The following is a 67,453-nucleotide window of genomic DNA, read 5'->3' as shown; positions in this document are numbered from 1 at the left end:
TATGAATCAAATCCTTTCTCTATCAAGAGAAGGCAGGGTCCCGATTGTTCAAGACCTGGAATCAGTACTTAAGATAACAACCTATCTGCTAACCTTAAATCGAGTAGGAGTGAATCCCATATTGTAGGGTTATGTCCCCAGCTATTCATCTGGTCTTATCCCCAAAATGGAAGGCTTATTGAGCAGTGTTGTTGAACTACTCCCACCCATGCAGATCAAAGGATAATTCCGAACAAACAGGAGTCATAGCTAGCTCAAGATTAAGATCATGTTAACCTAGGTTAATTAATAATGAAATAGTCAATTTTTAACAGTAAATGGTAGTTATAAAGAAAAGTGACTACTTTTGTGGTCCAATCTATACGCAAACTCATTACATAGGATGTTCTCACTCACATATCTCTACATGAATGATCTGTGGATCACATCATTTTTACTACCTACAAAATGGGCCGCATCCAATAGTGTTACTGTTAGGATACTGATTCTTGAAAATCTTCATTAACATAACAAGTTGGTACAAACTTCTGGAATAGCAACTAAACGATGAACAAACTCTTCATTAAACGATCGAGACAAACAGAAACTAGACGATCGCTTAACCAACGATCATTTACAAAAATCTTTACAATCGCTTACAGTCTCTACATGATCGTTGACTAATACTAGACGATCGTTTACAAAACACCCCGCAAACGCTTACAAGATGCTATACGTTCGCTTACAAAATATTACACAACCGCTTGGTAATTTGTATACGATCGCCTACCAATGCTATATGATCGCTTAGTAGAAGTGGTAGACGATGAGCTACACACTGCGATGGACTCTACACGATAGAGACTTCCGAACTCCCACTTTCGAGGGTTCACCTTCCTCACTCCTGATATTCAGACTTCGCTGCCCTTCCTTCTAGTTTCTTTCTTCTTTTTAAACCTCGACTTCTCCCAACAGCATTGAAAGTAATCCTTAACCGATTCAATTGCTGACTTCCCCTTATCTCTTTTATTCTTTCTTTTTTTATATTGCAACATAATTGGAGACCTATCAGTTACCATGATGAGATACCCAATTTCATCCATATACTTATTAGACCATTTAGGCTATATATTATTAACTTGATCCTGTTTATGTCACCACATAAAGTTAAAGTATTCACACTATAGCCATGGATATGTTTATTGGATTATCATAATAGAATGCAAAATCAACAACTTTATTGTATAAATTACTCAATAATATTTTATTAATAAATAGAATATTTAACGTGACTGCGAGTTCTAGGATATTCACAACAATCTCCCATTTGGACTAAAACTCCAGTGAGAACAAATATATACAATATAATGTCGAGAAACATAAAGGGAAAATACAATACACTATGGCATCTCTAATACCATAGATATTCTCCACTTGTCCTAGATTACACTACTCGGAGTCTTAGTCCAACCAGGTGGCCGTCGAACACTTTAGCCGAGAGGGCCTTTGTAAATGGATCAGCAAGGTTGTCTTCAGAGGCTATCTTTGTGAAGATCACATCTCCTCGGTGTTCGATCTCTCTGATGATATGGTACTTTCTTTCAATATGTTTTACACGTTTGTGACTCCTTGGTTCTTTTAAGGTGGGAACAGCACCACTATTATCACAATACAGTGTGATAGGCAGGTGCTTATCTGGAACTACTTCCAAATCAGCCAAGAATTTTCGTAGCCATACTGCTTTTTTAGCAACTTCACATGCAGCCACGTATTCTGCTTCCATTTTGGAGTCAGCAATACAACTTTGCTTAATGCTTCTCCAAACTCTAGCTCCTCCATTGAGAGTGAAAACTGATCCTGAAGTAGATTTCCTGGAATCTACGTCAGTCTGGAAATCAAATCAGTGTATCTTGTAAGGATCAAATCCTTAGGTCCATACACAAGCATATAGTCCCTCGTTCTCCTTAAATACTTAAGGATCTTTTTTACAACAGTCCAATGACTATGTCTTGGATTGGATTGGAACCTGCTAACGATTCCAACTTCAAAGCATATGACAGGGCGTGTACATAACATTGCGTGCATCAAACTCCCAACTGCAGATGCCTATGGAATTCTTGTCGTTTCCTCAACATCTTGAGGTGTCTTAGGACACTATTCCTTTGACAAATAAATTCCATGTCTAAAAGGTAACATAACTCTTTTGGAATTTTGCATATTATATTTTGACAACATCTTGTCAATATAACATGCCTGAGATAGTGCTAGAGTTCTATTCTTTCGATTACGAAAGATCTATGTTCCTAGAACATATTGAACACCACCCAAATCTTTCATTTAGAATTGTGTTATAGAACCAAAAAGCCTCTAGAGCTAGTGCATTTAGACTTTGTGGCCCGATGAATGTGTGAGCCAGAAGAGGCTATGAATACTTCATCATTTTTATTGATGATTATTCGAGGTATGGGTACGTTTATTTAATTCAACTTAAGTTTGAATCCTTTGAAAAGTTTAAAGAGTTCAAAGCTGAAGTAGAAAACGCATTAACAAAATAGTGTATCAGAAAGGAGAAATCGAACCCTGTTGGACATGGTTCAGTAGATGATGAGTTACGTTTCCTTACCTGACTCATTTTGGGGTTTTGCAGTAGAGACTGCAACTTATATCCATAACTCTATTCCCTCCAAGAGTGGCCAGAATACCATTTCCGTATCTAGGGTGGAATGGTTGTAAAGCTAGTTTATGTCATTTCCGTATCTAGGGTTGCGCAACACATGTGCTCGAGGCTAATGCTAAGAAACTGGAACCATGTTTGAGGCTATGCCTATTTGTAGGCTATCCCAAGGGAACGAGAGGGGGTTATTTTTATGATCCTAAAGAAAACAAAATGTTTGTATCGACAAATGCTACTTTTCTTGAGGAGGGTCATATAAGGGAGCACAGACCTAGAAGCAAAATCATGTTGAATGAGCTTTCCAAAGAAACTATTGAATCTTCAACAAAAGTTGCTGAATAGCCTACTACCTCAACAAGAGTTATTGATGTAGGTTCATCTAGTAGGTCAAATCCACCTCAAGTGTTGAGGGAACCTCGACGTAGTGGGAAGGATGCGAACCCATCTATTCGCTATATGGGTTTAACTAAAATCCTAGCTATAGTAGCTAATGGCAAGGTTGAGGATCCATTGTCTCACAAAAATGAAATGGAGGATGTCGACAGAGATGAATGAATCAAAGCCATGGATCTCAAAATACAGTCTATGTACTTCAATTCCGTTTGGGATCTTGTAGATCAACCTGATGGGATTAAACCTATAGGTTGTAAATGGATCTACAAGAGGAAACGGGGTGCTGATAAGAAGGTGCAAACCTTCCAGGCTAGATTGGTGACAAAGGGTTATACCCAGATAAAGAAAGTCGATTATGAGAAGACTTTCTTGCCTGTTGCCATGCTAAAGTCTATCTGCATTCTCTTATCCATTGCCTCATATTATGACTATGAGATATGGAAAATGGATATTAAGACTACTTTTCTGAATGGCAATCTTGAGCAGACCATTTATATGGTACAGCCCGAGGGATTCATAATCCAAGGTCAAGAGCAAAAGGTTTGCAAGCTGAATCAGTTCATTTATGGACTGAAACAAGCATCTCGATCTTGGAATATAAGGTTTGATATTGCGATCAAATCTTATGGCTTTGATTAGAATGTGTATGAGCCTTGTGTTTACAAAAAGATCATCAACAATTCAGTAGTTTTCCTAGTGGTGTATGTAGATGATATCCTACTCATTGGGAATGACGTAGGTTTACTGACTTTAGTTAAAAGCTGGCTAGCGAACCAATTATAAATGAAATATTTGGGAGAGGCTCAATTTGTTCTTGGCATACAGATCTTTTGGGATCGAAAGAACAAAATGCAAGTACTGTATCAGACATCATACATTGACAAGATGTTAATCAAATACTCGATGTAGAACTCCAAGAGGGCCCTATTGCCTTTCAGACACGGAGTTACATTGTCTATGGAACAGTGTCCTAAGACACCTCAAGAGGTTAAGGATATGAGACAAGTTCTTTATGCATCTGGCGTGGACAGTTTAATGTATGCGATGTTATGTACTAGACATAACATCTGCTACGTTGTGAAGATAGTCAGTAGAAATCAGTCTAATCCAGGATATGATCACTAGACAGCCATCAAGAACATCCTCAAGTATCTTCAGAGAACGAGGGACTACATACTTGTATATGGTTCTAAGGATTTGATCCTTACAGAATAGACTGACTCTAATTTTTTAGCTGATAGGGATTCTCGGAAATCCACTTCAAGATCAGTGTTCATTCTTAACATATGAGCTGTAACATGGCGAAGCACCAAGCAAGGGTGTATCGCAGACTCAACCATGAAGGCCAAGTATGTAGCGGCTTGTGAAGCTGCTAAGGAGGCCGTTTGGCTCAGGAAATTTCTGACTGATTTGGAAGTTGTCCAAACATGTCTAAGCCCATCACACTTTATTGTGATAATAGTGGTGTTGTGGTGAATTCTGGTGAGCCTCGGAGTCATAAGCACGACAAACACATTGTACGGAAATACCATCTCATCCGAGAGATTATGCATCGAGGGGACGTGATTGTCAGGAAGACAGCTTCGGAGCACAACGTTGTTGATCCGTTTATGAAGGCTCTGAAGGCTGCAGTGTTTGAGGGTTACCTGCAGAGTATGGGTCTATAGAACAAACCACGGCTGGACTAGGGCAAGTGGAAGATCTCGTATTGGGCTTGTTAGTGCCCTAGTTTATTTTTTTGTGTACTTGTAATTTGATTATCTTGTACATCCAACTAGCTTTAGGACAAGTGGGAGATTGTTGGGGTTAATGCCCTAAATCTCATAAGGTCATGTAGTTTGTAAACACTTGTATGAACAAATATTCTGTGATTTATAATATATGATATTTTATTCACATTGTCGATGAAATATATGATATTTTAGTTGCATTAACCACAAACCAATAAACTAAGATCCATGGTTGTCATTGTAAATTAAACATGTATGTGGAGACATATAAGTGGATCGTGTTTAAGTGATAACCTAAATGGTCTGTAGTATATAGATAAGGCTGAGTACTTTACCCAAGTGACAATACGAGTATGACCCGCTTTGAAGGTGTTACAATTGTTGTAAAGTGCTACAAATAATCTGATCCTGATCATTCGTGTATTAGACATACGAGTGAGGATATTCTATATAAAAGAGTTTGTATAAGATCGGACCACGAAATGTTTATTCTCGTTATATAATGTAGTTCATAATTGAGACTTTCATTTCACTAGGATGACCATAGGTAACATGACCTTAATCCTGAGTGAGTTGTAAAGTCCTGCCTATGAAGGCGGTCCTTTGATTTGCATGGGTAAGAGTGGCCAGATCACCGACTCAACAAGCCTACCATTTTAAGGATTCGTCCGATTGGGGAGTTGGGAACTCAGCTACACAATATGGAATTCACTCCTTTCCCGAAGTAGGGGTAAGTAGATAAATTGCTCCCTTAAGGGTTGGTTCCAGGTCTTGAGCAATGTGGCGCCATACCCTCTCTTGGCTCGAGAGGGGTTTAGTCTTAGTGGGATTATGATCTATTGTTCATTAGAGGGATCAATGGTACATAAGGAGTTAGATGTAACTATAGGGGCAAAATGATAAATTGGCCCAATTGTACTTACGAGCGATTTGTGAAGGGTCATCTACTGTTGATTGGTTATATCCAATGGACATAGAAATATATCTATAGTGCTAAGAGTGTAGCTGTCGGATCTTTAATGGAGTGCTCGACATTTAACGGATGGTGGGTAATGTGATTAAAGAGTTCAGTCAGTTATTCATATACCATTGGAGCTTCAAGCTATAGGTCCATGAGATCCCCTTGGTAGCAATATGGATTCAAGTTGAGAATCGGTTTTTTCGTTAGTTTGAAATGTTCAAACTACAAGAGGGAATTTGATTATATATGGTATAATTAAATCAATTCAATTATATATGATATAATTGATATGATGTATTTGATACATTAATATTTAATTGGAGGAACTAATATTTGAATATGATTCAAATATAAATTCTATGAATAAGATTTATAGTCATTAAATTTAATATAAATATGATTTATATTAAAGCCATAAAATAGAAAAAGAACTATGGTTTCTATGTTGCATATGATGAAATAGTAAAACTATAGGTTATAAATATAATATGATAAGTTAGTTATTGTATTTATTTATAATTTATTAATTATATGATAATTGATATTTCTTTTTCTCAAATACCGACCTTAGTGGGTGGTTATACACCGTTTTACGGCAACTGTGAGATAAAAGGAAATTGGTTTTCAAAATCTTATACCATGAAACGTCTCACATAATTGACTATCGAGTAACTACACGATAGGATCGAGTTTACTATATGATAGTACTCTTTTCTAAACAACCGAGTATCGAGTCTATGCGATAGGCTTCCTTCTTCTACACAATACTTCTGTTGCTTACTTGATCGTTTACTCCAATCCTTCCCTCAATCCAAAATAAGCCAGAGCCCACAACTCCTGAATTCTCACACCGAGAATACCAAGGTAATCTCGTGGTTGTGTCCGTTAATTCGAGGATCGAGTTGATACTTGTTGCTGGTGTTTGAGGGAGATCAAATTCGAGTTGATCGTTGCGTTCGAGTTTGATCAAGGGATACACTTGAAGAAACGTTCTTCAAAGGTATTGTTTCCTTGATCCTTTGTATTTTTTTCTGAAGCATGTTGTAATTTATGTTTAATGAATAATTTGTTCAGTATGATTGTAAATGTTTGAATTCTTTCACAATGGAGTTTGGAACGATCTGCTTCCGCTCAAAGGTCCTCTATAATTAGAGTTCCTTCATGTATATGATGCAATATTAAAACTATAGATTATAAATATAATATGATAAATTAGTTATTATATTTATTTTTATTTATTAATTATTTGATAATTAAATTCTTTTTTTTAATAACCACCCTTAGTGGGTAGTTTGGAAAAAGTGGGATAAAAGAAAATGGTTTTCTAATTATTCTGAGAGATAAGATATACTATCGAGTACTCAATCGAGTTACTATACGATAGCCTCACTATCTACATGATCGAGAGATTTGTCTATGCGATAAACTTATTCGTTTACACGAAAGTGTTGTTCGTCTACTCAATCGTCCTCCTCCTCCACACCAAACTTCCCCTCTAACCAAAATTAGCTAGAGCCCACCACTCCTAGATTCTCACACCGAGAATACCAAGGTATCCAAGCGATAGTTTCCTTTTTGGTTTGAGGACCAGAGTTACTGCTTGTTACTGTTCAAGGGATATCGTGTTGTTCGACACGTTCGTGAACGATCGAGGGATTTACTTAAAGAAGATATCTTTAAAGGTATAATCTCTTGATCTTTTGTTTTTCATTTCAAAACATGTTGCAATTTAAGATTTGTGGATAATCTGTTCTATATGACCGTAAATGTATGCGTTCAATCACAATGAGATTTAGACGATCCGTATCTGGTCAAAAGTTCTCTTTAAATGCAGTTACTTCATATGTAACTATAGGGGTAAAACAGTAATTTTGGCCTAGCTTACTTACGAGCAATTTGTGAAGGGTCATTGTATTGTTGATTGATTATATCTAATGGACAAAAAAATATATCTGTAGTATGAAGAGTGCAGTTGTCGGTCTTTAGTAGAGTGCTCGACAGTTAACGGGATGGTGAATAATTTAATTAAAGGAGTTTAATGACTTATTCACGTACCGTTGGGGTTTCAAACTACAAGTCCAAGAGGTCCCCTCCGCAGCTCAATGGGGTATTTATGAGAATTAATTTTGGAATAATTTGAATTGTTCAAATTAATTGAGGGAATTAATTATATGTGATATAATTATTTTAATTTAATTATATATCTTATAAGTACTATAATGTATTTGATACATTATAATATAAAGTTTATTTGAGAGAAATTAAATATTTGAATATGATTCAAATATTAATTATGTGAATTGGAATCATATAATTAAATATAATATGACTGGAATTTATATTAAATATCGTTGTTGAGAGAATTAAACTATAGGTTATATTGTATTGCAGAGTTTCCTCTAACGTCGGGCCTTTTTAGGCGTCGGGATAGTCTCGTTTTCTTGTAGTACATGCAAAAGAATAGCCAAAAAGACGTTAGAGGAAACTCTGCATAATTTCTCACTTCATAAACACTTCCCTTCGAGCCCTCGTGGATCTTGAGTGAGAACTCAAGATTTCTTCCAAAAGGCAAAGGGGAGACTTCGCCTTCAGCACAATCTAGCAAGACAGTCATCCACAGTATCGGAGGAGTAAGGAATTGCATACCACGACTTGATATTCTATCTCTATCTCTTTTTTTACTATTGTTTTCATTTATATTGTGTAAAAACGTTGAGAAACTTCTTTTATCAACATGAATACATATATAGTATTTTGTTTATCCATCTCTTCACTATCTATCATGAGTAACTAATTTTTTAACGGGTTGAGAAGCATTGTAACTAACATGAACTAAGTAAAGTTTAATCGTGTGTTCAACTTGTTTTATGCATGCCTTATAAACTATTTGAATAAGTCGAAAGATATTTCTAAATAGAATAAATCTATGTTTGAAAGAGTAAAAGATTTAGACTTCATAAAATAGAGTACTTTAGATCCTATATAGTCTTGTCGATGTACTCTCTCATTTATTTGGGTTTGGTTTGCTTAGTTTGACACTGTGAGAATAAAATCCTCTGTTAAAAATTAAATAAAATTTTCACCAACGAAGAGAATGTTCTCATTTTTCAGTTCTGGTAGCACTCATTCTCCCTTTTTAAGTAAATATAATGTATGTAATAATTCACGTTCTTTTGGAGTTTTTCATTATATTTGGTCATTGTTCTATTTGTTGTAAAGTATATATAACGTAGAATTCTTTGAATACTTTACACATTTTGTTGGACATTATTAGGGTTCCTTTATTTGTCTGTAAATGTGTATACTACTACAAAATTAACTGTTTGTTTTTTAAATGTAAATTAGAGATATTTTGGACACTTTTAAAAATATTAAGTGATCCATTATCAACAACAAGAGAACAATTTTACTAACACAAAGCGTCAAGTCAAGCTATATTTTTATGCCTTTTATGCTTTTTATTGTCTTTTTCTTTAAGAAACCACTTTACTTCATGTTTCTTCGTATATAAACATCAAGTTATTATTATTTTTTTTAAAAAAAAAAAAAAGAGTGTATCACAAATAGTTTAGCACAAATGTCCATTCCTTCTCTTTTTCATTGGTAAAGAAATTATATTATCGTTACGTTAAATTATAAATTTTGTTGCAACTAAGTGTTGTGTCTACTGTTATTTAAAACTGTATATTTTAGGACTAATGGATTATTGACTTATGGCCCTGGACACTATTTAAAGTCCAAATATTTATTAAACATAAAATTAAAATATTTCTCAAAGTTTAGAAAAAACTTGTAATTTAGCATTATCATTATTAGGGAAGAAGTCTTTTGACAAAGGTCTAAAATTTAGTCTTAAATTTTCAATTTTATCAATTTAAATCTTAGACTTGAATGAGTGTATCAATTAAATTGATGAAATTGAAAGTTTATGATACACCTACAGACCCGATTTGGTAGTATTTTTCTCAAAAAAAAAATCTAGATTAAATTGATACTATCTTTCATATTTGTGGTTTACCGTGATAAAATATTAAAAAAATAGAGTTAAAATTGATACAACCAACAAGTTTAGAGTCTAAATCTATTGTCCCCTTACTATTATTATTAAAAAAAAAGTTGTTGATCTCAATTGCCTTTTTCTTTTCCTTTTCATCCGATTGCTTTATCTTAGAATTTTTCCACACACACAGAGATATATATATTTTGAACAAATTCTCGATCAGGGTCAAACTAATTTCTTTTTTTAACAGCTCATCTCAAATCGTCAAATGGGGGAGGAGCAAAGTAACTCGGCCGATGAGGAGAGAGATTGTAGAAAACCCTAAACATCAATCCCTCAATTAAAAAAAATAAATAAATAACTAAAACTTCTCTCTCTTCAAACTCTAATTCGTATTATTCATAGAGAAATCACTAATCAACGATAGAACAAGAAACCGTTCACGAGTCCTTCATCTCGCATGGCTCCTAAGCTAAGTGATAAAAGTTTTTCCTTTCTTCTGGATTTATCCTTGGGCCTTTATTTGTCAAAGTTAAGTATAAACAGAATTTATCCTATTTTTCTTCTGGATTTATCCTTGGGCCTATTTTTCTTCTGGATTAAACCCGCTAACAAATCCAGAAATGTAATTAATGGGCTTCAACAAATACAAAAGCCCAGTCCAAATAACAATTTTTTTTAATTAATTATCTTGCATACAAAAAATGTACTTTGAACTTTGTAGGCATACCATTATTTTATGGTCAACCAACTTATTTTTTAGTATTTATTATTATTATTTTTAGTTCTATTTTCTTTAATTAAACACCCCCCTCATTGATTGGCTCAAGCATATTTTCAATGAATAATTCATCACTAATGCTTTAGTCCTTTTAATTTAAAAGAGTTGACATTATACTTTTCAAATTTACTTGAATGTAAACTTTTTTCTAGTTCATACTTGTTTGGGTATAATTGCCAAATAAAGAGTTTAAAAATGTTTAGTTGTACAAGTCATATAATCCATCCATAGTATTCTTCAAAAAAAAAAAAAAATCTTATTTTTAAAAGCAATAATATTTTTCTTAAAAAAATCTAATCTAAATATTCAATTTGCATCTAAAAGGTCCATGAACTTAAAAAAAAAAAGAGCCTAATCAATCCTTAAACTTTCAATTTTATGTTGATTTCAAAATTTGTGTGTAACAAATCTTTGGTCTATTTGACAATTTTTTTTTATAAAAAAAAAAAAAAAAAAATTATAAACTACTCAGCACAAAATTGAAGGTTTTGGATTAGAATAGACATGAAATTCAATATTGTATGTAATAACTAAGTTACTTTTCAAAAACCTATTATACACACTTAAAATTTTATGGACTGAATTTGTAATTTATTAATTCTAAGAGATAGTTGTTGGTATGATTTTAATTAGCCTTTGTGACTAGGAGTGATGTTTGCAGTTTCCTTTTTAAAATGAAGTCAATATTATACCTAGGGAACATTATTACTAAATTTGATTTCAAGTAGCATCCTAAAAATATGAGTAATACTTTCAACTCAAACCAAATACATATATAAATATATTATATATTTGGATAAACTATCATGTATATTTTGATCTCATTATATTGAGACTAATCTAAGCCCTTTTTTTATGTACAAATATTCTATTTTATTCTTTATATTTTAATAAACGTGAAATGCAGTCTTTTATTATTGGTTTGTTGTTGGTTTTTTCTAAAAAGAATTCATTATTTATTAATATTTTCTTTAGTTTTTTCAAACAAAGACGTTGTAGTTGAACTACTTCTTTCTATAATGATTATTCTAGTTAAATTTAGGAGAGAAAAAAAATCAATTTTTATTCTTAAATTTTGGGATTATATTAATCATAACCTTGATTCAATTAAACTTTGATTTTCACAAATGAATCAACTTAAACCGTTCCAAAATATTTTAAATTATGGGAAATCTTATGTTTTTGTTAGAACTAAAACTTCATTTAACTAAGAAAAGACTAGAAACATGATAACTTTTGATAAACCAAAGGCCAACCTATGAGCAACAATATTTACCAAATAAAGTCGCATTCACAAAGGAAACTAACTTAATAATTTCATCTATGAGAGTTTGAAACTCTCGTTGGATGAGTCCAACTCAACATTTAAGTTAGAAATTACTTTTAACACATTTGGTTAAGTAAAATTAAAATAAAGTCAAAGCTATAGAGACTTTTAGAAGTCCTTTTGACAACCATGCAACTCTAAGACTTAAAGTAGTAGCAAAACCCAACTCAGATTTTTACAACTAATCTCCCAAAATCCGAAATACATATTTTTACAAATTATACATCTTTAAAGTTTAAATAGTTTAACATTTTATATATTATTTATATCTACCATTGAACTATAGCTTATAATATTAGAAAAATCAAACTTATGGAACTAAATTTATAATTTAAATTTTATTCATCTTATTGTATGACAATAAAGTCCTTTTATTAGGACTTTATTTATATAGACGTTGAACTATACAAACGTTGATGAAAATATCGAGCATGGTTACATACCATAATATTTGTTTACCTCAAAAGGTTAAAATCAACCTCTCAAACCCTAACAAACCCAAACCATACAATTATTAATTTGTTTCTTGAAGAAAAAGAAAAAAAAAAAAAAACATTTCCAAGAATCTTTGAAAGAGGCAAACAATGGCACATACTAATAATATAACTAAATATATATCAAGATCTGACTTCCAAAATCTATCCATTTTTAATAGTTCAGTTATCAGTGGTTTTTTTTTTATTATTATTTAGTATATTCAGTTATAAGTTATCATTTATTACCTTATATTCCAGCACCCATCAATGGAAGAACTATTTTAGATCATATTATATATATTTATATATAAAGTAATTAAATACAACCTTAATTTCTATATTCAAATCCAAGATGATGAGCCCCAATAATTTAGAACATTAAAAAATTAAAATTAAAATTAGAAAGAGATGAATCTCAATTAATTAAACTTCACTGATTTCACCTTCTTTGCATATTCCAACTTCCACCATCATTGTCTTCCTCTCCTTTGATTTCATCACTCTGCAACAATTTCTCCTTGGAGACTGATTATTAAAACACAAACAAAATCAGTCACAACATTTTTAAAAATTATATCAATTTCAACTTTTTTCATTCAAATTAACTACTACTTACTCTTTCCCACAACTTGGGGTCTGCCCTCTTGATCACCTTAACAACGTCAAAGCTACCCGGGCTTGGGCTCTTCCACTTACACATCGGTTGTGGCACTCGGTGTCGAGTGTACTTACTGATCGTCTGCCCTTTCGTCGAGTTCATTCGTAGGGCATTAGATAAGTAAAACACAAATGCCTTCTGGCAGGGATTTCGACTGACAGGGCGGGTGTTAAATGCATAAGCCGTGTAATCAGCGCGACGATACCAATTGAGGAATGTTCTAGAAGGCATTTCGACTTCACGCGGAGATAGGATCCCACGGAAGATTTGGATGGCGAAGCCCCAAGAGACGGAGATAGTCCACGAGTTGGATTTGTGGTAGCAAATGGATTGCTGCATTAGCCCCGCAGAGTCGAGTTCCATTGGAATTTTGAGACGTTGGAGGGCTTGGAGGCGTGTGACGTTGGGGAAGATTGGCTCGACAACGTCGAGGTGGTGAAGCGACACGAATGGCGTGATCGGGTGAGCCGCGAGCAGGCCAAATAGATTTCCATATACATCGTACTGATTGGATCATTCAATTCAATTCAAATCAATTCAATACAAACCCAGAAAAAAAAAAAAAAAAAAAAAAAAAAAAAAGAATTCTTTGATTCAATAACAACATTATTTTTGGCAATAATTATACACAGAAGAAAGAAATTCAAAGCTTACAACTATAATATATAATCTATAAATTCTTTTTTCTCGCACATGGGGACCATGCGTATCAATGACACGTGTCAGCGTATTAGAACCGTCTGTTTTATGACAGGTCTTGTCTTAAGGACAAGGTGGGTCCCATTCAATACCAACAAATATAAATATTGACAAACAAATAGTAGATCTTCAGTGACTTTAAAGTTCCTTTTTATATTATCAAATTTGACCCATTTAGTTCCCCCCTCCCCAAAAAAAACAAAATTTAATTTTTTTTAATTTGATTTTTAAATTATTTAATGAAACTATCACTATTGAATTTATGTATTTTATAATCATTAAGGGCGTGCAAATTTTTAAGTCTACACAACAAATTTCTACTTATATAGCATTGACTCTAGAGATTGAAAGAATTAAATTAAAATGAAGATTAAGCTAAACAAAAATATTATAACATTCTTAATCCACGAAAGCACAAACTACCTTAAAAATCAGTAATCAAAATCTTTATTTAAATTTTAAATTTGATTATTTCAGAAAAATTCCAAATTCCCCAACTCCCAAGGCCTCGAACTTTGTCCACCATTAAAAGATGCATGATGTCAGAATTAAATTAAAAAACAATAATAATAATGATAACTCGGAAATGACTCGCTAACCTCTCGCTCTAACTCGGCCCATCCGCACCAATAATTTTGATTCAAAACAATGTCGGTAACTAAAGCACATAATTTTCCAAAAACAGTAGGCATTTTTTCAGATGAAGAGACAAAACCCCCTAAATATCACCGACAAATAAGAATTCCCCAATTTTAATGAGATTTTTAACAAAATCACCTAAAATTTTAACCAAACTTTTGAAATGAAGAATATTTTTTTACTGATCTCATTAACACAATTTTTAAATTGAAACGTGGTAAAAGTGTAAATACCAAATTTATAGTTTAACCAAAGAAAATCTAAGGTAAAAGTACTTTTTTAAAACCCAGAATTAAATTAAAATAAGGTTAAAATTACAGCACAAATGTAAATTTAACAAACCTGGTGAAATCCGAGTTCCTTAGTGAGTGGAACACCGAGTTCAGCCATGCAAGCCTGCATCCGGTCATCGGAGCCGTACAATCCGGGGTATCTCTGAATACACCGATCCTGCATTTTCACTAAAGCCTCCGCCAAGGGGTAGCTAATGGCAAACCCACCGCCGCCGTATGCCATCGAATACGAGAAGTAAATGTTCTGTAAATGGCTCTCCGATAAGCTTCCGATGTAGTAATACTGAGTATGATCGTACTTTCTCAAAACCCTAAGCAAATTCTCGGTGACAAAGACGGTGTCGTCATCACCCATTACGAACCACCGCACGTCTTTCAAACCCAGCCGGAAAGTTTCTGACACGATTCGCGAGATCCGAATCGCCGACCGGTGCCCCTGTCGATTCTTGTACGCGAACTTCGACGTGTCGCCGGAGATTCTAATCGGCGGGAGTTCGTCGAAATCTTCATCGATTTTCACTTTCCGGTCCAACCAAACCGTCCCCCTCATCTCCTCCGGTTTGAACCAGAGCTTGATGTAGTTCTTCCTCTGTTCCCACAGCTTTGCCGATGCCGCGATTCCGAAAACAACATGTCGGAGCTCCGTCTGATTCGTAGTGGGTAAACCCTCTTGCAATGTGGTCGGAAGTGAAATTGCGGCAGTGGCGGTGAGATTGAGGAGTGGATCTACGGCGGTGGCGGCGGAGGAGGAGGAAAATGGTTGTGGGTCGGAACAGGGGCGAGAAGAGGAGAGGAGTTTGAGAGAGTAAATGAGATAAGTGAAAGAGACGAAGAAGATGAGACATAAGAGAAGCTTAGAGGAAGGTCTGGACTGAGAATTGAAAGCGGCGGCAATGTGGTGGTTTCCGGCGGGATTTTTCATCGGATCCCAGAAAACTTTCTCTGAATCTTTCATTTTTTGTCAATACCCACAATGAATCTTCGATTTCTACCGAAGAATAAGAAGAATAAATGAAGGATCATAAATCCGAATCAAACCCTTTAAACAATGCGGGGAAGAAAATGAAGGGATTTGCAGAGAAAAGGGTAAAGGCAATGAAGGAGAGCGTTCTTGTGAGCAACAGAGGAGGCGAAACGATATTGTAAAGTTGGACGGTTGAGATGAAAGAGGGGCCCAGATCGGGGAAGAGGATGTGGAGGAGATTGATCGGACGGTGGAGAATGGAGGGGCAGTATGATGAGGGCGTCGTAGACGATAATTTCGAACTGGGCTATGTTTACCTGGGAGAGTCCACCTCTGGGGCTCTGTTAACTGAGTTTTCATTATTTATTATTATTCACCTGATTATTTTTTTTCATTTTTTAAACTAAATTTAATTTTTTGTGTTGTGCCATGCAAATTATATATATTTAGTATATAGTTTTGGAATATAATGTTGTAATTTATTGTGCTGTTTTAGTATAATCAGTTAAATACGAGGACTTGTTAGTGCTAAGGCTAGCTGTGATTATGTGAGGTATTAAATTAAGGTCAATGTCAATAACTTTAATACGTGATAAAAAAAAATTGACAAAATACCAAATAAAAAATCAATAAAATAGAACATATGTGGATATAGGATGGAGGGGTTATCTGTTAATTTAAATACTTTTTTCAATTTTTTTAATTCTATAAAATTTAAGGAAATATCTATTGGAATAAAATTTTGTTGAGATACTGTTAGAAATAATCTCCGAAAATTTTCTATCACCTTTTGGTAATCTTGAATATCAAGATTGTATATGTAATTTTGTAGAATTCGATTATCATTGATATTTAATTGATCATAAATGTTAAAAATATACTTTGGGAGATTTTTAGTTTAGAGAAGTGGGTCCCAATTTGTGAAAATTTGATTCATCTTAAATATTTAAAATATTATATTTTAAAAAATCTTTGGTCTATAAGAATAAAATAACTAACGAAGACTTGATTTACGTTTAGATTAGCTAAGATTTGGGAAAGATTATAACCATCAAGATAGCCAAAAAAAAAAAAAATCAATAATTTGTATGTGAGATGAAAAAAAGTTAATTTTTATTCTTGTTGAAAAATATCGAGAAAAAACTATTATAATGAATTGTGAAAAAGGGTGCTAGTTGTAAAAGATTAAAAAAAAAATTGATTTTCAATTTTTAATTTGGGATCTTTTTTGCAATTTCTACCTCTAAATTTTCATATTTGTCAAAGTTTTGAACTTTTTTTTCTTTTGATTTTCAATTTTCAATTTGGGATCTTTTTTCTTTTTACCTTTGAGATTAACAAGTGTATAATTTTATGTATCAAATATGTTTGGATTTAATTTTGTTTAAATGGTAAGGTCAATATAAATTTGATCTCTAATTAAATGGTAAGGTTTTAATGTATTTAATCTTTGAATTTCTAAAAAATTATGATTAAATTTATAATTTAAACTTACACTTCAATTGAAGTTTGAGCATTAAATAATTTTCATTGAAAGAAACGGATTTTAGGATATGGTACATTTTTCTTTTCTGAAAATGATCAATGAAATAAATATGATATAAGTCATAACATAAAGCTAGTACAATTATAAAGTACAAAGTTGATTTGAATGAAAATTCTAAGTAAAAATTAATTATCTTCCTTGAATTTGAAAAGTTAGATTTTGAGAATATAAATTTTTACAGAATACATTGCATAAAGGAAAAATTAAAGAGAATTTAGACCCTTTATTAATGAGACAGCTAAAAGTGACTTTTTCTTGGCTTACTATTATTATTATTATTATTATTATTATCTTTTGGAGTCATTTCATTTGGTCTAAAATTGAAATTCAATTAATTCTATAAAAATAAATTCTGATCGTGCATAGAAAAATCATCGGTAAGAATTACTTTTAAAGACACTTAATTTTCACCCATTTTAAAGCGGTATCCAATTAGTTTTTAGATTTTCGGTAGAATTTTTAATGATTATTTAGTTTTCAATTTTATACTTTAAAAATAAAATTTATTTTATATATTTATTATTTTTTATCTAATCAAATTTATTTTAAATTTTCATCAATTCAATGTATAATTTTTTTAAAGTATATTATATTGATTTTTTAAAAACAAAATTATTTTCTTTAATATTTAAAAATTAATCAATAACAAGTAAAATATAGGTTTAAATCCTATTTTAGTTTTTGAATTTTGAAAATTGTTCTATTTTGATCTCTAAACTTTTAAAAACGTCTATTATAGTATCTAAATTTTTAAAAATGCTTATTTTGGTCCCTACTATTAAAATTATGTTAACTCTTAAACAAAATGATGAGATGACTTGTATTTTTGGATAACCAGACTATCAAATAAGTTAGTTGCACTAAAAATTGCATTAGTTGTAGGCTTTTTACTTCACACTCATTTTACTCAATACATACTAGACGCAATTTCATGAGTTAACAAAATCTAAATAGTAAGAATTAAAATAAATATTTTTAAAAAATTTAAGGATTAATACGATCGTTTTTCAAATTTCAGTGATCAAAATAAGACTTAAATTTAAAATACACCTTCAAAATAATTAAGTAAAATTTTAAATTACAAAAAGAATGAAAATATTAATGTTTTAGGGAAATGTAAAATTAATATATTAATTTGTGGTTAATTTAAGCTTCACGCAAGAATTGTAGGAGATGGAATTAATGATTATGCTTCCCATGACAGAACTTTTTCTTAAATATTTTCATTTAATTAATTGAAATCGAGATGGTATTAATTAATCATTAGAAGCTTAAAGTTTTTTTTTTTCTTGAACTAAGCTTAAAGTTTAATTAGGGTAATGAAAATCTATAGTTCTAGGCCAATCATTTCTCATCAATTCATTAATTATAATGAGAACATAGAGATATAGGTCGCTCTTAATGAATTGATAGAAATTTTTTAAGGTAATGGTAAAAAATAACACACAAAAAAAAAAAAAAAAAATCCTTTCCACACTTAACGCTTTTTTTTTTGTTTTTTGTTTTCATCATTATTATTAAACTAATTTATGTATTTTTTGTTTTTTTTTCCATCATTATTTTCATTTTTTTTTTCAAATAAAGAAAAATAAACTAATTTATTTATGGATATAATAAAATGTTATTATCTATCTATGATAGACTGCAATAGAAATCTATTCATGTTTGATAAATATCTATCACGGTCTATCATCAATTGATAAATGTCTATTATAGTCTATCGTGATCTATTATTAATAGACAATAATATTTTGTTATATTTAAAAATATTTTTAACAATTTTACTATTTAAAATAATTATCCTTATTATTATTATTATATGGTTTCGTTGACTAGCTTGGTAAAAGACCGGTTAAGAAAAATGTGCCAAACCTACCATAATAATATGAAAAATATTTTTTTTTGTCTTGAGATCGATTTTATCGAATTGACACGAGAACATAAAAATCAATTGACCAATTTGTAAAAAGTGAAAAGTTTTTGTGCTATTTCTAACAACTATCCTAATTCTTAGTCAAAAAAATCAAATTCTCTATTTTTCTAAAAAAAAAACTTCGTCTCTTCGTGATTGGTTAAATTTTAGTTTATTATAAATGAAATATATATTACAATATACTATTTATGGTAGATATCCATAACTTACATATGTTATCAAATATCACGAACCTCCCATTGAATTGCATATTGTAATATGCACTCTCCATTGACGTCTATGTTGTAACATAAACCATTCCATATCCTATAAATAGTGGTGTATGGTGCATTTGTAAGACACACCACAATTGAATTCAATATTAGTTATCTACTTATTCTCTTCTACTTTTCTCTATTGTCTTGCTTTCATTGTTATTTTAGTGTTCATATTGTTTTTATTTCATCATATGTTATAGCACGATTCTACCACTTTCATTTGTAAAAGGTAGGTTAATTTCGTTTTTGCATTTGTTTATGTGTTTTGAGTTATGAACGTTTCATATATATAGTGTATATGTATCCAATACCTCATATATACACTGTATATAGTTTCAAAGTTGATAATATGTTCCTCTTATTAACATGTTCTTCTTATTGATATAATATACTTGCAAAATGATAATTTGTTTACAATAATTCCATGGTTGGATTTATCTTTCTTTATGATTTATGTTTTTGCTCATGTACGTGATTCATATGTTGTGTTGTTTATTTTCTATGAGATCTTTTCTTATTTTACCTAAACTTGTTGTTTGTGTCATTCATAGCATTGATCTAAATAGTTATATCACTTTTATCTAAGTATGTTGTCAATCGTTTTTTTTTCTATGAGCATATATTGCAATTTATTTATTTGAAGTACCATCAATATGTGGATAAAATGTGCATATTTGAATTTTCATTACTTGATAATTTAATCAAAAGGATTGGTAAATTGCTATGTATTATGATATGTTTATAACTTTAGTGGTCTATTGACATGTTTGTTTTGAATCATTTTGTATTATGTTGTTTGTTATTATTATTTATATATATGAATATCATGTCAACGGTACATATATATATTGAGTATGTTATTTATATTGGATATATACTTTAAAGACATAATACAACATGTTCTAATAATTACCTACATTGTATAGAATACATAAACGATATATGTTTATTAAATTTCTAATATAAGTGTGTTCCTTTGTTATAGTTTTAACGTGACAAGTCTTACCAAATTAGAGTTTCTAGCTCTAGATATCAATGGTAATAATTATTTATCATTGGTCTGCTAAAATTCATTTGGATGCCATGAATCTTGGAGAAACGATTAAAGAAGGAAATAAGACTTCTAGTCATGAAAAAGCAAAAGCCATGATTTTTTTTCGACATCATCTTCATGAGGGATTAAAGATTGAATATCTTACGGTAAAGGAATGTCTTGTGGCAAAGTTTAAAAGAAAGGTACGATAATAAAAAAATAAAAAAAAAAAAACAATAATTCTTCCTAAAGTTTGTTATGGTTGAATGCACCTAAGGTTGCAAGATTTTAAATCCGTAAGTGATTACTATTCCCATTTATCGATATGTTTAAAAAGTGTTATGAACTTATATCAAGTTTTCTCGTGGTTGAACAAAACAATAAGCTATTTATGAAAAATCATGAATCTCGACTAACTTAGAGATTCCCTGAAGCAAATGATGTAATTTTAAATAATCATGGTTATGGTAATAATCATTCATATTTTAAGAAAATCACAAATATTAATGATTATATAGGAAAAACTTCACAAAATAAGAGCTCTAAAAGTGTTGAAAATCAATGCATTCGAGTGGTATGAAGGGGCATTGGTCTCGTATCTATTAAGCTTCATTGAAGGAGCAAACTTTGCATTTCAAAATGATGTATTTGACCCTTCAAACATGACACGTTTGGTTGTTCCAGACTTCTTTGAGTCTCTTAAAGAGAAAATTGATGACATTCAAAGAGTAGCAAATACTTCCTTTTAATTTTAATAATGTCCAAAACTAATATTAATTTATGATTTTTTTTTTCATTTACAAGTTAATTTTGATTTGAGAGTTATTATATTTTTTTATATATATATAGTGAAGAATCATGGACATTTCTCATATTTTTGTTGATTCAAAGATGAAAAATGAAGACTTATGTTTGGCAAATAGTGCAACACACAATACCAAGTTCTCAGACTTGAATGAATAATTTTTACAATTTAACAATTCATATTTCAAAAAGTAAAAAATATTTTTTTTAGATTGACAATTCTTGAAGCAAACAATACAATATCAAGTTCTCTGAATGAATAATTTTTGTGTATATTCTATATTTCAATAAAGTAAAGTACAGGTATACAAATACCAAAAATAGCTAGCAGATCTCCTAACAAACATCTTAACAATTCTCAACCTAATATATGAATATCCTAACAGATGAATATCTTTACAATTTAACAATTCATATTGTTGTTATTTCATCACATAGTTATTATTATTTTTAATCTATATTTTAAAATGTTCCCAAAATCCTATGAAGGCGTCAACAGAATTAACTGAAATTATTGTAAAAAGAATTTATATGATAATTTTTTAATCTTTTCAAAATTTTGATTTACAACTCAATATCCTATTTTCATCTGCTAATATTTTACACTTTTTTTATAAACAAAAAAATATATATATATCAACACTTAAAATATAGAGTGTGAATAATAATTCTTATGCATCTTTTCGTTTTGAAATCTTTAGATTTAAAACTTAACTTTAATGTAAGACCAAAAATATACGTAAAGTAGTTGAAACTCATAATCAATTTTAAGAACCATATAGTTTTAAGATTATATATATTTAAATGCTACATATTATATATAAATATAGAGATAAAATACAATTGGAAATAAAAGGTATAAACATCACTTGATATTTGAATCGCCTAATCAGTTCCAAATTCAAATGACTTAAGAGATTGATGAACCTCGAAACTATCGTCTAACTTACTAGACCGCACAAAAACTACATAGTTTAATCTCCCCTCACAAGTACAGCTAGAGACAAGACGACATCAGTTGCAAGACCTGCTCAAGAGGCTAAATGAGCAGTTGGGTTTAGACGAATTGACTAGACGGGGCTTGCGCAGAGGTGTGGAAAGACGGGGGTGTGGTGACCTCCAATAAGCTTTCTGTACCTCCACACGCTATACTCAACGACGGTGGCTCTATACCCTGAAAGCAAGTTTTGGGTGAAACTCTCTCCAATAAAGACCTCGATACATGGAAATAGTTTTTTGGATTATTTTCTATATAAAGGTGGTGAATCATAGGAGAGGAAGTCCATGTTTTCAAAAAGCGGCCCCGCCCTTCATCTAAATTAGTTTGTTTATTAAAAAAATCTATTTAATTAACTGGAATTAAAAAAGTCATCAATGAAATTTTAGTTTACATGAATTTTCATTTTAAAAAATGGAAATAACCATACTTGAGTGTTCATAAAATTTTTGGTGGTTTTGATAATCTAATTCTTAAAGTTCACTTTGAGGCATTATATGCTACATTTGTCAACTTTTGACTTACAAAATTGCCTAATTCTTTGAATTTGTTAAAAGAGACAAAATAAATTTTTGTTCTGATTCTTTCTACCAAATGAATTTAGAAAGAAATTTTTTGTAGCATTAAAAATGAAGATTAGAAGTTTTCTAAAGTAGCATTATTCAATTTATGCTTCCAATATAATATCATAGAGATTACTTTTTGAATTTGGTAGTGCCAATTTTTGGTTTGAAGTTGTGTTTATTGTTGTCGAAGTTTAAAATGTCGATATCGATGAAAGTATCAAAGTTTTTTTTAAAGATATTTTCAAGATTGATAATTAATAAAAAAAAAATGTAGATGAAAATATTGATAATTAATAAATATTTCTAAAAAAATGTTAAAATAATAATAAAAAAAAAAAGTTGAATTAGTATGATTTTTAAACAAGTTGACATATCTATTATTTACATTAATATTTATATTAGTGGTATTTTGTTGTTTATATTTTATATTTTATGGATTTTTTTTACAATGTAATGGAAATATCGATTTACTCCTTATGTCGATGTCGAACTTATGAAAACGCGGAAATATCAATCAAAATATTGATATGTCCTTTTATTAGTATAATTGAAGGTAGGAGGATTCGAATCACAAATATCGTATTTATAATATGATAGCCTATATATATATATATATAATATAGACATGTTGCCTTTGATTATTTGTTATAAGATAGTGAAATTTGCAGTTTAGGGGTCAAACATCCAGCACAATTAGTGGCAATATTTATAATAAATACTATGAACTCACAAATAAATTTGTTGTAAGGTGCAATTTGCACATATGATTAATTAACCATTACAATTTTAAAGAAATTGTCGCAATCAATTCTCAAATTTTGCTTAGTGCATTTTTATTTTTTATTTTGCCAATATTCTTGATTTAGAACAAGAGCGTTATTTGACTTATAATTTGTACCATCTTTCTTTCTCTATTCTCTATTCAACTTGACATGATCCTCACAAAATATGTTATTCTTGCGAGTAGGAGAGTTTTCTTTTATATCACCACTTAATTTTTTATATTTGTGTGGATTCATGTGTTAGAGTAACTAATTATTTATGATAGACTATCATTTTGCTATATTCCAAAATATTTTCAATCATTTTTTCATTTATAACAATTTCTCAAAATTAAGATGGAGGATCAAACATGACCATTGATATGATATGATGCTTTATTCACAAAGCTATGCTCAATTTGGGAGCTTTTGTGTTTGTATTATTATGACTTCGAAAAGGAAAAAAAAAATAAAAACTAGAAAGATAAACCTCTTTGCCTAATTGTATAATGTGTACACATGAATAATAATATTCAAATTTAGTTTAAAAGAATAAATGGCGTTAATATAGTTTTAAATTTTATTTTATCTTCATTTACTCATACTTTAAATTGACCAATGAATAATCATAAATGATATTGACATGTACTACAATCTAAGAGATTAAAGATTCAATTCTCACCTTACTATTACTATATTTAAAAAAAATTGACCAATCAATCAAGTCACCATGATAAATGTGAAATGCTTCCAAAACCAAATGATTTAAGTGTGTTTTTTTTTCCGAGACAAAACCAAATGACAAATTTTCAATATGAAATAAATAAATAATTAGCAATCATTTTGTCAAATTCAAAACTACTTTTAATAACAATTTCATGTCAAGCGGATATTCTAAAATTACTTTTGTCCTTTTAAAAATCACTCGAAAAATACTTTTATTCATTTACTATTTATTTTAATACTTAAAAGTATAAAATAAAACATTGAATTTCAATAAATATATACTTTGAAGTGATTTTAAACATGACAAAATTGATTTGAATTGTTTCAAAATCACTCTTAAACATGCATTTAGGCCTATTTGAATTAACTTGAAAAAAAATGTTTTTCAAAACCTCATTTTCACTTAACACTTTTCATGAAAAAACTATTTCAAACAAAAACCCTCACAAACTTCGCAACTCATTTTCAAAAGTATTTTTGTATACAAATTTGTTTGATTTGTTATATCAATAATGTCAAAATATTGTAAAGAATGAACACAAAGTACTATAAACTAATAATTTAAAATAATGGAACGTTGGTCGACAATAGTGGTAATCACAGTTAGTCGTAAGAGTTAGCTAAATAGTAGCATGAAAGATGAAATATCCTATTGAGTGGGTCTAAATTACTAGTAGGTGTGAATGATGAACATCAGTTTGATATTGTGATGTAACTTGCTAGGATAACGATATAACTTATTTTCTTCCTAAGTTGATCATGTCTTCGATAGCAACGTGTATTCATTGCTACCACTACTAATTAAAAGTAAACCATAAGTTCAACCCAAAATCTAATCAAAACTTTATTATATATTACGGCAAATTATAATCCTCAATTTATCTATTTGATTTATTAACTTTAAAAACCTATTTACTAGGTTCCTAAACTTTTAGTTTTATGCCTAAATGGTTTTTGAACTTTCAATTTTCTGTTTAATAAATTATTGATAATTTCAATTTTTTTAAAAGTTAATTGATCTATTAGATTCAAAATTTTGAATTTTATGTCTAATGAAACTCTAAAGTTTCAATTTTGTATCTAGTATTTTTTCTTTTTTATTGAAAATGAAAACTCTTTGGACTAAATTCGTAAGTTAACATGTATATTAGTACCAAGTATTGGCTACCATTAGAGTTACCAGACTCAGAAATCAAACATTTGATATCGAAATTGATGGTACAAATTTTATGTCAGTTGTGCTATGCTCATGTTTCCTGAGCTGCGAAGATTATTTGAAACCATAACCTAGAATTTTTCAATAGTACTTGGAGCCCGTCATTTTCTTTAATCTTTCAATGTGGAATTGTTTTCTTTCAATATTTTCCATTCAACTACATACACCTTCCTAAATTTTTAACACTAATTTGAGATGTGAATTTAATAAATAAAAATATATTTTACAATTTTCTTCATGTAACTATTACATTTAATGTAAATAAAATACTATTATTTATATAATCAATAACTTTACTACATATTTTAAAGATTGTGGAGCATATGATTGAACATACACAAAAAAATAAGGTTATAATTGTAAAAAGAAAACATATATCTAAAAAAACATATATTTAAAAGCATGGCCAACAATTAAGCCAATTTCATGTATACAAAAATATATTGTTCATTAATATAGTCAAGCTAATTAGCCCTCTCAAATTGAAGCAAATAAGACCTCGTGGTGGGACTATTAAAGAAAAATCGATCTTTTAGATATTTGTGGCAAGTAGGTTTATAAGGATGACTCGATCATCCTCATACTATTCCTTGATATCAAATTACTATATATGATGATTATTAAACACTATAAACTAATAATTTCAAATTTTACTTAAAAAACACTTTCGCTAGCTAAGTTTTTTTTTTCCTTTTAGTATATTATCATTCGAATTAGTCAGCTAAGTTTTTTTTTTCCTTTTAGTATATTATCATTCGAATTAGTCGTTAGAGTTGGTTGTTGGAGATGAACGAAGAAGATCTTAGTTTTGGAGTTGGTCACCCGAGGTGAATATCGATATTGGTCGTCATAGATGGTTATTATCAAGGTGGTCTTTGCTGGAGTTGTCGAAAGTGGTTGATGGAACTTGGAGTTAGTCGTTGGAATTAGTCACACCAAAAGTAATCAACGAAATTGATTGCCGGATATGTCACTAGAATATAGTAGCGAGGGTCGACAGATAGAATAATAAATAACATTGAAAAGAAGAAGAATTGAGGATGAGATGAAGTGAATTAGTAAAAATAACTAACTCAACTCTATCGATATTTAAAGTTTATGGGTCAAATATTGAGTGAATTATTTTTCCATAATATAATCTAACATGATGGAACCTAGCATATGAAATTTCCCTGATATTTTTCATTTTGGAGTAAAGATAAAAGATGGAACAGACGGAATTTAAGGAAATTCAGCAATTTCTCTTCCAAGATTCCCACTGTCATCTTCGTAGTGACAAATACATCGTTTGCCACACGCCCATCTTATTAAATCATACACATTAACATAATGTTACTTTTTCTGTATGATTTTGAATTTAAAATGTGTAATTGTACAACTTTGCAGCGCAATACATTAAAAATGATATCTTCTGACTTCCACTCTCTTTTTCCATTTGTTTTTTTTTTAAAAAAAAAAACATAAAAAGAAAAAATCAATTTATTTTCATTTTTATTTCCTGTAATTAAGTAACCGACAAAAATATTAGAAATTGAAATGATAAAAAGCTACGGACTGATTTGATTTAATTTAATTTTAATGATAAGAAGCACCCCCATGGACTGCATTGGGATTGGCAAATGTGTCACGAGAAGGGTCTCCGTAATTATCTATTTTACAAAATCAAAACTTATGAACAACTTTCTTCATCTACATTTTAAAATTATTTCCAAAGTTTTAAGCTAAAAAATGAAAAAAAAAATAAATAACAACAATTTTGCTTTCAACATTTCAATCGTGTTTTTTAATATTTTGGACTGAGGTAAATTAGAAAGGTTTGAATAGAACTAGCTCTAGATATTGAATACGTATAAAATAATTTGATTCTTCTTCACTGTAGTCAATACGAAAGAACATCATACAAAGCATGCAAGCAAAATTCTGTATGCGTGTTGGTCACTTTGATTTCTAAAGTGTGAAATAATTATAAAAAGCGTTGATCATTCAATTTCAATTTTTATACATTTTAGGCTATTAATATTGACTTTAGTTGACCTAAGTCGAATCAATCATCGAGCAATTGATTAGATTGTTTTGATTTTTCTTAAATCAATGTCATTTCAATCTAAGTTTAGATTTGACCTATCAGGCCCAAAAGACAACTCTCTCATTTGTTTCAAACACATGATCATTGGATTCATCCAACATTCCAAACCCTAAAGGCAACCATTCCCATGAGAACATTAGCCTAAAAGGGATAATTTTCACACAAAAAGAAAACATAAATTTAAGGACTTTTCAGAACAATTAACATGTAAAAGAGAGAACAGAACACTTATGATTCCAAGTTAACTAAACCATAAGAAGAAGCTTCCTTGCCTACAACCCAAGGCAAAATCACTCATAATATTCCTATCCCATTTCCAACAAATAAGCACCATTTTTCAAAACCTTTTATATTTCCTTGATTCTTTGTCTTCATAAAAGGCTCACACCCATTTCTCCTTTTGCAGTGAATTAATAATAATAATGTCCCTTATTATAAGTCCTCCTCCTCCTCAAGCTGTCAACTTGGGGGGCTCCCAATCATTGAGAAGATTTTCCTGTACATTCTTGACTAAAAGATCCTCATGTATATTACAGCAAAAGAAAAACTATGGCAACTGCAAGAAGAAGAAAACAAACAACAGATTATCCACCGATGTCAAGCTACATTTCGTCTCGTCGTGCTTAAAGGATGATTCCTTTTCCCGCTTAGATTCAAGATCAAATTCTCCATCAGAAATGATTGAGAGGTTTTACAAATGCATCAACGAAAAGAACTTGAAGGAATTGAGCAGTTACATCTCAGAAGACTGCCACATTGAAGACTCCTTGTTCGTTGAACCATTTATAGGGAAGAAGGTAAAATGAGCTAATGTTAGATATTCCTTTATTTCCGTTCTCATTCATACTTCTATAGATGTATGACAGAAATTTGATTTTTTTTACGAGTCTATGGAACCTAACTGCAGGCAGCTCTGCGTTTCTTTGAAGAACTAACTCATAGCATGGGTCCAGATGTGAAGTTTAGAATCCATAACATCTACGAAAGACGCGTTTCCAGCGTAGGAGCAATCTGGCATTTAGGTAGTTCTATCTAGAACAACCCTACAATTCAAAATCTATCATTCTAAAACATTGACAAACCTAATTATCATTTGGCAGAGTGGAAGAACATGGAGATTCCCTTCACCAAGGGTTGCACCTTCATCGACATAAGAAATGAAGAAAGAAAAACTATACAGTTAACCATAAATAAACTTAGTACCTAATATTTTCAATTGATTGAAGAAATAAGATCTTAATTACATCAAATGCAACTCTTTTACAGGAAGGCACAAATTATAATTGAACCACAAATAAAAGCAGGACATCTAATCTTGGTGAGTACACAAGCCATCACTTCCAACCAATTTCAAATCATTCAACACTTGAAAAGGAGTAAAATCATTCAATATTCATTCAATTGAAATCAAAGTAAATTGTGTGTATTAGCAAATGTTCAATTTGTTGGACTGATGGGGCGCTGTCTATAACTAATATCAGGCTATAATGAAGCTTGTGACTTTATTGCTCGCCAAGTATCCAGCAATTCCAGAATGTAAGTCAAATTTAATACTCTATGCCACAGATCTTCGTGAGCAAAAGCTTCTTATTAAACATTAAAGATGCATGAATTATGTCTCCTGTAGGGCTGATAAAAGTTTCTCAACAACGTTGGGTAAAGTGGATGTCAAAGATCTGTATAATTCTCTTCAAGCTTCTCTTGGACAGCTTTTTGAAGAGTTATCTAACCTTTATACATTTTGGGGCTGAACTGTATAGTAATGTACTCAAATTTTTACATTATGTTATAAAGTCTTTCAAGTAAAGGATACATCATATACACACACGATGATTTATTCTGTTCGTGGACATGGAAACGATTGTAAACATACAAAACATCCCCTTCTAGTCATCATTTCCATCACGACTCAGATATGTTTCTAACAAAGAGAAAACAGCCAATGGACCAAGAAGGGGAGGGAGTGGTGGGGGCTTACTCAACGCTGCAATTGGGTCTGCTTTCTCTTTGGTAACCACAGACTCTCCCTCAGAATCATTCTTCATTCCTTGCCTTTGTATTGATGAAGCTAGACTACCTATCAAATTACAGTTCAACAATTGTTTCATGTAATGGAATTGCAAAACAAGGAAACAAACAAAAAAGAAACAGTAAAATTATATTACATGTTTGGTTCAATTAACTTTTGTCTATATAATCTTTGTACTCTAAAAACTAAAAAGATTCAAATAGGTTGCAGAATTTGAATGGTTGAATAATAAGTTTAACTAATATACCTTTAAAAAAAATTTAATAAGTTTTTGAACTTCCAATTTTGTACCCTGAAACTATATTTTCAGTAATTTTATTGTTCAATGCTTTTGACCTAAAATCAACCTACTAAAAGACCCTTAAAAAATATGTCATGTAAGTATTAAACAAATTCGCGGCCTAACCTAATAGATACAAAATTGAGATTCCAAGATCTATTCAAAAACATTATAAAATACAGGGAGTTGTTAACTTTAGAAGTTCAGAACTTATCCGAAACTTTTTAAGGTACAAAGACTAAATCGAAAAAACTCCGAAAACTTAGGAGCCAAAAAAAAAATATGGAAAGATTAAATCGATCAAAGAGAAGGGACAATACCCCATGATCCTTTCAGAGGATGGATCGGTCTAAATTTGTTCTTTACAGTCAATAAGGCAGCTGCACCACGCATATATATTTTACAACCTTCAGCAATTAAGCTTCCCCAAACTTAGAGACCAATCAGTTCAATATCACAGGAGCAGAGATTATATATCCAATCTGATCACAATAGGCAAAACAACAGAACTCATCAGTTCCAAGAGACATAAACTTAGGATCAAGAGAGACAAATTTCACACACACACTCTTTTCATATCCAAACACAGAAAACGATATTAACGATCGTAATGGAAAAGAACTTGAAGCAGTAAGTAAGATTAACGAAAACTAACGAAACTTAAAGCACCGATTAACAAAGAATGTTGCGAGAGATGAAAGTGATAAAGAATTAGATCAGATATGAGAAAAGCAAGATGAGAGTGTCCGTACTCCGATCTTCTGCAATCGTCGCCGTTCCGGTGTTGAGATTGGCGCATAAGAAGTTGCGAGTTTTGGTTGTGGGGGGGGGGGGGGGGGGGGGGGGGGGCGAACTTTCGGGAATCTTCATGGACCAAATTACGTGTCTTAAGATATTGGGCTTGGTTCTCCAATTGGCCCACCAAAACTGGCCCGTTGAGCTTGAGCCCAAGACCTGAAGACTTGTAGTCGATGTTAGTCTATTTTAGTGAATCAGTAATATCGACATCAGAACTTCCATTTCTTTGTCGAAGTAATATTATAGTTCATGGGACTTGAAAAATAATCCATCAAAATGTTTAATATCCGATAAAAATATTAATAAAATATCAACGTCCATGAATATTTATGAAAAAGTTATAAGAATAAAAAGTTTTTAAAAAGATGTTTAAATTAATAAATAAACATTCTATCTTTTTTAAACCACATAAAATGTTCACTATTCATATTATATTCAAATTACTTACATTTTATTGTTTATTGTTTATGTTTCATGATTTTCATTTTACGAAATAATAGAAATATTGATTTATCCCTCAGGTGATGTCGAACCTATAGAAATGTAGAAATATTGACAGCGATGTCGATATGTTGAAGAAAAGTTAATACCATGATCCTAAATGGTGCTTGAATTTCGACTTTTCATTTTTGTTATTTTTCACTTATTGTCTTGGTTAGGACTTCTGTTAAGAAATCATAAAATTTGTAATTGTATTAATCCTTATCATGATAACACTAGAATCACACGTGGTCCCTATCCATTTCCTTTCAATTGTCCAATTTTAATTCATGCAATTTAAAATCTCAATAAATCTTAAATTCAGTCCTTTTTAGTTTATTATTAATTTTAAAAAAAATATTTAATATTTGTACTATAATTTTTTAAAACATATATACATATTATATTTTCTTAAATAAAATTATTATTATTAAGATTTATTAAAAATAAATAACTAAAATTAGATCATTAAAAATACAATTAGAATTGAACAAACTTCAAACTGACCAACTACCTTCCTCCTTCATATTTGGTGCTCACGTTAAAAAAAAATCACCGTATTTTCTCCCAAATAATAGGGGTGGTAGTCGGTTCGGGTTTGTCGGTTTTGAGATCAACCAATAACCAAATCAAGTCAATCGATTTTACATCCAAATCAATACCCAATAAAAAAACAAAACCATTGGATTGGTTTTATTTGGAACGATTTATTATCGGTTTGATTTTCGATTTTTGGCATTTTTCTTTTTCTTTTAATTTTTATTTTTATTACCACTTTATTTTGAATTGGTCATTTTTGTTAATTTAAAATTAAAATTGGGTCTTTTTTTTTATACATACACCATAATAATTTAAATACTAAAAGATAGTTTATTTTTAAGGGTATATATATACTATTGGATTGGTTTTGTTTTGATTGGTTTTCTAATAAAAAACTGTTGGTTTTTTTTTTGCCCTTAATCCCAAATTAATTAATTTTAATTAATTAATTAATATTTTGATGATAACAAACTTGCTTTTATTTATTGGACCTCAAACGAATAAGATAAGACCGAAACAAGTTAATGGAGAAAACCCGAGCTTATGACATGACATAACTTTTCTCATAAAAGTGGACTAATTGAAATGTGCCATTTAGAATGATGGAGAAGCGACACATAGTGGACTTTTGATTTTTGGATTGTTCTTTAAAAAACAAATTTAAAAATAAAATGCATTATTTTATGTTTGTGTGCTAATTTTGGACACATGAACTTTTGCTTCTTTTTTTTTTTTTTTAATTTTAAAAGAAATGATTCTGATATATATATATATATATATATATATAATCTAACTACTAGTTGAATTTAAAATCTCAATCATTCAATTTTCTTTTACCAATATCCAATGACCCAAATCAAATCTTATGTATTGTGAAGATAAAATTTGTTGAGCAAAAGTTTATAAATCTACTCTTCAAGAGAGTTTTCACATTGTTCTTCATTTCCAAATTCATTGTAAAGGTTGCTCTTGATCCCAACAAGAGTGGTTGTAACGGCTTAATCCTCAATCATGGAGGATCAGGTTTGTTCTTGCCCTCGAAGAAAAGGAATATTGTAGCGGTTTGACTCTAAGTCGTGAAAAGAGTCAAGTTCATAGTGACATACCTAAGAGGTGCTTGGGAAGTGGATATATGTCGGTTGTGCCGAACCACCATAAAATTTCCAATATTAATTTCTCTATCTCTCTCCTACTTTAATTTTGCAATTAATTTTTTGTTATTTTTTATTGCATGAAATTAATTGCAATATTTGTTCCTTAAATTAATTGCTTAATGTTGTTGAGATTAGTGTCCCAATTCTTGATCTCGTAGCTTGTAAACATTTCGTAAACATATTGTTATTAATAAAATAAATGTTATTTTATAAACATTTACTCACCAATAAACTAAGACTCGTGGTTATTTCATATAACTTAAGCATGTATGTAGAGACATACGAGTAGATCATGCCTTAAGTAATAACCAAAATGGTCTGTAGTTGATGGATAAAGGAGGGATACGTTATCCTGTTGACACTACGGATACGACCCGCTTTGTAGATGTTACAAGTGTTGTAAAGTGCTACAAATGGTTTGATCCTGATCATTCATATGGAGACATGCAAGTGGGGAATTCTAATACAAAGAGTTTGTATAAGATCGAACCATGAAATGATTAGTCTCTTTATATAATGTCGTTGATAATTGAGACTTACATCTCACTAAAATGACCATAGGTGACATGATCTTAATCCTGAGTGAGCTGGAAACTCCTACCTATGAGGGTGGTCCTTTGCTTTGTATGGGTGAGAGTGGCCAGATTGCCAACTCAACAACCTACCATTTTGGGATTCGTCTGATTGGGGAGCTGTGAACTCAGCTACACAAGACGAAATTCACTCCTTCCTCGAAGCAGGAGTAAGTAGATAAATTGCTCCCTTAAAGACTGATTTCGGGTCTTAAACATAGTGGCCACACCCTCTCCTTGCCCGAAAGGACTTAGTCATAGTAGGACTATGACTTATTGTTCATTAGAGAAATTAGTGGTACTTAAGGAGTTAAATGTAACTACATGGGGCAAAACAGTGAATTGGCCCTGTTGTACTTATGGACGATTTGTGAATGGTCATCGCACTGTTGATTGTTCATATGTACACAGAAATATATCTGTAGTGCAAATAGTGCAGCTGTCGGTCTTTAATGGAGTGACCAACAATTAACGAATGGTTGATCTCGTGATTAAAGAGTTTAATCAGTTATTTACATACCATTGGAGCTTGAAGCTACAAGTCCATGAGGTTCTCTAGGTAGCTCAATGAGTTCAAGTTGAGAATCAGATTTTGGGTTAATTTGCAAACTAACAAGAGGAAATTCAATTATATGTGATATAATTGATTTGATTTATTTGATACATTATCATTAGAGGAATTAATATAAATATGATTTATATTATATACCATAAAATAGAAAAAGAACTATAATTTATATGTTTCATATGATGAAATATTAAAACTATAGGTTATAAATATAATATGATAAATTGGTTATTATATTTATTTATAACATATTAATTATATGATAATTAATTATTTTTTTTTCTTTAATAACTAAATTGAGTGGGAGGTTATTGGAAGTTTAATGGTAACTTTGAGATAAAAAGGAAAATTGTTTTCCAAATCAATTAGTTAATTTTTTCATTCAGAATAATCTCACAAAAGGCTATCAAGGAAAAGTGTTTTACTAAACAATAGCATAGAGAGCATACACGATTGAGTTACGAGTTTACTATACGATAGTTACTTGCTTACTCGTTGCTACAGATCGAGTAGTAAAGTCTATACGACAAGCTTCGTCTTTCTAAACGATCGAGTATTTCGTCTATACGACAGATAACTTACATCTCCCACTTACTCGATCGTCTACCTCCTGCTTTCCTCAATCCAAAATCATACAGAGCCCACAACTCCGGGATTCTCACACTGAGAATACCAAGGTAACATTTGTGGTGGTATTCTAATTCCATTCGAGGATCGAGTTGGACTCGATTGGGATCAAGGTTCATTTAGACGTTCATTGAGATCGAGTTTTGATCATTGTATTCGACGTTCGTGCTAATTGAACGAGTTGCTTAATGATCGAGGAATACTTGAAGAAAGGTTCTTCAAATGTTTGCATACTTTATCCCTGCTTGTTCCTTAAAGAAGCATGCCTGTAATTTAATGTTTATGAATAATTGTTTCCATTTAGACTATAATTGTTTGCGTTATTTCTCAATGGAATTGGGAACGATTCACTTCCACTTAGATCTCGATTCAGAGTTCCTTCAAATGTCTATTTAGATTGGTTGAATTGATCTTTACATATCTCATACCAATCTTCATACTAGAATCAAATTGAGTTCTTTAAAGTAGTATTATTAACTTGATTATTTTGAATTGAAATTATTTGCATGAATTTATTGTTTAAATTAATTTTGCACCAAAAAGTTTGTTAATTTGTTTAATTGGGCCCACACTTAGTAAAAAAGTATTAATTAGTTTTATTAAACCCTATTCACCTCTCATAATGTTATCATACGGATCCAACAAAAACCGATCTAATTCATGTCCAATTTTATACTAAAAAATCAAATCAAATCATTGTATCGATTTAGATTTGTTTGGTTTCTCGATTTTTTCGATTCTTTTTGTTGCACTCTACCAAATACGGAACCCCAAATCTAAAAGAAATATTTTTTCAAAAATGGATATATATTTTTTAATTTCATATCTTGAAGTAGTACTTTTCTCAAACCACTGATTGAGAAGAATTTTTTCAAAAACTGGAAAAGAATTTGTCTAAATTTTTCAATTAATGACCAACTCGTTGTATCTAATTTGTCCTCTAAGTAAAGTATTAATTACCATTTTAAAATTCTGTAATGAAATTAACAATATAGAATGTGAGAAAAATGTAAACAATAAAAATCGAGAAAGAGATTTTCGTAGTTTGTTAATAGTGCATTCGTTATGTCTATGAATCAAAAGAAGTGTGATATTTGTTAATAGTGCATTCGTTATGTCTATGAGTAGAGGGAGAGATCAATTTACTATTGAAACATTTATATGTAACATCTTAAAATTTAGAGACTAAGGCCATGTTTACCAAGCCGTAACGAAAAAATGTACTGGATTGCTTATGAATTTTGTCACATTTACTATTACTGTTACCTCTGAGGGTCAAACTATATCGGTAACAGTAAAAGTTCATAATTTTTTTTCTTTAAAACAGTAATAACAATGGTAATCGTAACGATAACCAAAACGATAATGGTAATGGTACGACATAATTCTCAAACACAATTGGATTGAGCATGTTCTGTTCGTTAATCAATTTGCATTTCTTATTACAGATTTAGAAATGTGCCTCGTGTGTCAGTATGGATGTAAAACACAAGTAAACAATACCAAATATAATCAAATAGCGCCTACCTTCACATTATCTCACATTATCATTGATTCATTATATTTTTATTAGGGTAAATATGATATAAATCAAAATCAAACTCAAAATTTAAGGATGAAATGTATAACATTTTTAAAAATTAGAAACTGGATGAAAACTAAACTGAAGAACGTATTCTTTCTCCTCTAAATTTAATTTGATGAAGAAAAGTCAAAATGATATTTGCAATAGGGTTTGGGGTTTGTTTGTCTTAGAAATTGGGCGACAAGTAGTCCAAGAAAGAACGATACGTCGGCAAGAAAATGACCTGAATTTTGGAAAGCCAAAATGAAAGAAACGTAGAGTGGAGTAGATGTGTAACTTTCTTTTGCTTGCACGTCTTCTCGTTTTAGAAAGCAAATGTTACACCTCTATCTCCACGGCGGACACTTTTTATTTTTTAATTAGATTACATGATTTAATTACAAATTTTAAGGGGAGTTCCACACCTTATTAGATTATGAAAAGCATGTAAATAACAACAAAAGTAATCACTTGAGATTCACCTTTTACTTTACCGTTGATGGATTACTTTTCATCGGATGTAAATGTGATCTAAATTTTATAAACTTATCAATTTATATGTTTTATTATATTTTGTTTAGATAATCATTGGGTAACACTTATAATTTATTAATTAAACGCTCAAAGTTTCATGAGAGAATCAATTTAGACTATTAGTTAGGATTTCCGTTGAAAATCGTATATTTTGTTAAATAGTCTAAATTGATTCACTTTTGACAACTTACAAGATTAATTGATATAGTTGTAAGTCTCACATAATATTTTTTGGACAATATATAAATAAGAATATAAATTAATATAATTACAAAAGTTTAAAATTTAAATTGATATTATTAATAGTTTTTTAATTAATATAACCTGAGTTCTCTTTATGTTCAATTTAATTTTTATAATTTGAAAATCCAACTAATAATGATTAGATTAAAAAGAAGGTCGAATTACAAGTAGCTAAATATTATATTTAATTTTAAGACTTTATAAACTGTTCAAAACGTCTTTAAGCTCTTAATTTTGGGTTAAATTTATAGGTTTAATTTCTAAACTTTGAAATATTAGATAATTATAGGACTAAACTTGTAAAGAAAAAAAGTATTCTAATCAATATTTTGGTTAACTATCAATCACGTAATTAGCGATCCACCCTTTAAAGAAAAACAAATGAAATACAAATAAATAAATATGCAAGAAGAGAGAGTGGTGTTATTTTCCTTTTTTCTTTTTTCTTTTTTATTACTTTTTGTTATTGAAAATTTAATTTAATTTCTGTAAACCTTGATTCTCCTTTTAATTTCCTTCTGCAGCTCTTCCTCACCATCCACTTCTTCCAGTTCCTGAAAACAGACGACGTCGTTTTCATGCAATTAATCAAATAATTAAAATACCATTTTTTTTATATATATTTCTAATAAATCTTAAAATTAGTTAAATAATAGAGAAAATACCAATTTTCAACCTTAAACTTTGGGGTTGTATCAATTTAAGGTTTAAATTAATAAATGTATCAATTTAAACCTAAACATTAGAGGTTGTATCAATTTAAACCAAAAACTAATAATTGTATCAATTTAAATCCTGAACTTTCATAAATGTATCAATTTAAATCTTTTATTATGTTTCATATGGATAAATAGTGTAAGACTTGCAATTTTATCAATTAGACCTTTAAAATTTACATAAATTTGATTGAAAAAATTAAATGTTTTATCTGATATTTGTCAAACTAAATCTAAAAAAGATGTAAATTGATGCGATTATGAAAATTTAGGATTTAAATTGATATACTCGTGAAAGTTTAGGATTTAAATTGATACAATTGTTAGTTTAAGGTTTAAAGTAATACAATCCAAAATTCAAGGTTTAAATTACAACCTCAAAAGTTCAAGGTTTAGATTATACAATTATTAATTTTGGATTTAAATTGATAGGATCCCTAAAGTTTAAGAGTATAAATTGAAATTTGACTTAATTAATAATAGTTATAGGGTAAGAAGATACAATATAATAAATATATTTCTAAATTTATAGTTAAAATACTAGTAGATAATGAGTTAATAAAATAGCAGACTAGATTTAAGAATTGAACCTTTGAAATTATAGTCTAGAATTAACGAGTTTCAAAATAACTAAAATGATATTTTAAATTAAAAATAATTAGCCAGTAAAAGGAAGGAACTAACTTTGGGTCCTAAAAACAGCCCGTACGGAACTCCGTCGAATTTATCCGTATGATGAATCTGTGACAAAATAAAAAAGTAAAATTAATCCGAAATTAAAAAAAAAAATAAAAATCACATTAATAATAATGAGGCAAAAACTGACGACATGTCGATAAGTACATGGTGGGCAGCAGCGACACGTCGTAAGTAGGGGACAGCGGCTATGGGACCCAATGGAAAACGACGGTGCACGAGGCCATCGTGGACGAACATGTAGGCCATCCCAAACACCGTAATTCCCAAACCCTGTTGAAAATTACTGATAAAAGTCAATGACCAATCATGGGACGACACGTCATACGAAGCTGACTTGGACTTCAATTTTCCTTCACCACTTTACTAAATTTGGGTTGGAAGGATTCTAAAGTTGGAACGTATGTATCATCCATTATTTTTCATAAAATTAGGAGAAAATACTTTTAAATATTGGATTTTAATATTTATAAGAAAAAGAAAAGGATTTGACCTAAATAACATTTTTTAGATAGATTACAATTTTATTTTCTAGATTTAGATGAAAATGGTATTTAGAATTTTGTTTTTAGCTTTCTACTTTGCTTTCTCTATTGTTCCTATTATAATTTTCATCTTTTTAAATAAATACTTACATTTTTATTTAAATTCTAACTAGAAGAACAACTTTTTTACAATTTTTTTTTTTAAAATTTGACTTGATTTTTTAAAATATCATTTAAAAGTGGTAATAAAACTTGAAACTTATAGATAAAAGAAGTATTTATAAACTTAATTTTCAAAAACTAGAAATTTAAAAAAAAAAATTGTTATAGCCTATGGGAAGGTGACTTAGTTTTAAAATTTCTTTTCTAATTACATTATTAGTCTTTTAATTTTAATTCTTATTTAAAATTGAATGTAATAAATATTAAAAGTGAAGAGTTTAAATCTTAATTTGGTATCTAAACTTTGAGTTGGTTTCATTTTAGTCCAAAAATTTTAAAATAACTACTTTAACCTTTATATCTTTGAAAACAATAATTTCTTTTAGTACAACAACTATAAAGGTATAAAGATTTAACTTCCAACCTACAAAAAAGAAGGTTACATGTCAATTACTACTCAACAACACTCATACCAGCTGAAAACAATAATTTTGGTTCATGTTGAATTACTTTATTCCATATTCATTTCTAATTTATGTGATTTGAGATCACGGCCATATTAAAACATAAGAACACATAATAAAAGAACTAAATCATTACTTTTGTTAAAAATAAAATAAAATGACAACCAAAATACCTTATTTTTAAAAGTTCGAACACTTTGAGAGACCAAAATGAAATAAATTAAAAAATAGAGACTAAAATATAGTTTTTTTTTAAAAAATAATAATAATAATAATAAATAAATAAAGAGAGAAGGAGACGTACGGCACCAAAACAGAGGCCGGGAAAGAAGCCTTGATTGAAGAAGCCAAAAGAAAGAAGAGAAATGGCTGGAACTGCGTTGATAATTGCAAACACATCGTTCAATTCAAAAGCTCCAACCCTCGGCCTGTGATGAGACTACTCAAAAAAGTATATATACACTTTACAAATTAATTTTTACTATATGCTTTTCAACATTATTATTAACACATTTAATGTAACACCTTATTACCTCGTGCATATCCCATAACGAACCATGCCATAGCTCTTTGTGAGCCCATCTCGCCCAAAATTCCATTCCCACCTGAAATAAAAACCCATCGATAAATAGAAAATGCTTTAAACATTTCGGAAGTTGTTGTAAACAAATCCCTTCAGTTACAACTCACAGCAGTGCCGATAGATAGTGCGAAAGTGCCGAACATTTCCCAAATCGGAATCTCTCTGCCCTGTAAATTAGATTGTAATACTCAGCTCTTTCCTTCTACAACTTGAATTTAACCTAACTTTGGTTTATTACCCTAAATTTAGACATACATATATAATTTTATCTCCAATTTATAATTCTCAAACCATTTCTTCGTCACTTTATTAATAAATGTCAATACATGGGGATAATTTTCTAGCACTAATAAAATTTTCATAACATAGCTACTCCACAAGATCAAATAATATATCAATTCTACCACATTCCATGCAATTTCAATATTATTTTATAGATTAAGCTTATTCCACCTATCACTGACATGTTGTGATGAAATGTCCAAATATATTGATAATTGAGTGCATCTTAAGCTATAAAATTTAACTTTGGCTATAACAATAATTTAATGGCATGAACTAAGGCAATACCTTGTCGAGGATTCCAGAGTTACTCCAAATTCAAAAACTTAAAGTCGATGGATATTAATGACAAAACAGATGAAAACAGAGTACCTCCATTTGCCAAGAGAATCTGTAATAAACAGCGATGGCAGCCATTGAAGTGAACCCAATGCTCGAAACAATTGCAGCTACCAAATAAGCATCTCTTTCCGCTTTCTTCCTCCCCATTTTCTTATCCACACTCATCTTCAATTCCTTAACCATTTCATCTTCTTCACTTTTCTTCTTCTTCATAGCCAGCAATCTTCTTGACCTCTGTTCCGCAAAACACCGCCATGGGAAGCTGTTTGAAAAACCCAGTCGTGGAGGCGGAGCTCCAGCCGGCCGATGAAAGAATCTCTGATTGAATGGCGCGGCGGTTGCAACGGCCGCAATCACCGTCGCCATGAAAGAAATGGGTACACGTTAAAAGATGGAAATTCAGACTAGATTTATTAAATGGAATTCGATATATATATATATATATATATATAAAGGATTTAAATTGAATTTGAGTTCTTTGTGGCTGCGTGTTGAATGTGAATCAGCAATTAGTTAAGAAAGAAGTCATTTTTGGTATAGTGGTGAAGGTACTAAAATAGCCTTTATACTTATTTTTCTTGTTAAGAGTTATGTGTATATAAGGGAAGTTATTGCCTATGTTTGTGTTATGTACCACCGTGTTTTGTTAGTTTTGTTCATCTAGTGTGGTAGTTGTTTCAATTTTTGTTATCAATACTTTTCATCTTTTCTTTTTTGGTTAACTTAGGCATGTAGTGAAGTTATGAAACTGCCCTTATATTTCTTCTAGAGATTGTTCATTAGCGTTTTCGTGTATTTATGTTAATGTTTTTTTATATTTATATATATAGTACATTTTTGGTTCATAAGGATTGGGGAACATGTTGATTTCGTCCCAAAGTTTCAAAATTGTGCAACTTATTCCTAATTTTAAAAAAATAATTCAATTTGGTATATGTCTCTGTTAAATAGCTAATGAAAATACTGACATAAGATTTTTTAGTTTTATGATAAAAAAAAGTGTGATGTGTTACATAACAATAACAACAATAATAATCCATTTGTTCAACCCATCTTTGTCATAACCATCATCATTGGCACTTCTTAATGACCATGTTCGATCGATATAAATAATAATTTATGAAACAGAATTTCATTTTATCATCGATAACATAAGTCAACTAATTAAAGCATATGTCTTCAATCAAGAGGTTAGAGATTCAATTCTTTTTCACCCACTTATTACAACAACAAATTCATTGTTTCTACTATCAATTCGAACATAACTTAGTAGATAAGATACTAATTATCTTAAAATAATAAAAGATCAAAGTACCAACACATCAAATGGCTATGCCTAAAAAGGGCATATAAATTGAGAATTGATACAAAATAAGAGGAAAAAGCAAGGTAAGATAGAAGCAAAATGAGACTCAAATACAAATTAGAATAAATTCATCTAATTTTGGGCAGACCAGCAAATTTGAGAAAATGTGAAATCAACTATATGACTTGTTTGGTTCCCCATCTTCCGTTGTCTTAAAATGGATAAAGACACTCACTTTAGCCTAAAGAAAATAATAAATAAAAGTTTGAATCTCAATTGTTCTTTATTTCTTTTGACTTTAGTTACTAACCAAATTATGAACTAAATTACCTACCATTTGAAGCATTTAGGGTGGAATTTTATTTTAAAAATCATGGGATCTAATATATATTATAATTCCATTGATCAATTTGAATTGTAGATTAAATTTCATTGTAGTCTTTTGGTATCTAAATTCCAAAATCATCAACATGATTTTTTTAGTACAACAAGTGGGGATATAAAGATTTGAGCTTTATTGACCTATTAGACACCTTTGAAAATTCAATAACCAAAGAGACAAAAACTTTAAAGTTTGAGTAACTAAACTTATAATTCAACCCATTTTCATTCTGCTAAGGAACTTTTTGGGAACAAACAACAGAAACTTTATCACATTGGATAAATATGCAAACTTTTGCAGCTTTCATTGAAACCATTGCCTCCAAACTGGATTCAGCCATTAATTACTTCCCTAGTTAAAAAACTTCTTCACCCCTGACCTAACACAAAAATCACATTTTTCCAAAAAAAAAAAAAAGAACAGATTGATGCAAAAGATTCAGAAAACTTTAATTAGAATAAAATACTATGCAAATTGATAAACACACATTGAAACAAATACAAAGAGATCATCCCTAACATTACACCCTTCACTTTATTTCTTAGTTCATTAGATCCATGGAAAGTACAAGCATCCACAATCTTTCCTCCAAAATCTCCCAATACCTAATACTCTGCCCCATTTTCCATTCGGTTTTCGGTTGTTTTTTGTTCTTAGTTGCTTCGAATTCGTTCAGTCATACAAAGCCTAAATTATTGGGGTTTGGCATGATTCTGGGAACCCCTCAATTCCCTCACAGAAATCAGTATCAGCTCCTTGTACAATAGAGGACTCCAATTTATATGGGTAAGCATACAAATTTTACTGCTGTTCTTATCTACTTGATCATGAGAGTAAATCCTAGTCAGGAAAAAGAAAACAAGGGCTCAATTTCCAGCATCTAGATCATGTCAAACGCAAAGAGTTGTCCTCCTAGCGGATTCGTCGGGATTGAACCTGACGGATTCTTTCCAGATGAGTTCTTTAATATGCTCTTCAGTGCATGACGGTTGCTCGAAATCAAAATTGAAAGGCCTGGCACAGACCGGCTCGTCGTTGATGTCATGAAGAGATTGCAAGTATGGGTGACAAAGTGCTTCCTCCACTGCAAAAGGGTACAGAAGTATCATATTTGATTTTGATGATGTTAAGGAAGTGCTACATGAATTAGCATAGATCGAGAGTTTTTATGAACGTTTTTTGCACACCTGTTATGCGTTTGTTGGGATCAAATACGAGCATCTTTTCGAGAAGATCCAGAGCAGCTGGAGACACATTGGGAAATCTAGCTGAGAATTGTTGTTTCCTGTACTGTGGAAGCTGCTTGACATATCTTCGAGCATTATCACTTCGGAGAAATCCTAGGCTGGCATCATCTGGTGATCCTAGTAGCTTTTACATTGGAAAAGAAAAAAGAAACAATGTAAATGATCAGATTAATACAAACACAATTGGAAAAATATACATGCTTTTTCTTCATTCATCAGCAGGAATGAAGCGCAAAAGTACTTCTGAAAACGATGCGGTCAAAAAGAGCAACGGCGAGAATCAAGATATCACACAACCACAAAAATGTAATGTAGGGAACTTCTCAACAGTCAGCAAAACAGCTTTTCAGTGTACATAAGATGTCAAACATACAAGATAGTCACTTAACACCACAAACATTGAAACTCATACCATGTGAGGATTAGGATTAAACAGAATTGATTCGTTGGGACATTTGTTCTCTCATATTTCTTTGACAGATTGACCAACCCCTCTCTAAATTTTTTTTGAAAATGTTTGTTTGATTATGTTTCTGGTTTTCTATTTTCTATTCTTCACTTCTACAACATTCCCAAATTTATATGAATGTTAGGGGGAATGGGGAAGGGTGAGTATCTAAGAAGAAAATAGGGAAGTTGATATAAGTGGGAGAATGAGTGCTCGAGACCCTGAACATCCGAACTCTGATTCTTCCCTAGGTTTCTGTATTGTGTTGCTTAGGCTTATAGCGATTTCACTTTTCAGGATGAAAATTAAGATCCTCTAATGTTGGAAAGTGGTTTAAATTGACAAATAGCACTTTTCGATCTTCTAAAGACCTGTTTGGAATAACTTTTTCAAGTGCTCGAAACACTTACCATTTTTAAGTACTTGGAAAAAGCATTCATTTCAAACTAGCCCTAAAAGTCATTCCAAATTTAGTAAACTCTACCAAATCGTTAAAATATAGGATCTTAAAGGGCTAATAGATATGGTGACGTATCTTCCCCTTAAAGTCAATTGATAAAGATGTCAAGCTAGATGAGGCATTCTCCAATAGGTAAGGGGGACCAGTCTGAAGCATTGCCCATTGAAAATGATCTAGAGAACTAGACAGCAGAGCAAATGATGCAAAAATTGATTTTCACATATAAAAAGATTTGAATACATGAACTCTCGTAGGTTTTAAACTTGTACCTCAGTTATAAGTCTGAGTTGATGAACATAATCTTTTCCAGGGAAGAGAGGTTCTCTGGTCATTATCTCACCAAGTATGCATCCCACAGACCAAACATCAATAGCAGCAGTGTACTCTGAACAATTGAGTAGCAATTCTGGTGCTCGGTACCAGCGAGTAACCACATATTCAGTCATGAAGTCAGTTTCAGAAGTTGTCCTTGCCAATCCAAAGTCTCCGATTTTAAGGTCGCAATTTGCATTCAGAAGTAGGTTACTTGGCTTGAGATCACGGTGCAGGACCTTGGCTGAATGTACATATTTCAGCCCACGCAATAACTGATACAAAAAGTACTGCAAGTGCATAATATGTCAGTTTAGTGGCTAATGAAAGTTATGAATGATAATCATCTAAATATGAATGTGCACTGTGAATGCCTACACAACCGATGAAATTCCGATGAGAAAATCATGGGTGAGATAAAAGTATATTATAATTTAAATATAACATGGTCTTAGTCTTAGTATTTAAATCCTCATCCATTCCACATGTATCGCCATACTGGAACACAAAAACTTGATGCAGTGAAATGGCTCACGAGGACAGAACCCCAACAAAAAATTCATTCATTGGCATCCACAATGGATCAATTGTGGAAAATTATAACACATATATTAACATCCCTGGAATTGGTATTTGGAAGGGACCAGTTAATTACAGATGGGTCAAAAAGTTCCTATTTTGAATGGTATTAGCACCAATTCACCAGAGAACTTTTCTCCAGTCAGACAAACTTCAAACTTCATATTTTTTTACCTTTTTCTATGTGGTTTGGCTCGAACTTGCTAAAATAAAGGAAAGAGTTTATGAAGTTCATACATTAACTTAGATCCCAAGAAGTATAAACCAACTATAAGCGTCATGAACTCCTATTTTATAGAAATGATCATCGGAGTAGAGTACGATTTAAGACAAAATTGCAGCATCAAAACCTGGCAATGATCATCAGTCAGTGGTTGGTCAGAACGAATTATTTGATGAAGATCAGTGTCCATCAATTCGTAAACAATATACACATCATTGAAAACCTCTCTTTTTGGGGGCCTAATGATGTCTCTGATGGCGATAATCTGTGAAGGGTTAAAAATTGAGCGGTTACGAAGGATGAAGCAGAAAAACCAGCTCTCAGCCCATCTTTTTCTCAGTAAAACTTGGAGCTAATCAAAAGCAGGGAAAATAAAATTAAAATGAAGAGCATAATTTCTAGAAACAAACCATACATTTTCATGTTCCATGTGGCAAAGAAGCTTAATTTCTCTCAATGTTCTCTTGGCATCAATTATGTTATCAAACGCATTTCCAATTTTCTTGATGGCAACCTCTTCATGTGTCTCTGAATTTACAGCAGCACTGCAGAGAGAAATTATGCGACGCAGAAATAGTTTGGTTATCGAAATCATTACAATATTACTCAAAACTTGAAACTTCTAGTGAATGGACAATTACAACCATGATTCACTAGTAAGTTTCACAGTAAAGAATACATTTACAACTGCAATTGAGGGAAAGGTTGAAAACAGAAAAGGTAAGCCTGAATTGAACTCCTACTAACTTTCACATAGTTAGTTTCCTTTAGTGGATCTCCAATCTAACTAACTTTCATCAAATCATAGTTTCCAATCTAACCAACCATGTATCACCTGAGCACAACCTCAACTGATACCGCCGACAAAGCGATTAGACGTTCAGATCCCCTCAAATCCCCACCCAATTGATGCCAACCATGTCAAATTATCACAAACTACACTGAAATGAGCCAATAGAAATCACCTTACTCCATTCATCACTGAAAACCCCCAAAAGACAAATTCCTCATTTAAACAAGCATTAACAAACCAAATTAGAAACAGAACATGATTTCACTGAACAAGTAAACTACCATGAAGCAGATCAGGAGGAGGATCGCCAAAACTTCCACAAACTTTTCAGAAAACAACTAAAGAAGAGAAGAACAGCAGTTTAGAGATTTAAAAAAAAAAATCATCAAAGCAAGAACAACCCCACCATTTAAAACTCGATACTAATAACACAAATCAAAAACAAACAAACAAACAAACAAACAAACAAGAAATCTTACCAAACAAGACCATAAGCACCTCTACCAATAGGTCGCAAAGGAGGAACATACTTAGCCGAAACCTCAAACAAGTTACCATAAACATTATACTGCACATATCGCCCGCCATGAGTAAGAACCCCTTTAATTTTTCCCTCAGTGGCAGTGGTAGAACTCGATTCTTTGGTAGCCATTTTGGGAATTTGAAGAAAACCCAGAAGAGCTTTCAAAGGGAAGCAGCAACTAGGGGGAAATTTGTTTGTTCCTAGTTACTGATTTCTAAAACGAATGCTATATCTGGGGAAGCATTAGAAGAGAAATGGGAAATGGGGTTTTGGAAAAAGGTGGAATTTGGGGCTTTTTTAAAAAGGAAGGTCTGAAAAATGTGAAGAGCGAACGATTGGCAATGGCGATTGATTGCTTTGCTTCTGTTTTTTGATCTGCAAAATGGTTTGAAAATCCGTGAATCAAAGCTGACTTTTTTCCCTCCACCAAAACAAACGCCCTTCTCTACTCCAATAAGGTCTAATTAAAACCACCATTAATGCAATTTCTTCCCTTTTTTTTTCTTCTTTAAATTGATTACATACAATTTTGCTGTTGCAGTTGGGTCAGCTCAGCCCTACTTTAAGGAATTTGCTCTTTCAAGTTTCTATTTTTCTTCCTCCAACATCTTAAAATCTTCTCGTAGCTATAAAAGAAATAGTTGCTTGTTGTTCAACATTTTGAATTCAATTAATTAAAGGAAGTTGAAATTGTCATTTTTGTTTAGAATTGTCAATTGCTTTAACAAATTGTATATTCTTAATCATTTGATAACCCATAAATTAATTGTCGTGGTCAATAAAGATTATGAATTTGATAAAATACTTAAACTAGATTAATTATCTTATAAAATTAGTTGAGATCCATGTAAACTAATCTAAATACATATATATATATATATATATATATAAATTAGACTAAGAACATACAAGTGTTCTATTTTTATAATTGATTTTATAAAAAGTTTTTTTCTACGTAATTATTATTATTATTAATGTTTTTCATAACTATAATATTATTTTTTTTAGCACAATTGAGGGTGGAAGGATTCAAACTATGGATCTCGTGGCTTTTAATACATTCAAATGTCAATTGAACTATATTCGATTTGACAAGTATACATATTATTTCAACTGCCAAATATTAGTTATTATTTATTTAAAAATATAATTTAGTCTTTAAAATTTTAAAATATATGTTTTAGTTCTAAACCATTAAAAAACAATAATAGTCTTTATCATTTTACTTTTCGACCTTAAATTCGTTTGGCTTAATATTCATCCATAACTTATTTAGCTTGAAATCCTATTCGTATTAACATACTAGTACATATATTCAGACTATACCATTAATTTATTAACACTAAAATAAAAGTTTAGATAAAAATAGTTACATGTAAAAAATCCATAGACTAAAATAAACATTTACAAGTTTGGAGACTTAAAAAATCACGTACTAAACTCTTCCCTGGAAATGATTTATTATTATTATTTATGATTATTCACTTAGAAAGTCTCCGAGATGATGGTTTTTAGTTTATTGTTTTTTCTATATAAGACTGCATCATATTAAGATTCTATATCTGTATTCCAAGAAATCGTTAGAAAATGGTAAGTATTATTATTTTTAATTTAATTACACGTGGATGGCGAGGATAGTTGAGTTATTGACTATAAATAAATATTATTTATAAAAAATAAAGTGGTTATTTCATTTATAAATGTGTAAATCAAAACAATACAAAAGATTATTTATTTATTTTTTATTTTTTTAAAGAAGCAAAATAGTATAAAAGAAGCAATCTTTCTCAACTGCTCTTGAGAGAGTTGAGGCTTATAAATACCAAGGGCCCCTAAAATATAATGAGTACATTTTGGGAAATTGCAGAAGAGACCCCATAATTTAAATGAAATAAAATCATAGCCCATTCCCCAGCAAAGGTTCCCCTGTAGTTGTCAATAAAATTAATAACAAGTGTTGTGATTTGTCCCCCAATGCATTAAATTCACTTCATCCAAGATTTCCCCATCAGTCCCCAAAAGTTTTCACAATATATTCATGTTCCCTTTTTGTTTCTTTTTCAGATTTTCAGCACCTTTTTTGGATAGGATTTTTGGCATTTGTTGCAACTCTAGTTTCTTCGCAAAAATAATAATTCAAAAGAGAAACTAATATGAATATAGTTCAATCGGGATGAACTTGTACTATCAACATCGAGATTTAAAGTTCAATCCTCATTTGAAATATTAAAAAAAAAAAAAGTGTTCAAAAGAATAAAATAACAAAGTTGGGTTTAAAAGAATAGAGTCCCAAAATGTAATTAGATTGATTGATTTGATCAAATTCATTAAGGAGTTTAGTTAATGTTCTTTCTGTAATGAGGAAACTAGCTTACACCCTATTGCCAAACATCCCAACAATTTAAATATCCAAGTATAATACCAACACAAGTTTTTTTTTTTACAAATTCAGGTCTTCAAACAATGTACCGAACCTAACAAATGAAAGACAACTACAAATCAAACATTCATATCGCTAGAGATACTCAATGATTACCTAAAACTCGAGATAGTAGATTGTGTTAAAAGGAAATGATTTTAAACTAAAAAAATGAATAACAATAGAAAGTTTCCAATAGATGGAAGTGGAAACTCCCTCAAATTTTCAGAGAAGGCAGAAGCACTTTTTTCCCCTTCTTTTTGAAGAAGATATGGTGGTTAATGTTTCACGAGAGATCTGCCTGTTAAGTTAGAGCCTTCTCTTCTTGGGTCGACTCTTTGACAGCCAAACATGGACCTTTGAACAACCTTTTTTGGAGTACATGGCTCAGCTCATCCATTCTGAGCAATTCACGTGAATGATTGAAAGCTTCATTTGGCTCAAAAGATCATAAAGAGAAGCATTTCAATTATGGAAAGCTCTATGATATAAGCAAATGCATTTCTGCATCAATGAACCGTACAATACAAGAATACTGTGTACCAAGAACAAACAGATTCATCATTTACATTACAAATTGCAATTGGACTGAGAGGTCGCATTCCTTGAACTTTGAAGCTTCAATCCCCCCCAACGGTAACAATATTACATATCATTATTGTTCACCAACTTGTGTATGTGATAGGCATATTTAGATACCAAATAGAGAGTTCCAGGGTTCTTTTTCCTTCAGCTCATGGAGATTTCACACGTGGGCTTATCCTCTTCCCACAAATATTGCTGTGTTTCAAGTATAATGTTCATTTGATGTCTACTAAACATATATGCAAGAGAGGAATCATCTTCCTCGTTAGAGGAATTTGGAGATCATAACAGATGCATTACTATTTTTTTTCTATCACGATCGAAGTATTAACAAAAGCATCTAGAACCCCAAGAGAGATTGAAAATAGATTAGACTCAGTGACAGTTAACTAGAATGATTCTGGAATAAGTTAATGAATTCATAATAATCTCAAAAAAAGTGTGAACAGAATTATAGGAATCTGCAATAAGAGGCATTCAAACAGACTTCAGCAACCAAAGATCCGGCAATTAATTATAGGCAAACAAAACTGATACGATGATCTCATGAGTTCTAATTCAACATCTTTGAGTCAATTTGCTTCGAATCTAAAACTAACAAAAACACTCCCATACATCTATAACATTCTCTCATTCAAGATTTGATGGTGCAGGTGCTCCCCCATAGCCACCAGCTCCACGGCCAAAGCCAGGCCTTCCACCAGGACCCTACAATATTAAGGAATAAACATAGACCAATTAAAAAGTTATTAACTTAACCAACTCCAATCTGGAGAGCAAACTGTCACTACTTTCAAAATATAAAGATGAAACAATCTCCAGTTGACATGTCTCCAAGCACATACATATATAGCAAACAAATATAATTTGAACATATGTACATCAAAAGTAGGGAAATCCTAAGAGTGGTACAATTGCTTACCCCGAAAGAAGGTCTGTAATCAGCAGGGGCTCCACCCTTATCACCAAAATCACCACCAGGTCCACGAGGACCTCCACGGTAGCCATCTCGGTCACCAAATCTTCTCTCTCCATCAAATCTTGATGGACCACTAATCAAGAGCAATACCATAGGATGAGGATAAAAGAATAATCAAAATCAAACTACAAAATGATTCAGAGACCAGCAGAGTGTAGAATAAATAGCACAGTAATATCAGTGTAAAAGGATAGATTTATGAATCCCATCTAGTCAGAGCAGTTAAAGACTATTTAGAACTGACAATTATTCAACATAAAATCAATAATACAGAGTACAATCAACAAGCTAAAAGTAAAACCCAGCACAATGTTCAGCAAAAAACCAATAAGCAAAGGGAAGCAAATCACCATAAGAAAAAGGAGAAGATTTACCGTGGGCGGTCTCCAGATGGGCCACCAAATGATCGACCAGCCGGCTTGGCTTGTTTCTTCAAGGTAGCCGGGACAATTTCTGAAGGGAGATTCAGGTAAGTCCTCAGAAACTCAATGCCATCGTTCGTGAGGTACCAGTAGTAATGCATCCAGGCAAATGTCTCACGAACATACTCCTTAGATTTGAAACTCTGCATTAGCTTTATCACTTGCAAATTTGGCACATCGATTTCGGGGTGCTTGGCCAGATTGTAGTCCTTCTTGGCATAGCAAACTCCCTCTGATACAAAACAACAACAACCGAACAATAAGCAAACCGACGAAGATAAACAAAAATAACCCTAACAACAAACACACACGACAGTAAAATTCACTACCTTGAAAGAGGTACTTGGAAATTTCTTTGCGATTCTTCTCTGGGATGATCTAAAAATGGAAACATGATCGTTTAAACAGATTTACTCCCCGTCGAGGGTCGATTCAGATCATAAACAACAAATTTAGAACACTTCACGATTCAGAGTTCAGGTCAGTAAGACTAATTGCATCCAAACCGAACCAAGCACATTGATGAAAGTCTCAAATCAACGAGCTTTCGACGGGATTAACAACTAGTTATCTTTCATTCAATTTTCACTAACATTTTCCACTGATTTTTGAGTAAACAAACGAATAATTTAGAGGCTAGAATGTATGGAGAAGGGAAAAAAGACGTACCATTTTGACGAAGTGATCGGAGACAGCGGCGGCAGGAAGATGCGGCAGCTAAGAGAGAAACCCTTACACAATCTTCCTTCACAGCGTAAAGCCCTAAATATCTGAACTTTGACTTATAAACCATCGAATGAATGGATAACTTTTGGGCTTTTCGGCCCATTGGCTCCTTTATCATCGGTTATGGGCCGTGGCCCAATCATAGAGATGAAAGTAGGAAGTATGCTGAATTACTTGTTAACCCTATGTTTGGAATTAAAGAGCAAGATAATTTTAAATAACGTAATTTTTTTTTTGTTATGATTTAATGGTATGTTGTTTTATTTGGAGGGAGGAATACTTGAAATGAAAGGTAATGAAATTATATTATGCACATGGAATTGAAAAGAAAAGGATTTTGCTCGATTATAGTTTGTGTTTGAAAAGTTGAAATTTGTTGAGTTTAATTAATAATTAACTTCGATATTGTTTGAAATGCAAATACTTGATTTCAATCTAAGGTAAATAATTTCATGATAAATCTATTATGCTTTAAAATCAAACAAAAAATTAAATTAATACTATTTGCAAAAATAGTTTTTTTTTTTTTTGTCATTATTGAGTTATATCTTTTGTGAAAATACAATACAATTCTATTTTTATAAGAGTTGTGAGATTCAAACCACAAACCTCTTAATTGTTAACACAGTCAATATGAAATATATTAACTTTAATCATTTTTAAGGGTTCAAGACTTCACATGAAGTGATTTTGTTTCAATTAAAGAATTTGTGTATATGTTGCAAATTTAGTGGAAGCACTTAAAATCACTAAATGTGAAACCTTAATCCCTTTAAAAATATTAAAAAAAGAAAACTTTTGCTTCTATTCATAAATGATAAGAAGAATACAAAATTTAATTCCTTCCAAAATACAAGATTTATATATAGGTAAATAATTTTCTTATTCTCTTATTTAAAATTTAATTCCTTCCAAAATTCCAAACCTCTTCCAAATCTCATTTAATTCCTTTCAAAATTTCAAATCTCTAAATTATGTTAACCAATTTTTCTTTAAATTAATTTCAAATTTTAACCTAAAATTCAAAATAAACAACCAAACATTTCGAGATAATTAAAATTAAAATTAATTAAAAATTCGGGATGTTATGCTCTTCCCTCCTTAAGAAACTTTCATCCTTAAAAGTTCCAATCCTGAAAAAGCTCTAGATACTTTGTCCTCATCTCGTCCTCTTGTTCCCATGTTGTATTCCCGAATTGATGATTCTGGTATAAAACCTTTACTAGAGTTATCTCCTTGTTGCACAAAGTCTTCACCTCCCTTGCAAGAATTTGGATAGGTCTCTCCTCATAACTCAAATTCTCACTCAACTGCAAGGGCTCGTAACCTACCACATGTGACAGGTCTGTTATGGACTTCCTCAATATAGAGACATGGAAAATATTATGAACTGTAGAAAGAGACGGTGGCAAAGTTAGCCGATACGCCACCAGACCAACCCGCTCTAAAATCTCGAATGGCCCAATGAGACGTGGACTTAACTTCCCTTTTCTACCAAACCTTAAAACACCTTTCATAAGTGCTCACTAAAAAACACTTTATCACCTACCTCAAACTTCAGGTCTTTACGCCTAACATCAACCTAACTTTTTTTGTCCACCTTGAGCAGTTTTCATTCGTGATCTAATCTTATATATTACTTCATTTGTGGTCTACACTAACTCAGGTCCTCACAAATTTTGTTCACTGACCTCGTCCCAATAGACAGAAGATCTGTAACTCTTCATATATAGAGTTTCAAATGGCGACATGCCAATAATAGCTTAATAACTGTTATTATAAGCAAACCCCAGATGTAAGTGAAAGTCCCAACTCCCTGATAACTCCAATGCATAGACGCATAATATATCCTCCAATGTTTAGTTCAAACTCTCCGTTTGACCATCAGTCTGTGGATGAAAAGCTATATTGAAATTTAACTAAGTTCCTAATGTTGACTAGAGACTCTTCCAAAAACTAGATGTAAAGCGAGGGTCTCTATGACACAATAGACACCGACACCCCATGCAATCTCACCACCTCTTTCATATACAACAACATCCACCTATTCACTGAATATGTAGACTTCCTTGGAAGAGAATATGCTAACTTAGTAAGTCTGTCCACTACGATCCATATCATTGTATAACCTTTTGTTGTTCTTGGTAAACCCACAATAGATACATTTTTCCACTTTCATTCCGGTACGCTTAGGGGCTACAACAAGCTTACTGGCTTTTGTTTTGGGGCTTTCACCTACTGACAAACTCTGCTATCTCTCTTTCCATATCATACCACCAATAATATCGTTTCAAGTCATGATTCATCTTAATACTGCTAAGATGTATTGAGAATGGTGAACTATGAGCTTTTGCCAATAAAATTCATCTTAAGGTTATTGTCTACAGCTATGCATAAGTGTCCCTGATAAAGGAGACCATTATCTAGGGCTACTGAGAAATCATCATCCTATCTTAACTCCACTTGGCGAAATTTCTCAATAAGGTAAGGTTCACCCTGCTGTGCATCAATAATCTTCTGTCTCAAGGTTGGTTGTACTGTCAATTGTGCCAACTGTGCAGTGACTTCCCCCAATACTACTACAATTTCAGCTCGTTCAAAATCTTTTCATAGATGAGTCTGTTTGGTAATTAAAGTTGTTAAATAGGTGGTCTTCCTACTAAGAGTATCTGCCACTACATTTGCCTTGCCCAAATAATACAGAATCTCACAATCATAATATTTCACCAATTCTAGCCATATGTGTCGTCTTATATATTAACTCCTTCTGAGTGAAAAAATATTTCAAGCTCTTATGGTATGTGAAAATCTGTATCTTCTCTCTATATAAATAATGTCTCCAGATCTTTAAAACGAAAATCACCGCTGCCAACTTCAAATCATGTCTAAGGTGGTTTCATTCATGATTCTTCAACTGACGAGAGGCAAAAGCAACCATTTTACCTTGTTGCATTAGCACGCACCTTAATTCTTTCTTAGAGGTATCACTGTAAATAATGAAACTTCCCCATTCATTTGGTACTGTAATAACTGGTGCATAAACCAGCTTCTCTTTAAGATCTTGAAAACTGTCCTCACTAGCCTTACCCTAAACAAAGGAAGCTCCCTTCCTAGTCAACTGAGTCAAAGGGGTGGCTATGCGAGAAATGACTTTGACAAATGACAAAAATAGCCTATCAAACCTAGAAAACTATGCACTTCATCGACTATCGCAAGATGAGGCGAACTCATAACCGCTTCAACTTTTGCTGGATCTATGGATAATCCATCCTTTGAAACCACATGCCCTAAGAAGAACACTTATTTCAACCAAAATTCGCATTTAGAAAACTTAGCATATAACATACTCGATTTCAGAGTCTCCAAAACTTTTCATAAATACTCTTCATGCTCTACTTATGTCTTGGAATAAACCAAGATATCATCAATAAGAACTATCACAAACGTGTCAAGGAATTCCTTGAGCACCTTATTCATCAAGTCCATAAATACTGCATGAGTATTGGTCAAGCCAAATGACATCACAATGAGCTCATAATGTCCATATCTAGAACGAAATGTTGTCTTAGGAATATCGTCGTCTTTTATCCTCAATTGATGGTAACCTAACTAACGGTCAATCTTGGAGAAAATTGTAGCTCACTATAATTGATTGAACAAGTCATTAATCCTGGGAAAAGGGTACTTGTTCTTGATGGTTACCTTATTCAACTCTCTATAGTCAATGCAAAGGTGTAATGAACCATCCTTTTTTTTCACAAACCGCACTGGTGCACCCCATGGCAACACACTTAGGCATATAAAATCTTTATCCAACCAACTCTTGCAACTGAATCTTGAGCTTCTTCAACTCCACTGGGGTCATTCTATAAGAAGCTTTCGAGATGGGAGTTGTGCCTAGCTCCAACTTGATCATAAAGTTTATTTCCTGATATAGTGGAAAACCCGATAGATCCTTTGGAAAATATCTAGATGATCTCTTACCATTGGCTCCAAATTCAAGGGGACCTCAATTTCTATAGTGTCAACCACACTGGCTAAGATACTCCATGTACCTTGGTTAAGAAACTTGTTGGTTTTCATAGCTGAAATTACCTTAGGCGAGACCATGGTCCCGATCCCTTTAAACTTAATGCTAGCTTCTGTACATGCCTAAGATTACCTCCTTACGCAAGCAATCTATACTGGCATGGTTAGTAGCTAATCAATCCATGCCTAATATAACGTTAAAGTCGCACATGTCTAAGACTATTAAAGTCACGTCTAACATATGGTTCGCTATTATAATCTGACATGCTTTTATCCTTTTATTTGCTAAATATTTGAATGAATATAATTCATATTAAAACTATAAGTTATAAGAGAGTTGCATTTTAATATGATTATAATTCATACTATATGGTTTGTTAATCAATTAACTAACTATATATAAATATTATACTATTAATATTTTAATAATATGATTATAACTTTCCATGTTAGGGGACATACTCTGCATAACGTGAGAAGGAGTTATATAACTCCCTCTCTCTCACTCTTCTCCTTTATCTTCCTTTTGGAAAACATGGAAGAGTAACACATTGTGAAAGTTAAAGATCCTCTAAAAAATTTCAAGAACTCTCCTGTAAAAATTCCCTCTACCAAAACATTTTGGAGCCATCCAATTCCTTGTTCCCAGAGACTAACAAGGTGATTGAATGATTATGTTCTCAAGATTGGGTGGTTGCCTATTTTGTTTGAGTATAGAAACATTAGAGTTCGTGATCTTAAGAGGGGAATTGCGTGAAGAGGTTTTTCGTCAAGGTTTAGTTTTTTTCTTCTCTAAACTCCCTTTAGATTACATGCTCGTGGTTTTTTAAATGTTTATCATGTGATAATTTAATTTTGTCAACTTCTCTGCAGTTCATTATTTATCAAATTGACTTCTGAATTATATAACATTCACAAGCTTCCAAGAGGAATTCGATTCATTCACCGTGGTGACAGGTATGATTCCAATTTTGGGAAATTATGCATTTGGTGTTGTTTGATTCTAGTTCATCCCATTCATTTATATCATCAGTATTTGTGAAGCATGTTATGTTAGAATTAGAACCTTTACATTATGTCTTATCAGTTTCTACTAAGTCTGGAGAAATTATGTTAGCAAATAAAAGGATAAAAGCATGTTATTTTGTAATAGTGAACCATACGCTAGACGTGACTTTAATAGTCTTAGACATGTGCGACTTTAACGTTATATTAGGCATGAATTGACTAGCTACTAACCATGCCAGTATAGATTGCTCACATTATATTATGTTAGAATTAGAGCCTTTACATTATGTCTTATCAGTTTCTACTCAGTTTGGAGAAATTATGTTAACAAATAAAAGGATAAAAGCATGTCAGATTGTAATAGCGAACCATACGCTAGACATGACTTCAAATCTCATAGTTTTAATTATAAATCATATTTATAATTAACTATATGTTATAATGTAACAACAAACATTATACTTTATATTAATCATATTAATATAATTAATAACTAATTTCTCTTAAATAATTTGAACAATTCAAATTATTCCAAAAATAATTATTCCTTTTTTTTATTCATAATGAGTTAACTAGGGGACTTTATGGATCTACAAATTAAAAGCTCCGATGATACAAGATTAATCAATCAAACTCTTCAATTAGATTAATCAACATTCATTAACTGTCCGTCACGCCACCAAAGACTGACAACTGCACTCTTCGCACTGTAGATATATTTATGTGTCCACAGATTTAACTAATCAATAGTAAGTCGACCATTCACAAATTGCTTATAATTACAGTTGGGTCAAATTATTATTTTACCTCTGTAGTTACATCTAACTCCTTAAATACCATTGATCCCTCTAATGAACAAACAGTCTATAGTCCAACTATAAACTAACCCCTCTCGAGCTAATGAGAGGGTAAGGTCTCATTGTTCAAGATTCGAAATCAGCTATTAAGGGAGCAATTTATACTTTTCCTAACTAAGGGAAGAAGTGGATTCCATTTTGTGTAGCTGTTTTCCCAGTTCCATACTCGGATAGATCCCCAAAATGGTAGGCATGTTGAGTCGACGAAGCAGACCCCTCTCACCTATATAGATCAAAGGATTGCCTTCATAGACAAGAGTTCACAACTCACTCAGGATTAAGGTCAAGTCACCTATGGTCATTCTAGTGAAATATTAGTTTCTACCAGCAATGATGTTATACAGAGAAACCAACCATTTCACAGTTTGGTCTTATATAAACTCTTTATACAAGATACTCTCACTTACATGTCTTCACATGAACAATATGGATCATATCATTTGTAACACTTACAACTCATGTAACAGTTATAAAGTGGGTCGTATCCGCAGTGTTACAAGGATAAGACACCCAACCTTATCCATGTATTGCAGACCTTTTATGTTATTACTTGAACATGATCCACTTGTATGTCTACCACATACTGTTCAAATTACATTAAAAGAACCTTATCTTAGTTTATTGGATTAAGTTAATGTTGTCTAAATGTAAAAAAACACTTCTTATTTGATTAAATAAATAATTTGTATTTACATATTACAAACTACAAGATCCACGAGATTTAGGACATTAAATCCAACAATCTTCAACTTTTCCTAAAGCGAGTGAGGGATAAGGCATCCAACCTTATCCATATACTATAGACCTTTTAGATTATTACTTGAACATGATCCACTTATATGTTTATCACATACTGTTTAAGTTACATTAAACAATCTCATATCTTAGTTTATTGGATTGAGTTAATGCTATCTAAATTTCAAACAAAATACTTCTTATTTTATTAAATAAATAATTTGTATTTACAAATTACAAACTACAAGATCTACAAGATTTAGGAAACTAAATCCAACAATCTCCCATTTGTCTTAAAGCAAGTGGGGTGTATAGTACAAGATACAATATAAAATACAATATAAGAAACTAGGCATCCTCTATACCCAAAAATTGAAGGAAATCTAAACAGAAATCTCCAATGAGCGGAAGCGGATCATTCCAAATTCCATTGAGAAAGAACACAAAAAAATTACAGTCTAAATGGAAACAATTATACATAATAAAAAATTACAACATGCTACTTATAAATGAAGATACAAGGGATAGAGTATGTGAACCTTTGAAGAACCTTTCTTCACATATCCCTCAATTGTTCAGCAAATCGTTCAATCAGCACGAACTTGAATGCAACGATCAAAACTCGATCTCAACAAACGTCTGAATGAACTTCGATCCCAATCGAGTCCAACTTGATCCTCAAACGGAATTAGAACACCACCACAATGGTTACTTTGGTATTCTCAGTGTGAGAATCTAGAAGTTGTGGGCTCTGTATGATTTTGGATTGAGGAAAGCATGAGGTAGACGATCGAGTAAGTGGGAGACGAATGTTGTCTATCGTATAGACAAAATACTCGATTGTTTAGAAAGATGAAGCCTATCGTATAGACTTTGCTACTCGATCGTGTAGTAACGGGTAAGCAAGTAACTATCGTATAGTAAACTCGTAATTGGATAATGTATGCTCTCTATGCGATCATTTTGTAAAACCCTTTTACTTGATAGCCTTTTTGTGAGATTATTCCGAATGAATCATCAACTAAATTTTGGAAAACCATTTTTCTTTTATCTCACAGTTACCATAAAACTTCCAATAACCTTCCACTCAATTCGATTATTAGAGGAAAAGAATAATTAATTATCATATAATTAATATGTTATAAATAAACATAATAACCAACTTATCATATTATATTTATAACATATAGTTTTAATGTTTCATCATATGAAACATATAAACCATAGTTCTTTTTCTATTTTATGGTATCTAATATAAATCATATTATATCAATTCCTCCAATTAAGGTATCTAATACATCATATCAATTATATCACATATAATTGAATTTTCTCTTGTTAATTTTAACACTTCAGATTAACCCAAAATTTGATTCTCAACTTAAACCCATTGAGCTACCAAGGGGACCTCATGAACCTGTAGCTTGAAGCTCCAATGGTACGTGAATAACTGATTAAAATCTTTAATCACGAGATCCACCATCCGTCAACTTTTGGTCATTCCACTAAAGACCGACAGCTGCACTCTTCGTACTACATATATATTTCTATGTCCATGTGACCAATCAATAGTGCGATGAACCTTCACAAATCGCTCGTAAGTACAACTGGGCCAATTCACCGTTTTGCCTTGTGTAGTTACATCTAACCCCTCAAGTACCACTAATTCCTCTAATGAACAATAAGTCATAGTCCTACTATGACTAAGTCCTCTAGGGCTAGGAGAAGGTGTGGCCACTATGTTCAAGACTCGGAATTAGCCTTTAAGGGAGCAATTTATCTACTTACCCCTGCTTCGGGGGAGGAGTGAATTCCATCTTGTGTAGCTGAGTTCCCAGCTCCCCAATCAGACGAATCCTCAAAATGGTAGGCTTGTTGAGTTGGCAATCTGGCCACTCTCACCGATACAAATCAAAGGACCGCCCTCATAGGCAGGACTTCCCAACTCACTTAGGATTAAGGTCATGTCACCTATGGTCATTTTAGTGAAAATAAGTCTCAATTATCAACAGCGTTATATAAAGAGACTAATCATCTCGTGGTCCGATCTTATATAAACTCTTTGTATAGGATACCCCCGCTCGCATGTCTTGACATGAATGGTCAGGATCATACCATTTGTAGCACTTTACAACACTTGTAACATCTACAAAGCGGGGCGTATCCGTAGTGTCATCAGGATAAGGTATCCCTCATTTATCCATCTACTACAGACCATTTAGGTTATTACTTAAGACATGATCCACTTGTATGTCTCCACATACATGCTTATGTTACATGAAATAACCACTGATCTTAGTTTATTGGATTTGAGTAGATACTTATAAAATAATATTTATTTTATTAATAACAATATATGTGCAAAATGTTTACAAACTACGAGACCACCGGGAGAATTAGAACACCAATCTCAACAATCTCCCACTTTTCCTAATGCCTTGGGAGACTAATGTACAATATATACACAGTACAATATACAATAAACTAGGGCATACTCTTTACCCCATTATCATCTCCCACTTGCCCTAGACAAGGTGCCACATGTCCCGTAGACCCAGACTCTTCAGATGACTCTTGAACACTTTAGCCGTGAGAGCCTTTGTAAATGGATCAACAATGTTGTGCTCCACGCGATCTTCATGACTATCACATCACCGCGATGCACAATCTCCCTAATCAAATGATACTTCCGTTCTATATGCTTGCCTCTTCGATGACTCCGAGGTTCCTTAGAATTTTCCACAACCCTACTATTATCACAATAGAGTGTGATCGGTAAGGAACTTCCTAATCCAAACAACCTCTTTAGCAGCTTCACAAGTGGCTACGTATTCAACTTCCATAGTGGAGTCCGTGATGCATCCCTGCTTGATGCTTCGGCAAACTACAACTCCTTCATTTAGAGTGAACACTGGCCTTAATGTTGATTTCCAAGAATCTCTATGAGTCTGAAAGTCAGAGTCTGTGTATCTTGTAAGGATTAAATTCTTATCTCCTTACACGAGCATATAGTCTCTAATCCTGAATTGGACTGATATCGACTGACAATCCCTATTGCATAGCAAATGTCAGATCTAGTACATAACATTGCATACATAAGGCTACCAATAGTTGATGCATAGGGAATCCGTCTCATTTCCTCAACCTCTTGAGGTGTCTTAGGACACTGTTCCTTAGATAAAACAATTTCATGCCTGAAAGGTAATAAACCCTTCTTGGAATTCTGCATCGAGTACTTAATCAACATCTTGTCAATGTACGATGCCTCAGAAAAAGCCAACCTTTTGTTTTTACGATCCGTTATGATTTGGATCCTTAAAATAAATTGTGCCTCTCCCAAATCTTTCATTTGGAATTGGGAAACTAGCCACTTCTTAATGTCAGTCAGAAAACCTACATCATTTCTAATGAGTAGGATATCATCCACATACAACACAAGAAAAACTACTGAGCTGTTGATGATTTTCTTGTAAACACAAGGCTCATCAACATTCTAATCAAAGCCAAATGATTTGATTGCACTATCAAATCTAATATTTCAAGATCTAGATGCTTGTTTCAGTCCATAAATAGATCTATTAAGCTTGGAAACCTTTTGCTCTTAATCTGGATTAATGAACCCCTCTGGTTGAGCTATATAGATGGTCTCTTCAAGATTACCATTCAAAAAGACAGTCTTGACGTTCATTTGCCATATCTTATAATCATATAATGTGGCTATGGACAGGAGAATCCTAATAGACTTTAACGTGACAACAAGTGAGAAAGTTTCCTCATAGTCCACTCTTTCGACCTGGGTATAACCTTTTGCCACTAGTCTAGTCTAAAAGGTCTGCACCTTTCCATCTACACCTCTTTTCCTCTTGTAGATCCACTTACAACCTATAGATTTTACCCCATAAGGCTGATCCACAAGTTCCCAGAAGGAATTGAAGTACATAGACTCATTTCCTAATTCATGGCTTTAATCCACTCATCTTTGTCAACATCCTCCATTGCTTGCTTATAAGACAATGGATCCTCAATTCCATCATCATATATGATGTTTTGAGCTTCAGTCAAACCCATGTAGCGTTTCGGTGGGTTCACAACCCTCCCACTACGTCGAGGCAGTCTCAACTCTTGAGATGGTTGACTAGATGAACCGATATCAACAACTCTTATTCATCTATCAGTCTGTTCAACAACTCTTGTTGAACTCTCAGTAGTCTCATTAGAAATCTCATTTAAAACAAGCTTACTTCGTGATTTATGATCCCTTATGTGGTCTTCCTCCAAGAAGATAACATCTGTTGACACAAACACTTTGTTCTCACTTGGATCATAGAAGTATCCACCCCACGTTTCTTTGGGGTAGCCAACAAATAGGCAAACTTTCGAACACGATTCCAATTTTTTAGGTTAGCCACAAGCACGTGTGCCAAAAATCCCCAAATTCTGAAGTGACGTAAACTACCTTTATAGCCTCTCTAAAACTCAAAAGGCGTTTCAGAAACACTCTTTGAGGGAACATTGTTCAAAATATAAGCTGCAGTCTCCACTACAAAACCCCAAAACAAGTCTGGAAGATGAACATAACTCATCATCGACCAAACCATGTCCAACAGGGTTCTGTTTCTCCTTTCTGATGCACCATTTTGTTGAGGTGTACTTGGGGCCAAGAGTTGGGATGTGAATCCATGTTCTATCATATAGTTCTAGAATTTTAAGTCCATATACTATCCAATACGATCACATCGTAGTGTTTTTATCTTCTTACCTAACAAGTTTTCAACTTCAACCTTTTACTCCTTGAACTTTTCAAGAGCGTCAGACTTATGTTGCATTAAGTATAGATACCTATATTTTGAATAATCATCTATGAAAGAGATGAAATATTCATACCCACCTCGAGCTCTTACGCTCATCAGACCGCAGAGGTTTGAATGTATAAGCTCCAAGGTCTCCTTGGCTCTATAACATTTTCCAGTAAAAAGTCGTTTGGCCATTTTGCCTTTAAGGCATGATTCACATACCGACAAAGAGTTTTCTTCTAAACCATTTAGAAGTCCACATTTCACAAACTTCTCAATCCTATTGACATTAATGTGACCTAACCTTAGATGCCAAAGATGGGCATTTTCCTTAAGAGAAACCCTTGGTCTTTTTGCAGTTGTTGCTGTTTTGAATATTTTAGTATTAAGCAAGGCTTTTATGACTAACGACCTTAGTACATACAAGTTATTTTCCATTGAATCAAAACCAATCTCCATATCATTCTTAAAAATAAACACTTTATTCTCAGAAAAAGAGATGGAATAACCTTGTTCAATCAGACAAGAAACTAAAATTAAGTTCCTCTTGATATGAGGAACTACAAAACATTATCCAGTAACAAATAACATATCTTGTCCAAAAATAACTTTAGCCTGCCTACAGTAACAATTGAAACAACCTCACCAGTACCGACTCGAAGAGTCAACTCTCCATCTTCCAACTTTTTCCAGGAACTAAATTCTTGGTAGGAAGAACTTATGTGATTGGTAGCACCTGAATCAAGTATCCAGACAGAATCATCATTCTCTACCAAACACGTCTCCAAGACAAATAAATCACATTTACTGTCCTTAGACTTCTTCCTTTTCTGGAGAGTAGTAGGATCAGTATCATAACCTATATAAGCTTCAAGTTCCATTTCAGAGAACAATTCTTGTCGATGAACTTCATTAGAGTCAGCAATAATTGCTTTCTCTTTTAGTCCCTTGACATTCAAGAAAGACTGGAGGTTATCATGGGAACTAATACTACTGGTTTCATTATCATCCATCCTATTTTGCTAAAAAAGTGAGAACTTATGTTCAAAAAATTCTTACAATGAGTCCATGATCTTACGTGCAATGACCATGTTCTCAACCCTTTTGGCCAATACATTAGGTATGCTAGCCAAAATATGAATTTGGGTCATCGAATTAGCCTTCAATCACACCTCATATGCATTACGAACATTTCTGGAGCATCAGAGTTTTAGACTTGAGGACATTCCATAACCATGACAAACTCGAGGTTGTTTACCACGAAATATGTTTTAAGAGACTCTTTCCAACGTATGTAATCGGTTAAATTAGAAAGGGCAACTAACGAAAAATCATACAATGACATGTTGCTGAAAAAACAAACATATTGATCTACATTAGATTTTAGCAAATACTCTTTAAATCAAATCCAATCTGGTTGAGCAAAATCTAAATGAACCCCGTGTAACATCTAGTTTTGCAATAACGCTTCAGTGGTTTAGGACAAAATCCACGAAAGGGTAGTCACACTTAAAAATTGGTTTAGGACAAAACCAATCATTACATCATAACAACTCTTATTCCTATAACGACTAGCCATCATTGATTTGGTCAAGAAATCATTAATTTGCTTAACAATTTCCTGTAAGTGTGACTCTTCATTTTAAATCCTAGAGTTTCGCCCCAAGCAGCTAATCCGAAGGGAAAAATACAATTGGGGCAAAAACTAAAGTGACCCTATGCATTTCTGAAGATCATCTTGATATTGACCAACCGCACAAACCATTCGAAGGGGGATGCTTTTAGGGCGCCACGAGGTTGTGCAAGAAGATCTCACGGTGCAAACTAATGAAGAAGACCACAAGACATGTTGACACACATCCTTCACCCACTTACTATAAATACTCTCTCCGTCCACCTTGATATTGACTCATGCAAACACCATTCGAAGGGGGATGCTCCTAGGGCATCACGAGGCCAAGCATGAATCTCATGGCGTGAACATTCAAGGAGAAACATGAGTGGAATTGACATATCATAAATATCTTTTCCTCCCACTGAGTATTTTAAAACCTAGGGTTTAATTTACTTAGAAAAACACAGCTAATTATTTTTACTAAGTAACTGTTTAGGTTTGCCCAAAAGTAACTCTTACTTTGGAAAGTTAAACAACTTTTGATCATCATTCATTAAACATTTTAACGAACTCTTTGATCAACTGTTGCATGCTTGTAGAAAATTTATCTAATTCACCTTTCCAGGTAGGTTCCCAGGTAGGGGTGTTCCGTTTCCGTCAGTTTAAATACCCCAGCCTAGCCAGAACCCACCTTAGACAAAAGGTCCCTTATAGATAGATTTATTACAAATTTAATCTTTTATTCAAATCAATTTAATCCTATTAAACCGATTCAAAGATTGAACTTAGGTATCTAATCTCATTAGAACCATGAACTTAGGTCTATCTCAATCCAATTTTAAAACCCTTTTAAAACATGATTTTACTTAAATTTACATGCAACTCTTTCTTATTGATTTTAGTTCTAATTTCCATTATAACTCTTATAAAAGAAAACAACTAAAACCATCTACAATGCGAAGCAACACATTCTCAAGGCATTTATAACTCTTATAAATAAACCTAAGTGTCATGCTCCATGCATTGTTCATTCATTACTACTTTTATATAACTTTTATATATCAAAGTAATGAACCAAGCATACATACTTTCGTACACCCTTATACTATAACACTTATAATATAAAAATGATGCATGAATATGCTTAATGCATGCATAAATATAACTCTTATATTATATGATGCATGAGCATGCTTTAATGTAATTTAATCATGCCATCTACTATATTATAACACTTATAATATATGATGCATGAATAATTACATAACCTAAGGTGATTTTTAAATCTATATGTCATATAATATGACATACAAACTACCATACATCTCATGTACATTAAATAGAAGTTGATGGACTGAGATAATTAGCCTCAAATCCTGAAGAATAAAGCTAACTATTATAAAGAGAATAGAGTCCACCGGTTCAAACAGGCGAATCGGGTCTTGAACCCTCCGGGCGAAGCCACATCTCCTTAATCATTTAACAGCTTCTTGTGATCGTCTAGCAATGCTGTATAAGCATAAATGATTGTTTAGCATGGATCGAGTGCCTATGACTATGCAATGAAGCATGAAGGTCACGCGATCGTGCAACGCACATCGTGTAACGTATGCCTAAACGATCAAGTAGACAACAACTATACGGTGAAGCATGATCGTCTAAATGATCGCGAAACAAGTGTCAAGTATCTATACTAAGTGAGTGAGTAGCTAATGACTATGCGATGAAGTATGCTAGACTACACGTTCATTTAGTGCGCGTACCTACCATGCAACGAGTATTATAAACTCTATGCAATCGTTTACCCCAATCGTCCATGCGATCGAGTAGCCAACGCAACACGATAGAGTAAACTCTTTACTCAATCGTTTAGCATAAGCCATGAGATTGTTTAGTAAACACTACAGGTAGAACTATTCTACACGATCGTTTAGCCTGGGCTACACGATGCAACCAACCTTTAGTCTTCTTCCTCGATGAGAACAACATCTCCATGCTTTGAAACTTCATCACGAACGACTCAAAAAACTTCAAACAGTTTGAATACAGACTTGATTGCTTGTTAATTATGCCCAAAAACACAGGGGCCCTTACAAATTAATACTTTGTAAACTTAAAAAAATCTTTAAACAGAGGCAATCATCCCGTAAACATTCATCAACACATCCACAGACACATTTAACTCTTAAACGCATTGTAGAAAACTTAAAACCCACCATGACTGTAAAAGAAGTTCAATACAACAATATAATTTGGAATATCAGAACAACTTGGCTCTGATACCAATTGAAGGAAATCTATACAGAGATCTCCAGTGAGCTGAAGCGGATTGTTTCAAATCCCATTGAGAAAGAACACAAAATAATTACAGTCTAAACGGAAACGATTACGCGT

At 32.0% G+C, this 67,453-nt stretch overlaps 7 protein-coding genes across 9 annotated transcripts; 1 reads left to right on the top strand and 6 right to left on the bottom strand.

Annotated features, from left to right (window-relative positions):
• Positions 1 to 12,589: 12,589 nt before the first annotated feature.
• On the bottom strand, positions 12,590 to 16,000 carry LOC120068508 (fringe-like protein (DUF604)). The gene is made up of 3 exons (XM_039020301.2): positions 14,660 to 16,000; positions 12,938 to 13,483; positions 12,590 to 12,846 (listed from the first exon to the last, which is right to left on the bottom strand). The coding sequence occupies exons 1-3, from the start codon at positions 15,563 to 15,565 to the stop codon at positions 12,745 to 12,747; spliced, it is 1,554 nt and encodes a 517-aa protein (XP_038876229.2). The 5' UTR covers positions 15,566 to 16,000; the 3' UTR covers positions 12,590 to 12,744.
• Positions 16,001 to 27,812: 11,812 nt separating this feature from the next.
• On the top strand, positions 27,813 to 29,696 carry LOC120092809 (uncharacterized). The gene is made up of 6 exons (XM_039051015.2): positions 27,813 to 28,296; positions 28,407 to 28,521; positions 28,600 to 28,678; positions 28,766 to 28,817; positions 28,981 to 29,035; positions 29,127 to 29,696. The coding sequence occupies exons 1-6, from the start codon at positions 27,922 to 27,924 to the stop codon at positions 29,303 to 29,305; spliced, it is 855 nt and encodes a 284-aa protein (XP_038906943.1). The 5' UTR covers positions 27,813 to 27,921; the 3' UTR covers positions 29,306 to 29,696.
• LOC150031724 (uncharacterized) lies at positions 29,177 to 30,639 on the bottom strand. Of its 2 annotated transcripts, none has more exons than XM_090307990.1 (3): positions 30,561 to 30,639; positions 30,129 to 30,290; positions 29,177 to 29,576 (listed from the first exon to the last, which is right to left on the bottom strand). In XM_090307990.1, exons 2-3 carry the CDS (start codon positions 30,199 to 30,201, stop codon positions 29,386 to 29,388), a joined length of 264 nt encoding a protein of 87 aa, XP_090164116.1. In that variant the 5' UTR covers positions 30,202 to 30,290; positions 30,561 to 30,639; the 3' UTR covers positions 29,177 to 29,385. The 2 variants fall into 2 exon arrangements, with proteins under 2 accessions (XP_090164116.1, XP_090164117.1); XM_090307991.1 differs by having other exon boundaries at positions 30,464 to 30,590.
• Positions 30,640 to 37,180: 6,541 nt separating this feature from the next.
• Positions 37,181 to 41,182, bottom strand: LOC120092958 (beta-carotene 3-hydroxylase 1, chloroplastic-like). 2 transcript variants are annotated; one of them, XM_039051225.2, is made up of 7 exons: positions 40,649 to 41,182; positions 40,102 to 40,161; positions 39,945 to 40,016; positions 39,716 to 39,850; positions 38,431 to 38,573; positions 38,289 to 38,345; positions 37,181 to 37,442 (listed from the first exon to the last, which is right to left on the bottom strand). In XM_039051225.2, exons 1-6 carry the CDS (start codon positions 40,982 to 40,984, stop codon positions 38,297 to 38,299), a joined length of 795 nt encoding a protein of 264 aa, XP_038907153.1. In that variant the 5' UTR covers positions 40,985 to 41,182; the 3' UTR covers positions 37,181 to 37,442; positions 38,289 to 38,296. The 2 variants fall into 2 exon arrangements, with proteins under 2 accessions (XP_038907153.1, XP_038907152.1); XM_039051224.2 differs by having other exon boundaries at positions 38,448 to 38,573.
• A 1,632-nt stretch (positions 41,183 to 42,814) lies between these two features.
• Positions 42,815 to 47,598, bottom strand: LOC120092957 (mitogen-activated protein kinase 4-like). Its single transcript, XM_039051223.2, has 6 exons — positions 46,848 to 47,598; positions 45,991 to 46,120; positions 45,703 to 45,840; positions 44,731 to 45,063; positions 43,494 to 43,677; positions 42,815 to 43,390 (listed from the first exon to the last, which is right to left on the bottom strand). The coding sequence occupies exons 1-6, from the start codon at positions 47,018 to 47,020 to the stop codon at positions 43,197 to 43,199; spliced, it is 1,152 nt and encodes a 383-aa protein (XP_038907151.1). The 5' UTR covers positions 47,021 to 47,598; the 3' UTR covers positions 42,815 to 43,196.
• A 2,784-nt stretch (positions 47,599 to 50,382) lies between these two features.
• On the bottom strand, positions 50,383 to 52,102 carry LOC120092959 (small ribosomal subunit protein eS10z-like). Its single transcript, XM_039051227.2, has 5 exons — positions 51,966 to 52,102; positions 51,626 to 51,674; positions 51,249 to 51,528; positions 50,818 to 50,947; positions 50,383 to 50,603 (listed from the first exon to the last, which is right to left on the bottom strand). Exons 1-5 carry the CDS (start codon positions 51,966 to 51,968, stop codon positions 50,526 to 50,528), a joined length of 540 nt encoding a protein of 179 aa, XP_038907155.1. The 5' UTR covers positions 51,969 to 52,102; the 3' UTR covers positions 50,383 to 50,525.
• A 1,038-nt stretch (positions 52,103 to 53,140) lies between these two features.
• LOC150031723 (uncharacterized) lies at positions 53,141 to 53,539 on the bottom strand. The gene has a single exon (XM_090308257.1). The coding sequence runs from the start codon at positions 53,537 to 53,539 to the stop codon at positions 53,141 to 53,143; it is 399 nt and encodes a 132-aa protein (XP_090164383.1).
• Between the last annotated feature and the right edge of the window lie 13,914 nt (positions 53,540 to 67,453).

Source organism: Benincasa hispida, chromosome 12 (genome assembly GCF_027475165.1).
Source record: "Benincasa hispida cultivar pf3 chromosome 12, pf3_genome.v1.1, whole genome shotgun sequence".
Taxonomy (NCBI): Eukaryota; Viridiplantae; Streptophyta; class Magnoliopsida; order Cucurbitales; family Cucurbitaceae; genus Benincasa; species Benincasa hispida.
Note: the sequence above shows the minus strand (reverse complement) of the source record. Positions and strands in the feature narration are given on the sequence as shown.

Bases quoted from the DNA above. Each gene is read 5' to 3' on its own strand.
- LOC120068508 (XM_039020301.2), bottom strand. From the start codon at position 15,565: ATGAAAGATTCAGAGAAAGTTTTCTGGGATCCGATGAAAAATCCCGCC. The intron at 13,484-14,659 runs GTTTGTTAAATT...TGATCCAATCAG, and splicing joins AGGAACTCGGATTTCACCAG to TACGATGTATATGGAAATCT. The intron at 12,847-12,937 runs GTAAGTAGTAGT...TTTAATAATCAG, and splicing joins ACCCCAAGTTGTGGGAAAGA to TCTCCAAGGAGAAATTGTTG.
- LOC120092809 (XM_039051015.2), top strand. From the start codon at position 27,922: ATGTCCCTTATTATAAGTCCTCCTCCTCCTCAAGCTGTCAACTTGGGG. The intron at 28,297-28,406 runs GTAAAATGAGCT...ACCTAACTGCAG, and splicing joins AACCATTTATAGGGAAGAAG to GCAGCTCTGCGTTTCTTTGA. The intron at 28,818-28,980 runs GTGAGTACACAA...AACTAATATCAG, and splicing joins AAGCAGGACATCTAATCTTG to GCTATAATGAAGCTTGTGAC.
- LOC150031724 (XM_090307990.1), bottom strand. From the start codon at position 30,201: ATGCGTGGTGCAGCTGCCTTATTGACTGTAAAGAACAAATTTAGACCG. The intron at 29,577-30,128 runs GTATTGTCCCTT...GTAATTTGATAG, and splicing joins TCCTCTGAAAGGATCATGGG to GTAGTCTAGCTTCATCAATA.
- LOC120092958 (XM_039051224.2), bottom strand. From the start codon at position 40,984: ATGGCGACGGTGATTGCGGCCGTTGCAACCGCCGCGCCATTCAATCAG. The intron at 40,162-40,648 runs GTACTCTGTTTT...TCTAATTTACAG, and splicing joins GATTCTCTTGGCAAATGGAG to GGCAGAGAGATTCCGATTTG. The intron at 40,017-40,101 runs GTGAGTTGTAAC...TTTTTATTTCAG, and splicing joins CACTATCTATCGGCACTGCT to GTGGGAATGGAATTTTGGGC.
- LOC120092957 (XM_039051223.2), bottom strand. From the start codon at position 47,020: ATGGCTACCAAAGAATCGAGTTCTACCACTGCCACTGAGGGAAAAATT. The intron at 46,121-46,847 runs GTAAGATTTCTT...TTCTCTCTGCAG, and splicing joins GGTGCTTATGGTCTTGTTTG to TGCTGCTGTAAATTCAGAGA. The intron at 43,678-44,730 runs GTACAAGTTTAA...CCAATGTAAAAG, and splicing joins AACTCAGACTTATAACTGAG to CTACTAGGATCACCAGATGA.
- LOC120092959 (XM_039051227.2), bottom strand. The intron at 50,948-51,248 runs GTAAATCTTCTC...GCTCTTGATTAG, and splicing joins CCATCTGGAGACCGCCCACG to TGGTCCATCAAGATTTGATG. The intron at 50,604-50,817 runs GTAAGCAATTGT...TTAATATTGTAG, and splicing joins ATTACAGACCTTCTTTCGGG to GGTCCTGGTGGAAGGCCTGG.
- LOC150031723 (XM_090308257.1), bottom strand. From the start codon at position 53,539: ATGAAAGGTGTTTTAAGGTTTGGTAGAAAAGGGAAGTTAAGTCCACGT.